The 62,853-nt window shown below is 44.3% G+C and overlaps 2 protein-coding genes across 2 annotated transcripts; both read left to right on the top strand.

The window, feature by feature from the left end:
• The first annotated feature begins 11,866 nt into the window (after window positions 1-11,866).
• Window positions 11,867-13,342, top strand: CLDN3 (claudin 3). The gene has a single exon (XM_051991931.1). It carries the CDS (start codon window positions 12,102-12,104, stop codon window positions 12,765-12,767), a length of 666 nt encoding a protein of 221 aa, XP_051847891.1. The 5' UTR covers window positions 11,867-12,101; the 3' UTR covers window positions 12,768-13,342.
• A 42,487-nt stretch (window positions 13,343-55,829) lies between these two features.
• Window positions 55,830-61,478, top strand: ABHD11 (abhydrolase domain containing 11). Its single transcript, XM_051991928.1, has 6 exons — window positions 55,830-56,014; window positions 56,416-56,551; window positions 59,427-59,600; window positions 60,429-60,599; window positions 60,862-61,046; window positions 61,141-61,478. Exons 1-6 carry the CDS (start codon window positions 55,905-55,907, stop codon window positions 61,271-61,273), a joined length of 909 nt encoding a protein of 302 aa, XP_051847888.1. The 5' UTR covers window positions 55,830-55,904; the 3' UTR covers window positions 61,274-61,478.
• Window positions 61,479-62,853: the final 1,375 nt, after the last annotated feature.

Genomic DNA, 62,853 nt, shown 5'->3' with positions numbered 1-62,853 from the left:
ACCACCTGGGGCACCGAGCTTCAACGAAACGTGTTCAGCATCACATAGGTCAGAGGGATTATTTGAATTCAGGTCTTTCTGTATCTACAAAATATAGAGAGTAATCATGTAGAGAATAAAATAATTTTGTTGATAAAAAGTATTAACAACTAAGGGGAAAGCAGGATTTGGGAAAGGACTCTTGTAAGAGTTGATACCTGAGCTGGGCTTTGAAGGAGGCCAGCAAATCTACGAAGTAAAGAAAGCAAACCCTCCAGGCAGGAGCTGAAGCATCACGTATGAGGAACAAAAAAGCAAGTTTGGCTAGAACAAGGAATGTGCAACCGGGAGTGATGTGTGATCAATTTAGAAAGATAAAATCATAAGCTGAGAGCACAGAGGGACCTTAGAAGCCATCTAGTCTAACCTCATCATTTCTTTTTCCCCCTCTTGCTCATGAACTTTATTTTTAAAAAACTATTTATTTTTCCAAATACATACAAAGATAGTTTTCAACCTTCTTCCTTACAAAATCTTGTGTTCATTTTTATCTCCCTCCCTACCCCCAGCCCAATCCAGTACAGGTTAAACGTTCAATTCATCTAAACATATTTCCATATTCCATCATGCTGCACAATAAAAATCAGATCAAAAAGGTAAAAAATTAAAAAAAAAACAAGTAAATAAAGAACTACCACAAAAAAGTGAAAATGTTATGCTTTGATCCAGATTCAGTCTCCACAATTCTCTCTCTGGATATGGATGCACTTTCCATCACAAATCTATTAGAATTGCCTTGAATCATCTCACAGTTGAAAAGAGCCAAGCCCATCACAGTTGATCATCGCATAATCTTGTTGATATTATATATAACATTCCCTTGGTTCTGCTCACTTCATTCAGTATCATTTCTTATAGAACAATAACATCCCATTACGTTCATATACTATAACTTATTCAGTCATTCCTCAACTGAGGAGCATCCACTCCATTTCCAGGACCTTGCCACTACAAAAAAGGCTGCCACAAATCGTTTTGCACACGTGGGTCCTTTTCCCTCTTTTATGATCTCCTTGGGATACAGTCCCAGTAGAGACACTGCTGGATCAAAGGGTATGTACAATTTGATAGCCCTTTGGGCATAGTTCCAAATTCTCTCCAGAATTAACCTTATCATCTTACAGAGAAGGAAACAGAAAATATCAGTTTGGTAATTTTATGGATGGTGGATTAGAGAGAAGAGAAAACCTAGAGGCAGGGAGATATTGATGTCACTCATTTCATCTGAATATCCTTGGTGAGAGCTTCTCATCCCTCCAGATGCTTCTTCCCTTTCAGAGTCTCATCTCCCCTCTCTTGTTCTGGGTTATCCTTCTTATTCCCCACCTGCACCTCTGAGAAAGCTTCTTTATCTCCATTCGTCTACTTCAGAGTGCATTCTACACCTGGGGCTGCCAAGGACACAAATGAGGAGTGATGGAGTGGGAGGGAGAGATTCTCAAAGGGGATCCTACAGGAGATGGCTGGATTTGAAATCAAGGGGACAAAAAGAAATTTTAGTCTTGGCAGGTAGTGGAGGAAAAAAGAAAGACTGGCTGCAGCGGGAGGAGGATTTAAGGTCCAAAGTAAGAGAGATGAGAGATCTCAGGAAGGTAAGAGGTTAGTGCATTTCTAAGAAAAGAGGATAATAGAGAAGCTGTGTGGTATAATAGATCTTGTCTCAGAGGAAGGAAGGAAGAAGGAAAGAAAGAAAGAAGGAAGGAAGGAAGGAAGGAAGGAAGGAAGGAAGGAAGGAAGGAAGGAAGGAAGAAGGAAGGAAGGAGGAAGGAAGGAAAGAAAGAGAAGGAAGGAAGGAGGAAGGAAGGAAGAAAGGAAGAAGGAAGGAAGGAAGAAGGAAGGAAGGAAGGAAGGAAGGAGGAAGGAAGGAAGGAAGGAAGGAAGAAAGGAAAGGAGGAAAGGATGGAGGGAGGAAAAGAGGGAGGAAAATATTTGATGATAAACAGGTAGATAGTTGACAGTATTTATTAAGTTCTTACTAATATGCTAAACATTAGACTAAGATTTGGGAATGGAGCCTGGCTTTAATGACATCAGACAGATCAATGTGCCAGGCAATTCTCTAATACTATAAAGTGTAGAATAAGTGTCAATATGGTTTTGTGAAAGAAGTTTCTTTCTTGAAAATTCCCTATACCAATGAAATTATAAGACCAGTCTTTAAAAAAAAAAAAAAAAAAAAAAAAAAAAGCAAAAAAAAGCTGAAGTTTATTTAGCCTTTTTGGGTTTGCAAAGTGCTTTTTGCATACATTATCTCATTTGATCCTCATTCCAACCCTGTCTAGTTGCTCTATTATTATTCCTATTTTACATATGAAAAGACTGAGATCTAGAGAGATTAAATGACTTGACTAGGATCACACAGCTAGTAAGGATCTGAAGCAGGATTCAAGCTCAGATTATTCTAACTGCAAGTCCAGCTGTCTTTCCCTGGGTGGAGCTAGAATAGGAGAAACGTGAGCAAGATACAATGAGGAGAAAATGAATGGATTGACCTTCATAATTGGACCCTGGTGGGGTCACTTAGGTAGCACAGTGGATAGAGAACCAGCCCTGAAGTCAGCAGGACCTGAGTTCAAATCTGCTCTCAGACACTTAATACTTCCTGGCTGTGTGACCCTGGGCAAGTCACTTAATCCCGATTGCCTCAGCAAAAGAAAAATAATGATAATAATTGGGCCCTAGCCCAGATTAGATCTGGTGGCTCTCGAAACAAATTTTCAGAGCTTGGAATTGGGAGCCTCTGCTTTCATTCTGTGTTTACTTTCCAGGATTCTCCTTTCCCAGAATTACACCAACTTGTTCCAGTAGCCCTGCGCTGAATTGTTTTAGCCCACTCACTGGGGAGCAGCTCACTAGGGCAAAAGGACTGACCCGAGCCACGTTCCACCTCTGAGAGTTTCTGTTATTCCAAGTTTCACCTGGGCTGGTTCTGTTTACCTTCTCTGGTCGTCAGACAAATAGAGGCTGTGTATTCTTCCTTGAGTTACTGCTGGCCGAGGGTGTGCTTGGCCGTGCACTCAAACAGAACCGAGGTGTAGAGGAAATGCTGGCTCCGGTCCACCCCCACCCCTGATTCCTCAGAGCTCACTCACTTCTTTCACTGCTTTCTTTCATTTCTTGATCACAATCCGCATCTTTCAGCGCACTTTTCATCATCAATTCATTTTCCACAAACATGTACCGAGTCCTTTGATGGAACGCAAGCTCTTGAATGGCAGAAATAGTTTCATTTTTGTCTCTGTATTCCCAGTGCCTGGAATGTAGCAGATACTTAATAAATACTTGTTGATTGAGGCTTTCTATGTGCCAACCATTGTGCTAGATGCTGGGGATACAATAACAAAAATGAATCATTGCTAGCTGCCAAGAAGCGCACATTGTATGGGGGTGGGATACAACAGTTACATCAATAAGTCAATAGAGAATCATTTCAAAGATAGGGAACTAATCATTGGGGGTCAGGGGGAGGAGGAAAGGAAAGGTGTCCTGTGGAAGCTAGCACTTGAGATGTGATCTGAAGGAAACCAAGAATTCCACAAGGCCAAAGGGAGAAGGAAAGATATGGAGTACTCCCATAAACCCATTCTTCTTTAACTTCAAGCTCCTTAATATTTGCATTGAGCTGGAAGAGCTAGGCAATTTCTTTGTAGACTTGTGTAGAATAGGGCACTGGCCCTAAAATTAGAAAAACTTGGGTCAAATCCCACTTGAGACATCTGTTAGCTGTGTGACCATGAGAAAGTTGCTTAACCTGTTTGCCTCAGTTTCCTCATCTGTAAAATAAGCAGGAAAAGAAATGGCAAACCACTCCAGTATCTTTGCCAAGAAAACCCCAATGGGGTCACAGAGAGTTGGACATGACTAAAAATGACTTGATCAACAAATGATGACCTAAGGAGGATGCAGAAAACAGCACTTATTAGAACCACTGACTTGTGCAGGTGGCCTTCCATAATTTGCCAGAGCCTTCCTCCAAAAGATCATCACCTATCCATTCCTGTAGGCTCCGCCATCCACCTTCCAAAGGGCTTGTCTTTCCGTTAGAATTCAAATTTTCAGGAAGCAGAGACTAAAACCTTCTCTTGGAGTCCCCAAGTGCTTAGCAAACTGCTCCTGGCAAATGCTAATCACTTTTAAAATGTTTGCTGTTTGATCCATTGCTTAATCATGGTTTGTTGGGTTGCCTCGCATCCAGAGCTCCTTCCTGCTAGCTCCATCCTTATCTTGGATTTCTGTACCCTCCTCTTTTCAGGGTGAAGATCATTCCTTTGGAAAGACAAGAGAGGAATAAGAATTGTGTAATTCTGTCTTATCTCTATCACCAGCACAGACCTTAGCCCTGGCCAAATGCCCTACTTTCTGGCCCTCGGTCCCACCTTTTTCAAATCAAGGGATTGGGCTCAAGATCCATAAGGTCTCTTCCAAATGATTAATGAGTCAATGATAGCTGCAGGGAACTACGATGGTTGGCAACCGGCCAAGTACAGGGTTCAAATCTAATCTGCCCTTTTTCAGTTGGCACACGACAAATATTTGTTGAATTCAACTGAACTGAATTCCTCCTGGGAGGCTGTGAAACAGCAGGAGGGATAAGGCATATGTGCTGACTGATGGTGTCCTTCCAAGTCTCAATAGTAAATTAAATTTCCACACACGTTTTGTTCTTGCCAAGAAAGCCCACTAGCTATTCCCCATGCAAGACGTTCCCTCTCCCTAGCTACATACTTTGCATAGGTATTAGCCCCTTTTGGAATGCACCCTCTCTGTGCCATGAAGTAGGGTGATCTGGATTCAAATCCAGTTGCTAGCTGTGTCATCTGGATCAGTCACAACCTTTCTGTGCCTCAGAGTTTGACACCATAATCCATAAGGTCTCTTCCCATTCTAAATCTGTAGCATTTCAACAAAGCTTATTTCAGACTCTACTTCCCTTGCAGAACTTTCCCAAATGCTACATCTTCCTCCCTCTGGAGATCACTTTCTCCAGATTTTTTGCATTTCTTCCCCCACCCCTTTCCCTTTCTGGTTGTATCCTCTGAGTAGGTGTAAGCTCCTTGAGGGCAGGAACCTTCCCTTTTTATCTTTAGATCTATAATGTCTTGCACAGTTCCGGGAACATTTGGGGGTGGAAGGGTCTGTGCTTGTGAGATTTCACTGTTTTGGAGAGTTCAGCTAAAGGAAACTCCAGAAAGGCAGATAAACACCTGCTCTGCTACTTATAGTCAGAGTTGCCTTGGACACCGAGAAGTGACTGTGACTTGTCCAAGGTGACGCTGTCAGGATATATCACACTTGAACTCAAGTCCTCCTGGCTCTGAGATTGATCCTCTATCTCCTACATCTAATACTTAATAGATTTTTAATTTAAAAAATTGTTTAATTGAATTTAATTCTCCCTAAGTGACAAATTATTATGCAAGTAATTGTCTTAATAGTTCCAAGATCAGTGTGCATTCTGTCTCCTTTCTGTCTCTGTCGTCTCCCCCCTCTCTTCCCTCCCTCCCCCCAATCAACCTGGGGATAAGCCTTGCTGAACTTAACCAAGCAATATTGATTTAGCTAAGGCAATGGACAAAGAAGAGGTCACTGGCCCACACTTGAAGCCTTTTCCCTTTAATAGAATGTCAGGCTATGGGATCCTTTGGGATCAATTTCAGAACACACTCTATACCAATGAGGAGATTCTGAAGTGGGATTTTAGTCCTTAATAGACATATTAATATTCTATTCTAACTTTCTAATATATTATAGGATATTAATATTCTAAAATTCTATGACATTAAGACAAAAATTATAAAAGACAGAATTCAGATTCAATTCAATGGAAACTCTTGGCTCTGGAAGACCATTGATGCCTTCCCTACTTTCAGTAGAAAGGAGTGGAATACAACTATGAAAGCATATACAGAGAGAGGTGTTCTGGTTTTGCTTAAACATGTTTCCGTGGGAGGAAGGGTCCTGAGGAATGTGTTTTATTGGGTTGTGACTGGGTTGTAAAGAAAAATTTTAAGTATCACTGAAACTTAAAAAAAAAAAAAAAATAGGGCGACATAGTATGGTAGAAAGAGCCCTTTTTCTGGAATCAGAACTAAGTTCAAATCCCACCACTAATAATTTGATCTGGGGCTTGCGATTTTATTTCCTTGGTCTCGGTATTCGCATCTGTTAAGCTGAGAAGTTATGGATTGGATGGCCATGCTTGTTCTGCAGTTCTGAATTCTGGGGATTTATGTAGCTTTTCCCTGAATAGAAGTCCTCAAGTAGAAGAAGAATCCCCTCCTGTTGGGAATAAAGCTCCTTGAAAGCAGAAACTATTTTACTTGTATTTTTGTATCCCAGTGCTAAGCCCGGCACATAGGGATGGGGATGGGGACTGAAGCTTAAGAAGCGTCCATCACTACTGGAAACTCCCTAAACGAGGAAATTCCCTCTCTTACAGCAGGTCAATATCTTCTCTTTAACTTAGAGTTTTCAGAGTTACCTGGGGCACACCAGCAGGGATGTGTCGGACTCAGGGCTCAAAGCCAAGTCTTTCTTTCCTAGCTATGAAGCACCAACAGTTGTCTCCATTATGTCACAATGTCTCTGAGGTCCTTCCCTCTCTAGCCTTCTGTGGCAAATAGTTACACAAACATGAATACAAAGGTATCCACGCTGCCACTCCCCAGCACTTAGATATGTAAAAAGGCACTCTAACAATAGCTACCTACCACGGACAGAGCACTTTAAAATTTCCAAAGGACTTTACAAATATTGTTTCATTTAAATTTCACAATGGCCATAGGAAATATATGTTATTATTATTTCCATTTTACAGATGAGGAAACTGAGCCAGACTGAGGTAAAGTGACTTGTGCAGGATCACACAGTATCTAAGGAAGAATTTGAACTCTGGTCTTCTTGTCTCCCAGTCCAGTTATTTATCCCCTGCATCCCGTAGCTACCTCTCTAATCTTCTCTAACAGAATCCTCCCTCTATTCGCTGTGCTTCTCATTATCCACCTGCTATCACTTCCTCAGAATAACTTACAAGTTTCTGTATCTCTCTTTCTTCACCATCATGTGGGGGAGTGAAAGTAGTATTATACCCATCTTACAGATGAGGAAACAGAGTCAGGGAAGCAACAAAGTGCCAGAGCCTTCTGGCATCTAGATTAGGATCAATGAATGAATCATGTAAATGAGAAAGCAAAGCTATTTACCAAATAGACAAATGGTCAAAGTATATGAAGAAGCAATTCTCAAAAAAAAAAAAAAAATTGTGAACGATTAGCACCTATGTGAAAGATTAATCCAAATCATTAATCAGAGATCAAAACAACTCTAAGACTTTATCCCATATCCAGCAAATTTGCAAAGATAACAAAATGTGGGAATAATCACTGTTAGAGGAGATACACTAATGAATTGCTGGCGGAGCTGTCAAGTTATGCAGCTAAGTGGATAAACACTAAAAGGAGAGTCAGGATCTGCCTTAGACACTTCCTTGCAGGGCTGATTTCTCAATGGTAAAATGGGAAATCCCTCTGTTCTTGATCTCACCTTTGACTTCCTTCCTCTCTTCTTCTTCCTCCTCCTCCCTCTTTTTTCTCTTCCTCTCTTCTTCTTCTTCTTCTTCTTCTTCCTCCTCCTCTTCCTTTTCTTCTTCTTCTTCTTCTTCTTCTTCTTCCTTTTCTTCTTCTTCCTCCTCCTTCCTTTCTTCCTCCTCCTCTTCCTCCTCCTCCTCCTCCTCCTCCTCCTCCTCCTTCTCCTTCTTCTTCTCCTCCTCCCCCTTCCTCCTCCTTCTTTCTTTCTCTCTCTCCCCTCTCTTCTCTCCTAGAGTTGTTGTGAGAATCAAATAAGGCAATATATGTAAAGCATGCTGTGCAAATGTTAGCTATTCTCATTATAACCATTCTGGATGCTTTCTGGAAAGCAATTTAAAATCATGCAAATGAAGTGTTTAAGCCACCATACTCTTTAGCCCAGAGATTCCACTGCTAGCTCTAAATCCCAAAGAGGTCACTGACCAAAAGAAAAGTTCTATATAAACCAACATATTTATAGAAGCACTTTGGGGGAGCGCAAGAAATTGGAAACAAAATTCCCATTGTGTGGGGAACAGCCAACTACATTGTCGAGCATGAATCCAATGGACTATCACTGCATGGCAAGAAACAAACATGACGTATTCAGAGAAGCATCGACAGGCTTAGAGAAACTAATAAAAATTGAAGTATGTAGATCTGGGAAAGCTGATTACAGGACCAGAATTCCATGTTTCCTCAGAACCAAGCTTGGGTGAAGTATCTCAAACTGCAAAGTTAGTAGTCTCTGTTGTCAACTGATCCTACATTCCAGGCAGAATTCTGGCAAGACCTGTTCTTATTTTCACCCCAGGCCAGCTTCACAGAATAACTGAAAGTTCAGGCTGAAAGGCATTAGAGATCATCTGATCCAAACCCCTCATTTTACTGATAAGAAAACTATGACCCAGAGGCAATAGGCCACTGAATAGAATGACTGCCACTAGAACCCAGGTCTTCTGACTTCAAATGTATTGTTTATTCCATAGCTTCGTAAATGCCTTCATTCAGCCTTCCCTCTTCTTGTTGCAGCTCCACACCAGGGAAGGAAAAAAGACAGAAACAGATATATAGATACAGATAGAGATAGAGATAGATATAGATATATAGATATACATACAGAGAGAGAGAGACAGAGAGAGAGAGAGAGAGAGAGAGAGAGAGAGAGAGAGAGAGAGAGAGAGAGAGAGAGAGAGAGAGAGAGAGAGAGAGAGAGAGAGAGAGAGAGAGAGAGAGAGAGAGAGAGAGACGCAGAGAGACAAAGAGACAGGGACAGACAGAGACGGGGGAAAGAGAAACAGACAGAGTGACAAAGAGACAGAAACAGACAGCAAGACACAGAGACACAGAGAATATGTTTGGGGAAGGAAGAGAAAGAGAAACTTCTCAGTCCAAAAATCTGATACTTTTTGAGTGGGAACATAGTTCCCAGGATAGATGCCACAGAATTCGTAGGTCCAAATTTGGGCTCCGTTACTTACTCCCTGTGTGATTACTTACTCTCTCTGGGACTCAATTTCCTCCTGTGTAAAAGCAAAAGTAAGGGGACCCCAAAGAAATCAAAGAAGGGGAAAGGATCAAACATACAAAATGTTTATAGCAGTTTTTTTGGAAGCAAAAAATTGTAAATCGGGGTGTTGGTCGACAACTAGGGAACTGTGAACAATTTATGGTATGTGAATGTGATGAAATAACATTGTACCATAATAAACGACGAAGAGGACAGTTTCAAATAAGCCTGGGAAGACATGTATGAATTGATACAGAGTGAAGTGAGCAGAACCAGGAAAGTAATGTCTAAAGACAGTAATGTATAAAAACAAGATTGTGAGAGTGGCAATAACATCATAAAGACAAACACCTTTGAAAAATTTAAGAGCTTCACTGAATGAATGAAATGACCAATTCTGACTCCAGACCCAAGCTATCTACCTTCTTTTAGGACTCAAGAGACAGGATCTCACACACACACACACACACACACACACACACACAAACACATGCCCGCGCGCACGCACGCACACACATACGCACACACAGAGCAAAGATATGGATTTGGCTTTGTTGACTATACTTGTTATAGAGATTATATCTTTCTTCCTTTATTTTTTTTTTTTTTACAACTGAGGAAAAATAAAATTAGTTACGACAGAAAGAAAAAAAAAGGATCATTGAAACATGTTTTTTCATATATAGAGGAAGGGCAGTCAGATGGTAGAGTGGACAGAGCACCAGTCCAGACCTCAAGAGGACCTGAGTTCAAATCTGATCTCAAACACTAAATAATTACTAGTTTCATGACCTCGGGCAAGTCACTTCACCCCAATTGCCTTGAAAAAAATGTACAGAAGAGAAATTTAGAAGGAAACCCCAAATGGGCCAGTTCTAAAAGAAACATGCTGGGTTTTTTTTTTACATTTTTAAAGAGCAAACTGTACATAAGAGAGGTTTACATTTTCTCTTATAATCCATGATATACTTTATATATGGAAATGTATTTTTTTATTAAATTCAGAACACATTTCTATAACCCCAGTTCATCTGACTCCCTCACAATAAATCTAAAATCATCACCTTGCCCCTTCTTCCTCACCCTCTTCCCACTCCTATGATTGGCCCTGACTACATTGGTCTGACCCCAATCCCAGTTCTAAATGACTCAAATAAGACTATGCAGGCTTGACATTATCAGCTTGATCTCTGTCTCCCCACCATGATCCCCTTTCCCCATAGAAACCCATATCATATGTTTTGGATCCTCCTCCTTTTATGAAACTCCCAATAAAACATTGACCAGAACTTTTCTCCTTCCAAAGTCAGGATCCCGGTCTATGCACCTTGAGTGTTTGTTTACCTTGCCCTGTTTATCTTCTTGGACACCTGGGGAAATTTATGGAGGTGGAACATTGGAATCCATGGTGCAGGTAAACTATGGGTGGGGTAAACTTACCCATAGATAAAGAAGGGCTTTCGAAAGTGTCTGAAAGAAACCCCTGGAAGTCCTCTCCTTACAAACAAACAAAAAACCCTCCACCAACTAAATTATATCTGACGTCCCAGTGTTTCATAGTCATAGATTTCTAACTGGAAAGGATCTCGGACTAAGCCAAACCTGTATGTTATAGAGGAGGGAACTGAGGCCCAGAGAGAGGAAGGGCCCAAAGTTAAGTGGCCAGATCCTCTCTTCAAATTCATTGCTCCATGAAAACAAGTCCTTTCCTACCAGTCACACTAGATAAGTTGAAGGAAAAGAGCAGGAGTATTTGGGAGTCTAGAAAATAGGAAGGAGCTAAGCAAGGAGGGAGAGAAGAAGGAAAAAAGGCAGAGGCAAATGTCATGATTTTGCTATAGGCTGGTCCTGCCGTGGGATTGGAGACCAGCTCTGAGGTATCTGGGTGGATCCTGCCTGCTGTTTCCCTGAACTTTGACCCCATCCTCTCCTGGGGATCCCCTTCTGTTCTACACCAAAACAGAAGTCATGCATCCAAAGACGGAGCCAACTGACTGTTTAGAGCAGGGGTGAGGAAGCTTTTTTTTCTGCCAAGTTTCATTTGGATATTTATATCATCAAACAATGGGAAGGTGTACCTAGCTTTCAGCTCACCATGGCCTGTGCTTCCCTTAGCAAATGATGTTGCCAGCCTCATACAACTTGGGGGCAGGATGTTCCCCACCCCTGATTTAAAGCATCTCCCCCTAGCCAGAATTGGCCCTCTATCATGAACCCCCATGTACTCCGGACCGGATCCTCTTAGGGCTGGGCTGCGCTGAGCATTCGTTTGGCACTAGAAATAGAAGGAACGGTTCGTTTCTAGAGCTAAAGCCCTATCAGTCAATCAAAAGCATTTGTTAAGCACCTACTGTGTGCGAAATACTGCCGGGCCCAGAAAAGGGAGACCAATAGCTGGAGGTCGCGACTGGACAAGCATATTGTCTCTCCCCACCCCCCACCCCTATTCCGTTCCCTGCTCTTCAGTCAGCCCTCACCTGAGAGTTTCTAGGGACTAGAAAAGTGAGCCGGGATTCTGGGGCTCCCGAAATCCCCCACTGACTGTCCTGGCTGCTAGCCAGTCGGAGGTGTTCACGGCAATACAAGTGAACGCAAGCAGGTGGATCCAACTGCTCCCTCCCCCCACTCCCCACCCCTTGGCCTCTTCCCCTTTCACAGTCCAGGGGAGGGGGTGTGGGCGTGGCAGGGGACACGTCACCGACCTAGGAAAGTTCTGGCCCCGCCCCCGCCCGCCCCCACTCCAGCCCTGGGCACTGAGGTAAGCGGGGAAGGAAGGGAAGCAGCCAGAGCCGGGAGTCCAGTCTGCAAGCAGGCTGTGGCAGGTGGAGACAGGTGCGGCGGAGCTGAGCCGTTAGCGCGAGGAGAGCCAGCTCGGGTGTGTCGGCCCCCCGGCCCTCTGCCGTCTCTGCCAGGGCTGCTCCGGGGGCCCCGGCCAGCCCTCGCGCCCCTCCCCGCGCCCCCGGGCCGCCGCCGCCGCCGCCGCAGCCATGTCTATGGGCTTGGAGATCACCGGGGTGTCCCTGGCCGTGCTGGGCTGGCTGGGCACCATCGTGTGCTGCGCGCTGCCCATGTGGCGGGTGACGGCCTTCATCGGCACCAGCATCGTGACGGCGCAGATCATCTGGGAGGGCCTGTGGATGAACTGCGTGGTGCAGAGCACGGGCCAGATGCAGTGCAAGGTCTATGACTCGCTGCTGGCCCTGCCCCAGGACCTGCAGGCGGCTCGCGCGCTGCTCGTCGTGGCCATCCTGCTGGCCGCGCTCGGGCTCCTGGTGTCCCTGGTGGGCGCCCAGTGCACCAACTGCGTGCAGGACGACACGGCCAAGGCCAAGATCACCATCGTGGCGGGCGTCGTCTTCCTGCTGGCCGGCGTGCTCACGCTCATCCCCGTGTCCTGGTCGGCCAACACCATCATCCGAGACTTCTACAACCCCTTGGTGGCCGAGCCCCAGAAGCGGGAGATGGGCGCGGGGCTCTACGTGGGCTGGGCGGCCTCGGCGCTGCAGCTGCTGGGCGGGGCGCTGCTCTGCTGCTCCTGCCCACCCAAGGAGAAGAAGTACACGCCCGCCAAGATCCTCTACTCGGCCCCGCGCTCCACCACCACCACGGCGGCAGGCCTGGGGCCCAGCTACGACCGCAAGGACTACGTGTGAGTCCGCGCCCGCCAAGCCACGCCGCGGACCCGGGACGGGCGAGCTGGCGCTTGGCTGCTGGACGGATGGACTGAGAGATAGACTGGAGGGGGCCCCCGCAGGTCTCCCGCGCCGCCCCGCTGGCGGAAGGACTGGCCCCGACGGCGCGCCCCGGACGCGGCCGGCTCTGCCCTCCGGGAGTCCCCGGCAACTCCCGAAGAATCAGGCGGCCACGGATCCTACAGAGGGAAACGGCCGAATGGACAGACTCCCCCACCCCCAACGCTCCCACCCCCGAACCTGCTCCTCGCTTACGGTGGACCGGGCCAGCCGACAGCCAGACGGGTGAAGCGAAAATTGAAGTCCGCGGCAGCTCGGAACTAGACTGCTACACCCAACCTCGAGCTGATAGGTGCTTGTGGAGTGCACTGGGCGCCTGACCTTGGGGACGCGGCCTGATCCGGGCCCCCTACGTCGGGCCGCAGCCCTCAGACGCTGGGCCAGCGGGTGAGGACCACCAGCGGCCGCTTGCTAGTGGGGAGGGGGAGGGAGCAGGAAAGGGAAGGGGTTTTTCAATAAAAAAGTTTCGTTTCACACCCGCTGGCTCCCTTTGTCCTGACCAACTCCGGAGCCCTCGCGCGCGTCCCCCTGAGCCTTCTGGCTTAGAGCGGGATCTCAGCCCTTTTCCCCCTTTGGATTCCTGGGATCTTTCCTCCCACAGCTGCCCTCCCTCTCCCCAGACTGCAGCCCCTTCGCGCAGAGATTCCCCGTCCGCGGTCAAGTTTCTTAGAACTCGGCTTGGTGTTGGGGAAGGCGCGCAACCCCTGTGGAGCTCAGCCTGGGGACTGAGCGATGTGGGCCGGGACTCAGCCCTGAGAATGGGAAAGGGACTCAGTGTTGGGCTAGGACTCTGGGGGCAGGACTTCAGGGCTCAGCCGCGAGGTCGGGGTGGGGGTGGGGGTGGGGGAGGAAGAGTTCAATATCAGGTGCACAGAAATTGTATTGGCCGGCGGCAGAGCCGGGGACGAGGGCTAAACGCGGAGTGCCATGGTTAGTAACAGGGGAGCTCTCGCCCTCTCCCCTCAGATTCAGCGTCCTCTTTTGTTCGGTGTAAGTTTGTCTCGCTTCCTCTCGCCGCTGGATCGGAACGGGCACCGGCCGAGGACGCCCCGAGGGCCCCGGGCCAGCTCCCGGGCCTTCTCCCTGGGTTTCTCTTCTTTCCTTCTCCTCGTAGCCCCAGGCTCCCACCTAGTGGAACCCGAGCTCTCGCAGTGCGCAGGGTGTGGCCCAGGGAGGGTCCGAGCGCTTAAAGTTTGAGCGCGAGGTCGGGGTCCGCTCGGAGGGATTCTAAGGAAGTTTCTCTCGGGAGCGCGGTGCCAGCGCGCGGAATGGCCGGGCGCCAGGTTAGGGAGGGAGTATTATGTTTGGGGATTGTTTGAGCCGCTGCCCTCTGGGTCTGGGATGGGGGAAGGGGGACATTCGACCGAGGGCCAGGATTAGGGGGAGATAGGATGACCTGTCGGTACGGGGTTAAATGCCAGGAGAGACCCTGGGCCGGGGCTACGGGCGGAATACCAATAAATGGGGGGAGGGCAGAGTTGCTTATCAAAGCCAGTGCCAATTGTGGGCCCGAAACTCCAGAAGAGAGGCCACGGGCCGGGGAGCAGAGCTCCACATCCCAAAGGGAGGCGGGGCAAGCCCAAAGGGAAACTCAAGGCCGAGAACGGAGGGCCAAGTGCCAGAAGGGACCTTTGGGCCCCGGAAGGTGGGAGAAGTGCAAAAAGTCTGGAGGAAGAGCGAGTCTCCTTCTACATCCTCGGTCAGACCTGGAGGAAGACCCGAACCTCTGAGAAGATTCTGGGGAGGCCCGGGAAGCTGGGGGAAGCGCAGCCCAAACCTCTCAGCTTTGGGACCCAAGAGGAAAGGTGAAATCTGAGAAGCCCATGCCAGCTGGGAGCCCCGAGCCAGCGCCCTGGTGTCCCGGTGACCCAGGCTCCACCAATCCCAGGCTCCACAACGCTGCCATGGCCTCCCTTTGTTTCCAGCCAGCCTGCTTACTGATTGGGTAGAATAAAGGGCTAAGTACACCCCATTCCCCACCCTGCTTCCTTCCCCATTAGGGCCAATATCTTCTTTCTTCCTCTCTCAGCCATGGGTGCTGACACCTTCTCCCTCTGTCCCTCCTCCATCCCACACCTACTGAATGGAACGCAGCCACACGGCCAGCTCTTGGTCCTGGCTCTCTGCCACCTGCCCAATTTCCAGGGAGGCCCAGAATGGGGAGATCCCAAGAGTCGGAACTGGGTCTGCTCCATCTGGCCAGCAGCTCTCTGAAGGACTGAAGATTCATGCTGTAGTGCATAGCTAGGTGGCCCAGTGCACTAGGTCTAGAATCCAAGTTCAGATACTTCCTAGCAGTGTCACTCTGGGCAAGTTAGTTAATCTCTGTCTCAGTTTCCTCATCTGCAAAATGGGGATAATAATATTTACCTCCCAAAGCGATTGTGAGGATCAAATGTGTAAAGTGTTCAACATAATGGCCCGCACGATCATAAGTACTATAAAAAATATTGTCTGTGACAGGAATATTGGGTTTAAAGGATCTTAATTCAAAGTTCCAGCAAGTTCCACCTGGACCACTGCTTCCTCATCTGTCAAATCACTGGGTTGAATCTGATGAATTTTGTAGTGACTTTGAGATCTAAATTTTTGCTACTCCAAATAGGTCCTCCTGTTTTGACCCAAGGTTCTTGAGTGCTAAGACTGTGTCCCTGTCACTCCCCACCACACACAGACCAGGGACTCCCTGAAGGGCAGGGGCTGTGTGTCTTCCTATCAGAGCAGGGCTCCCCAAAGGAAGGTATTGTACTTCTCCCTTCAGATTAGGAGATATCAGAGAACAGGTGAGGGTTTTATCTGAAGGATTTCAGATAGCTGTTCAAGCTTTCACACACACCTTCCTGCCCTCGGCCCCACTTGGAGAGGTGCATTCTGGTAGTGGGCGCCTAGCCCAAGGTAACCGCCACAGAAGAGAAATAACTTGTGGCACCAGGTTGTGACTGGGAACGGGCAGCTCCAGGATATCCATTCCCATATAGTCATTATGCTTCAGCATTAAGACCCCTGGACCCATTGAGACCCATAAACACCCATGGGACAAGTCCAAAGTCAACCATAGTAAAGCTGCACAGCTGTCCCTTCTTATTCCTCATCTTACTCTCTTACTTCTCCCTCAAAAATCTATTTCAAGTGCAAAGGATCAGCTAAAGCTACTACATATGAATTTAGCTTTCCCTAAAATTTTGCATTGTAACCCAGGATAATTTCTTTAGTCAAAGGAATGAATGTCTAATGGTGGGATTTCCCCTGGGTAACTATAAGGAAACTAATTGGAAAAGGGCATTGGCAACTCCTGGTACTCCTATAATCATATGATCTGAGTAAAACCATTGGGTAAGACTGTCCTTGATGAAATCAAGTCTGAAAGCAATAGAAATTATTATCGCAGAAGACAACTCTTATGGGAGAAGTTAGTGAATAAGTGCTAGATTTAAGATTAAAGGATCTGTATTCAAATCTTATCTTTTTCCTCCCTTAATTTCTGTATGACCCTGATTTTTGTTTGGGGTCAGTCATTTTCTCTCATATCTGATTTTTTGTGATTCCATTTTGGGGTTTTCTTAGAGATACTACAGTGGTTTGCCATTTATTTCTCCAATTCATTTTACAGATAAGAAAACAGAGGCAAATGGGATCATCCTACATGCACTATGGTCTCGTTAGGTATCTGGGTGACCCTAAATAAATCTTTCAATTGCTCTGGGTATTCTGGGACTTGTTCTAAAGGAGTTGGGCTATGGGGTTTCTAAAGCCCCTTCTAATGCCCGATTCAAGCATCCTACCCTTCCTTGTTAAATGGCAGAGGCGAACCACTTCCTTTCCCCAAAGAACCTGCTTCCTTGGTGCAATGTGTCAGTGATTGGAGTGACCCTCAGGATCAAGAGTTAGTGAAAGTCCAGCCTTCAAAGCACAGGGGTGATGATGTGACTCCTGAGCCATTCACTCAAAATCCCAAGGCCCCCAGGGCAATTCTGTAAAATCCCAAATTATGGAAGAGGAACTCATTTGCACAGATAAAGGGTATTTCCTAAAGCCATTCAAAATAATAACAATCCATACATATATTGTATTTAACTTATACTTTAACATGTTTAACATATATTGATCAAACTGCCAAATGGGGAAAGGGTGGGGGGAAAGAAGGGAAAAGTTGGAACAAAAGGATTTGCAATTGTCAATGCTGAAAAATTACCCATGCATATATCTTGTAAGTAAAAAGCTATAATAATAAAAAATAATAATAACAATCCTTTCCCCATGTTTCACAATAATAACAATTTCATCATCACTTCCAGGAGTCACAAATCTTGACATGCTATTTTTAGTGTGGCCAATGTCTCTCAGAGCTCATGAAAAGCTGTGCTTGTCCCGAAGTAATAAAAGCAAATCGTAGCTAGCATTCATAAAGCACCTACTATGTGCCGGGTACTATACTAAGAACTTTAACAATTATTAGCTCATTTGATTCTGGGAGGTAGATGCTATTATTAGCCCCATTTTACAGATGAGAAACCTGAGGTAAACACAGAGATTAAATAACTCTCCCAAGTTACAGAACTAACAAGTGTCTGAGACCTCACTCAAGCTCAGGTATTAGATACCTCTAGTACAGTTGAAGGAATAAGGGGAGGATGGTAGAAGGGTGGGCACTGGTCTTCTAGCTCATAGCTCTAGGACTGAAAATGACCCCAGAGGCTGTCTACTCTAACTTCATTTGACAGATGAGGAAACTGAGGACCAGATTCTCAAAGATCCCTTCTAACTGTAGAGCTCTGATTCTGTTGGGGACCAGAATTTCCCAAAGAGTAAGCTGGCTATACATAAAATTGGGTAGGTCCTCACAAGCTGGAAAGATTTTGAAAAATGTCAAAAAAAATAAATAAATAAAGTAAATAATTGTTTAAAAAAGAAATTAGAAAAAAAATTAAGATTTGATAAATTTTTAAAGAAAGAAATTTTAAAGAGAAAAAAAAAAAAAAGAAAAAAGAAAGACAATGTCAGCAAGTGTGTTGTCCAGGACCGGTCTAGCTCACTTTGAAGAGACTCATTGCCAAGTTGGCTGCTGGGAGAGAGGTTGAATTTTTTGGCCACCAAAACCATCTACCAAGACAGAGAAGGATTGTAATTCCTTAAAGGGAGAGAGGCTTCTTGTTGGTTTTTTGTGATTGTTACTGTTGAGTCCAAACAGACCAAAGCCGTCCATGGGGTTTTCTTGGCAAAGATACTGAAATGGTTTGCCATTTTCTTTCCATTGGATTGAGGCAACCAGGGACAGAATGACTTGCCCAGAGTCACACAGCCAGTGAGTGAGTTTAGATTTAAATTCAGCTCTTCTGACTCCAGACTCAGCTCTCTATCCACCAAGCCATCTAGTTACAGATATTTCATTCCAAGTCAGAAAAGTTAGACTGGCACTGGACAAGTCAATGGACTGGGGATTGGAAGACCTGGGCTCCAGTTCTCCATCTACCTCCGATTTCTTAGACCACAATTCAGTCTTCCATTAAATGAGGAGGTCAGACCACTTGTTGGCTGTGTCATATGGGGATCCCTTTCACTATGGGTTGGACTAAATGGCCACTGAGGCCCTTTCTAAGTCTGGAATGAATCACCAAGCATTTATTAACTGCCAACCATATGCCTGGTAATATGCTACAAGCTGGAAATACCAAAACAGACAAAAAAAATTAAGTAGTTTCTGCCCTCGAAAAACTTATATTCTAACAGTAAGCAGAACATATATAGGTAAATCTATATAGGATTAGTATAAAGGGAATGTGGGAGCGTCATTAGCATCTGAGAGAGTAAAAGACTGGGAAATTTTTTAACCAACAATCACTTAAGTACCTACTGTATACCTGAAACTATCAGTAAACAACACATAGACATAAATCTATGTAGGATTCCTATAAAGTGAATGTGGGAGCATCATTAGCATCTGGGAGGATAAGAGACTGGGAAAGCCTGTAACTAACAATCATTTAAGTACCTACTGTATACCAGAAACTATGCTACATACATACAAAGATAAAATACAAATACCAAAATAAAAACAAAATAGTTACTGGGATTGGGCCCTGGGGGTTGAGAAAGGCCTCCTGGAGGAAGAGACAGCTGACTTGACCCTTGAAGGAAGCTGAGAATTCCAAGGGGAGGAGGTCCATGAGCTAGGACCCTCCTCCCTCACACAGGCTACGGTTCCATGATTTTTCCATTCCACCCTCCACCCCCAGCCCTGGGAATCGAAACCAAGCCCAACGGCCGTAATTGGAGTGAAGCAACAGGGTTCAGAGGAAGGAATGAGTTTTCTCCCAAGACCACCAATCCCCAGGAGCCTGGGGTTGCTTCGGCACCTTCCTCCCTCCCTTGGTCGTTCAGCCCGAGGACAATTTCTGTTACCACACCTGTTCCAGCCTTTCCTCCTCGGAGACCAAATGCCAAGTTTTCTATTAAGCAAACAGAGCATTTATTGTGGCTGCCTCAAGGACAGTGGGCTAGGCCTCTTGAGAACAGTCAGTACCTTCTCCTGTGCCTAACTTGCCAACATTTCACAAAAAGGTCAGGCAGTCCAAGAAGAAGTCACTCACGGGCACCTCTGTGCAAAAGAGGGCATTGACCCAAGAACCCGCAGCCCCAGCCTGGGTTCCGATTCCCAGCATTCTTTAGTGCACGACAATTCTGAAGGGAAAAAAATGACTGAGCAGAAGTAGGAAACTGCAAATGGCTTAATCAGCAAAATCTTTGAAAACAAGGGCTTGTGGGTAAAAACAGTTTACCTTCTTTCTAAATCTTCTTCCTTGTTGTTGTAAAACAAGAATTCTTTCCACTTTCCTTGCTCCTGCAGCTTCCTAGGTAGTTGGGCCTTCTCTTTTCAGTCTCTCATTAAGTTTTCTGTTTTTTATTTTGGTAACAGATAACTAATTAGTCTTGTAAAGATAGTCAATAATTTCTGAAGAGCATAAAATTAGAGCATTGAAGCTTCTCATTTCAAGTTAACTTAGCAGCAAATTTTAAAAGTCTCCAAGCTCACAGAATTATCCAGAATCAGAAGCCAGAGAAGCTGGCCAAATCCCCTGAATTGATTCAGTTTCATGTCTGATGCTCCCCATCACCTCCCATCAACATAGAGCAAAAAGGAGGTGGGATAAAAATCGGATTTAGAAAGAATGTAAAAATAACCTGAGAAGGAAAATAAAACTGCAAGCAAACAATAACAGATAGAGCGGAAATGCTATGTTGTGGTCCACACTCATTTCCCAGAGTTCTTTCACTGGGTGTAGCTGGTTCTCTTCATTACTGAACAATTGGAACTGATTTGGATCCTCTCATTGTTGAAGATAACTACGTCCATCAAAGTTGATCATCATATGGTATTGTAGTTGCAGTGTATAATGATATTCTAGTTCTGCTCATTTCACTCAGCATCAGTTCATGAAGGTCTCTCCAATCCTCTCTGAAATCATCCTGCTGGTCATTTCTTACCAAACAATAATATTCTATAGCATTCATGTGCCATCATTTATTCAGCCATTCTCCAATTGATGGGCATCCACTCAGTTTCCTGTTTCTAGCCTCTATAAAAAGGGCTGCCACAATGTGGCACATTTTTGCACATGCAGGTCTCTCCCTTTCCCTTCTTTAGTATCTCTTTGGGATATAAGCCCAGTAGAAACACTGCTGGATCAAAGGGTATGCACAGTTTGATAACTTTTGGGGCATAGTTCCAGATTGCTCTCCAGGATGGTTGGATGCATTCACAATTCTACCAACAATGTATCAGTGTCTCAGTTTTCCCACATCCCCCCCAACATTCATCATTATCTTTTCCTGTCATCTTAGCCAATCTGACAGGTGTGTAGTGGTTGGACATACATTTTTCTAGAGTGGTCACAGTGATACAAAACAAAATGAAGTTGACATAAGTTTTGCGATCAAAAGTAATCTAGTCAACAAACATGTATTATAACCAAAAAAAAAGTGAACAGGCTCATGTCAATGTGATTGCCATTTACAGGAAAGTGCCATGACACCATCATCAATGAATGTGCTCTCACCATGATGAATCATGCTGAAGTCAAAGAAAAATTCTGTGAAGACCCGGAGATCTTCATCATCAATGTGCGAAAGAGGACAAGTTTATGTGATTCTGTGTGACATTAGTGCTATTATAGGCTGTCAAGAAGTCATAGCAGGGAGTCCTTGGGAGGAATGGAACCAGGAACATTAACAATAATGACTACTTACTACTGAAAACTTGTACATCTTATGACTTTCTCATTACCCACACTGTCTTCCATTTACCTAAATGCCATAAAATTTTGTGGATGCATCCTCATGGCAAACATTGACATTTCATAGACTATGATATTGTAAGGAGAAGAGACAGCCAGACATGGGAGATGATGTGGGTGCAGAGTGCTGGACAGGTCATAGAATTATCCTCTCGAAGCTAAACATTCACATTCAGCAAAAACAATGGCCCAAAGGCAAGACAACTACCAGAAGACTTAATATCAACAGAGTAGAGTTATTCTCAGAGGTGAACAGTTCATGGCTAAATTGGAAAAACAAGCTGAGCCTATAAACCAGTGGTCCTCAAAGTGTAGTCCAAAGAATTGTTGGGGTCTCTGAAACCCTTTCAGAGGGTCTATAAATTCAAAATTATTTTTATTTCTAATATAGTAAATAGCTATAAATATAACCCATTGGAACAAAAACTCTTTGAACAGATCCTCAATAGTTTTTTTTTTTTAACAACATGAAGATACTGAGAACAAAAGTTTGAGAACCACTGCTATAAACAGTCAGCAAAAATGAAGAAGAAAAGGAGTGCACAGCTTTCTGAGATCTGGTGTATAGCACTGGGGCCAGAACACTCACAAACATCAAGACTTGTTTGATGAAAATGATGAGGAAATTCAGAAGCTGCTAAAAAACAAAATGAGAATTCCATAGAGTGTACCAGCAGTATAGTCCACTCTATAAAAGAAAGGAAACACGTTCTGGGATAATCATTGTGGTGGAGTGGGGAGGATCCTCTCTTAGTCATTGCCGGACAGATTCTTGCCAGAGTTTTATTTAATAAGCTCATCCTTCACCTGGAACACAGTCATCCACCTAAGAGCCAGTATGGCTTCAGAATGGGATGTGGAATGATTGACACAGTATTTGCTGCTCAACGGCTCCAGAAGAAATGCCAGGAGCAGAATAAAGGTCTGTAAATAACATTTATCAGTCTGACCAAAGTTTTTGAAAATTTCAATCGTGAGGCCTTATGGAAGATCATGGCAAAATTTGATTGCTCAGAAAAATTCATCAGTATTGAACATTAGTTTCATGACATCACGCTTCAGTTCTCAATAATGGACAATACTCTTACACTTTCCCAGTTACCAACAGAGTAAAACAAGGCTATATATTCGTTCCCATGATTTTTAGGATGATGTTTTCAGCCATGTTGTCAGATGACTTCAATGAGAATGAACAATGCATCAAGGTCAGCTACCACAGTGATGGTAAATTATTTAACTTGAAAAAGTTACAAGCCAATATTAAAGTGGAGGGAGAATTGGTATGAATCTTCTGTCCAAAGGTGATTGTACACTGAAGGCAACTTCTAACATTGAGTTTCCTCAGAGAAAATTTTCTACTTGTACTAATTTGGTCTGATAATTAACACCAAGAAAACAAAGATTCTCCAGCAACCAGCATATGGAACCATTAGTTGTTTAAAAAAAAGAAGGGGGGGGGATTTTGAATTCTGTGGATAAGTTTACTTACCTTGGTAGTATACTTTCCAAGAGTAGACAAAATATGAGGTGAACATATGCATTGTCAGAGCTAACTCAGTATTTTGGATGCTCCGAAGGAAAGCATGGGAGAGAAGAAGTATTAAACTGCCTAACAGACTGAAGGTCTATAAAGCCTTTGGACTGGTTGTATGGCTATATGCCTGTGAAACTTGAACAGTATACTAACCCCATGCCAGGAAACTGAATCACTTCCATGTGATTTGTCTTTGGAAGATTCTGAAGATCATCTGGCAGGATAAGATACCAGACACTGAGGTCCTTTCTTTTTATTTTTGAATCTAGTGTATGCATATATATTTATACAATTATCTTGCTGCACAAGAAAATTCTGATCAAAAAGGAAGAAAAATGAGAAAGAAAATAAAATTCTAGCAAACAACAACAAAAGAAGTGAAAATGTTCTGTTGTAATCCACACTCAGTTTCCACAGTCCTCTGGGTGTAGATGGCTCTCCTCATCACAAGATCATTGGAATTGGCCTGAATCATCTCATTGTTAAAAAGAACCACGTCTGTCAGAATTAATCATCATATAATCTTGCTGTTGCCATGTATAATGATCTCCTGGTTCTATTCGTTTTACTCAGCATCAATTCCTATAAGTCGCTGAGGTCCTTTCTTGAGCTAACCTGCCAAGTTTCAAACTCTACTGCAAAGAGCACAACTCCAATGGGTTGGACACATTGTTTGATTGCTTGCCTAAAAGACCATTTTACCGAGAACTCATATAGGACAAGCTGATTATAGAAAGGCCTGGAAAGATTTATACAAACTGATGCTGAGCGAAACAAGAAGAACCAGGAATTCACTGTACCCAATAACAGCAAGAATGTATAATGATCAACTATGAAAGACTCGGTTCTTCTCAGTGGTTCAGCGATCCAAAGTAATCTAATAAGCTTTGGACAGAAAATGGCATCTGCAACCAGAGAAAGAACTAAGGAGACTGAATGTAAATCAACACGTGCTATGTTCACTTCTTTTTTCTTTTTTTTTTTTTATCTCTCCTATGGTTTTTCCTGTTTGCTCTGATTTTTCTCCCCCAACATAATCCATAAAACAATGTATATTCAAAATAAACTAAAGAAGAAGAAACAGAAGAAATGATATAAGGATGTAGAGGGCTGGAATTCTGGAGAAGTATACTTGAAACAAGGTGTTACCTCAATGGAACTGATAAGATGATGGTTCTCTAGTTCACATATATACTTAATACTTAGTGTGGTGATGTAATGGTTCTAGTTCACACATACTCAATAGGCAATAATGATGTCATTACAATAAGGTATAGAAGGACTGGATGATAGACATTCCATCTTTGACCATCCTCCTGGTGGCTCTCCTGTTTCCTGCCTCCTGCACTAAAGACCAAGCCTGATCCCGAGGTCTTCCAGAAAGCTAGCCCGAACATTACATAAGGACATTTCCAAGATCTCTCTAAAGAACTCTGGAATTGTCTGGGTGACATGGAAGATATCAGCAAAGGACCATCCACCATTGAGGGCCGAATCAATGAAGGTGCTGTGCTTTATAAACAAAACAGAATTGCAGTAGCTCAAAATAAATGCAAGATGCACCAGTTTAGAGAAAATCCCCCTTAAATGTTCCCATAGACTATTTGGGCCCAACCTGTGATAGAGCTCATGTTGATCTGACAGCCACAGTGGACACACTTGACCTGACATAGTGATGTCATTTTGATCTGCTTTGAGAACAAAGGACAAGAACTATTGTGTGGCAAGTGCTGTGCTAAGTGCTTTCCAGCTATTATCTCATTTGACCTTCACAACAATACCTAGGACTCGTCATATCCATTTTATACATGGGGAAATTGAGGCAAACAGAAATTAAGTGAAGGATTCAACTTGTTCTATTTGGTCCCAAAGGGCAGAAGTGCAGCGATGGGTGAGAGTTACAATAAGGGAAATTTTGGTTAAATGTGAAATGAGCTGCTTTGGGAGGGAGTGTGGGATCCCTCCTGGAGGCTTGTAAAGGCAAAATGGTCCCAAGGGAGCTCTGGCTCCAGATCAAGAGTCTTACCTCCCCTGCTCCCATCCAGCCCCTCCTCCTTTGTAGTCCCCCAGAGTGATCAGTAGGATTCAGGAGGGGAAAACTTCCAGAAGATCAGGCCCCTCTCACACATATATACCCTACCTTCCATTTCCCTTTCCACATTTAATTTCTTCTCTGGATCAGTTACACATAATAAAAATCTGAAAAAAAATCCTAGAAATATGTTTTAATCCTAGAAAAACTAGAAATCTGCAATCAAAAAGAACAAAAGATTGCTTAATCAAAACTAGCATGTTACATGAGGAATTCTTTGTCAAGCAGAGATTAGGGGATGGGGGACAGCTGGGTAGCACCATGGATAGAGCTTTGGATCTAGAGTCAGGAAAACTCCTCTTTCTGAGTTCAAATCCAGCCTTAGATACTGGGTGTGTCACTTCACCCTCGTTTGCCTCAGTTTCCTCATTGGTAAAATGAGCTGGAGGAAGAGAAGGCAAACAACTTTAGTATCTTTGCCAAGAAAACCCCGAATGGGATCATGGAGACTGACACGACCGAACAACAAGATGATTCTTGGGTCTCCTTCCAGTTCTCAGATTCTGGCTTTCTGGAATCCTTTCATCGTGTGATCCTTCTCATCCTGAGCAATTCTTGTCCACACCATTCTTATCATAAATCTTGCATAGGAGATCTATCTACCCAACACTGGGGATTCCTCTGTGCCTTTCCTTCATTCAGAGTTTTATTTCATTATATAGTTAATCATGGGCTTAATTATTATTCTGTGTAGGTGTTATTCTATGGGGTGTAGATAATAAAGAATCAGATTTGGAATCGGGGAAACCTGAGTCCAAATTTGTATCAGACTCTCACTAGCTGTGTGACTCAGTTTCCTCAACTTTAAAATGGGAAAAACAACAGCTACTTCACAGCGTTGTTGTGAAAATCAAATGAGATAATAATTGTAAAGAGTTCGATACAGAGCCTGGCACACAGTAGGTACTCAATAAATGTGATCTATCACTAACTATTTATAATGACTCACAGATCCATATGCATGCAGAGGCAGCTTCTCTCCTTAAACTTTAGACTGTTGAATAGTTGAGAATAGATCTCCTATATACGTGTCAAATTCAACATGTCTAGAATAACTCATCTTCACCCACTACCATCAAAAGTAATCCTCCTCTGTACTAAACTCACCTAATCCTATCAAGGGGAATGAAGGGAATAGGGATCTATCTAGCTTTGATAAATGTCATCTTATTTGACCCTCATAACAGCCGTGTGAGAGAGATGCTATTATCATTCCCATTTTTACAGTTGAGGAAACTGAGGCAGACAAAAACTAATTGCTTTGCCCAGAGTCACATAGTTAGTCATTAACTGAGGCTGGATTTGAATCCGTGCCTTCCTGACTCCAAGCCCAGTGCCATCAAACTGAAGTACCAGCATCCTTGCACACTCCCAGGGTTATAATCTCTACTCGCTCTCTTACCCCATATCACACAAACTGTCCAATATTATTTCTCTCACTCACCTGTCACTTTTTATCTATTCCCACAACTACCCAGTAAGTTGAGATCCTTAACATTTCTCTTCTAGACTCCAACAATGGCCTCCTAATTGGCTTCTTTGCTTCAAGTCTTACTTCTCCAAAGCATCCTGCACATAGCTACCAAAGCAATTTTCTAGCTTTCCAGTCTGGTTATTCTTTATTCTTCTTCCCATATTCTATAGTCCAAATTTCTTTATTTCTATCTCTTTATCTCTATAATTCTATCTCTGTATCTCTCTCTGTCTCTGCTTCTTTTTCTCTCTGTCTTTATAAATCTGTTTCTGCACTGGAAATGAATATAAACTGCTTGCATTTATGTTTTTCCTCCCGGGTTATTTATACCTTCTGAATCCAACTCTCCCTGTGCAACAAGAAAACTGTTCAGTTCTGCACACATATATTGTATCTAGGATACATTGCAACCCATTCAACATGTAAAGGACTCTTGCCATCTGGGGGAAGGGGTGGAGGGAGGGAGGGGAAAAATCGGAACAGAAATGAATGCAAGGGATAATGCTGTAAAAAATTACTCTGGCATGTGTTCTATCAATAAAAAATTATTTAAAAAAAATAAAAATAAATAAATCTGTTTCTGTGTCTCTGTCTCTTTGTCTCTGTGTCTATAACTTTGTCTCTGTGTCTCTCTTGCTTTATAAACTGTCTCTGTCTCTCTGTCTCTGTCTCTATCTCTGTCTTCTCTTTCTGTTTCTCTCTCTCTCTCTCTGTCTCTTTCATGAAGTGTCATATATAGAAGGCAGCTAGTAGACTTAATATCTGAATATTTGAAAGAGAGGAATGTGAAAGTGGCCAGGAAAGGTATTACTGACTCTACCATGTCAAAGGTTGTAAAAGCCAAAGGTGGCTATATTTTAGCCAAGAGGCATTATCAGGGTTAGAGCATCTTGAGCAAGGGTCAGAAATTTGCCCCTATTTATCCATTTGGCAACTACGGCGAGGATGGATGAGAAAGGAGAGCTTGGAGGTAGCAGAAGGAGCCTTTGAGACTTGATTGCAATGGTCCAGGCCAGAGGTGAAGTACTTGAAGCAGCATGAGGGCAAGTGGATGCTTGAACTGGAGATCCCATGACTAACTAGTCAGTGACTGTATTTATGTTTTAGCAGGACTTGATTTGTCGTTTCACTGATTAGTCAAACTGAAGAAACATGCTCAAAGATGGAATATGAAAAAAAAGAAGACTGAAAAGGAACAAAATAATAATAATAATAAATAGTTATTTATAATTATTCCAATTATAATAAAACTAGGAAAATTGAATATTCCAAGGATCCAAATGAGATAACACAACTAGAACTTTTAAATTGACCACAGAATAATCCATGTGAACCCAATATTTTTCTATGAAGTACTAAAGAAACCCTCTCAGAGTTGTAATCAGTGTTTGGGGGCAGTTAATCCCTTCATAGAGACTGTCACAGGTCATTAGTTAAAAAAAAGTCGTCACCATCTAAGTTTTTTTGCTTTGTTTTACTATTCGGATGATTTCACTCAAACACCTCACTAAAACAGATCGCAACAGGATGTGTGACTTAGAGATTCAGTGACTTGGCAGAATCCCACAGCTAGGAAGTAGGTAGGATCTGAGCACATATTCCTGATCCTTTCAGTGTTTAGAAGTCAGAGGCCAAGACTGTCCATTCTTCCCAAGCTGCCTGCTTTTCCAAAATGTTAGAAATATGCTACAAAGATTAAAAAAAAAAGGACTCAGGAGTGTATGAATTAAGTTGGTTTATTTATTGCAACTTGTAGGTTCTTCAGTGTATATGGTTCTGCACTTATAGTTCCAGGAATGAGCCTTTTATTTGCTATCCTGAAACAAAAAAGTCTTTCCCTCATCCTCCCTCCTAAAAAAAATTTGACCAGGGATGACAAAGTTAGTAGACTTCTTGGTCCTTCCATTGCATGCTCCTCCTTGACATGTGCCCCTTTCTCATCATACAACCCATGTTCAAAAATGGCAGAAAACTCCTCCTTTTGGGAGGAGAAGTTAATATTAATTAGATAATATGCGCTCAGTGCTTGCAGTTACCTTTCACCAACTTCTTGTTTGGGGGTGATTTTTATCAGTTCAGTGGCTCAATATCTTGTTTTGTACAACTAATTCATGACATGATCTTCTTTAAGTCTTTGTCCCTATATGAATACAAATCTATAGATTGCTCACCAAAAATACACACACACACACACACACACACACACACACACACATATAAAATCTATTTATGTGAAATAAAAGTTGTATCAGAGGAAAAGGAAATAGCTCTAGAGCAGTGAAGTTTAATTTTTAAAGCAACAAAACGATATAAAAATATTTAAATGAGTGTTTCCTCAACTGTAAAATCCGAAAGGCTGAATAGATGGCATTTGAGCGCTTTCCAGCTCAGTATTTACGATCCTAAGAATTGACATCATAGTTGGGAGAGGGAGAGACACTAATTGGGAGTGTCAGTAAAGACTTCCTAGAGGAGATGAATCATGAGCTTTGGAAAGGAGTGAGGGATGCTAAGAGGTAGAGGGAACGAGGGAGAGGAAGGAGGGGAGGGGGCACAGGACACAGGAACAAGCCATGGAGTACAGAGTGCAGGAGTACTAAAATATCAAATGAAATTCTTGGAAAGGAGTGATGAGAAATAAGGCCGGGTAGGTAGACTTGAAGCTGGATTGTGAGTAGTTTAAAATGCTTAGTTTAAAGGAATTTTATAATTAAGTTTAAGGAGTTTTTATCCTTACTAAAGGTGATAGGAAGCCACCCAAGGTGAGGGAACAGCTCCAACCACCTTTGGAGCATTTTTTTATGCTTTGTATCAGACTCTCACTAGCTGTGTGACTCAGTTTCCTCAACTTTAGGAGATGATCTTCAGGGATCTATTACAAGCCATCTGAGAACTATCATCTAATTAGACTTGTGTTTAGCACAATGCTTGGCACATAGTAGGTGATTTATAAATGGCTGCTGTTCAGTTGTTTTCAGTCATATCTGACTCTTCCCGATCCCATTTGGGGTTTTCTTGGCAAAGATACTGGAGTGGTTTGTCGTTCCTTTCTCCAGCTCATTTTACAGACGAAGAAACTGAGACAAGACAGGGGTGAGTTCTTGTCCAGAGTCACACAACTAGTAAGTGTCTTATTGAGGCTGAATCTGAACTTAGGAAGAGTTTACTGCGCCACATAAATGTTTATTGACTGACTATTTTTTAGGGTCTCACTTATTTTTCCTTTCTTGAAGGATATTAGATATTATTATATTATATTAATATATTAATAGTAATATAAAGATATTAATCTGAATCCCTACTTTGTGGTTCTTTTAAAAACTTCTGGCTCTTTCAAAAATAAAAAACAAACCTACTGTTATAGAATAAAGATTTGATACAAAACAAAGCATCCCAGTATAAAGATGTTTCCAAAAAAGGAATTCTAAAAACCTTCTGAGTTATAGCAACATCATGGAAATGACTGGTTTCCAAAGGAGAATATTATGATGGACACTGACTTTAGATAGATGAATGTCAGAGGCAACCGAAGAAAGAGACTGGGATCTAGAGCTAGCATTCAAACCCAGTGCTGAACAATTACTAGCTCAGTGACTCTAGGCAAGTCTCATAATTTCTCTGAATCTTCTTTCCTTAAAACTTCCCTATTATTGCTGTCCAGGGCACCACCATCCTCCCAGGTATTCAGGCATCCAGACTCCCAAGATAAATTGTCATTCTTGACTTCTCTCTCTCTTTTATCCCCTGGATCTAATCTGGAATCAAGTCTTGTTATACCTTCTGCCCCGTCCTTACCTTTATCACTGCCACCACCCTTTGTCACCTCACACCTGGACTCAGAAATAGCCTTATGGTTGGTCTCCCAACTTCAAGTCTCTCCCCCATGCTCCATCCAGCTGTCAAATTGATCATATCACTCCCTCCCCTCATTCAACAAACTCCAGTGGCTCCCTATTACCTCCAGAACTAAACACAGAATCCCCTTTTTGGCTTTTAAAGTTCTTTGTAACCTGTCTTCATCTTACCTTCCAGTCTTTTTACACCTTACTCTCTCTGTGTAATCTACAGTTCAGTGACATCAGCCTCCTTGATGCTCCTGCCTCAAGACATTTCATCTTCCAGCTCCACAATTTTGCTGACTGCCTGGATTTCTCTCACTCCTGACTGCCCTACCTTCCTCCAATCCCGCCTTACCTGTTTCCCACACATCAGCACCTTCTCTTTGAAGACCCTTGCTGTTTACCCTAACATGTACATGGTTGTTTGCTGGTGGCTCCCTCACTAAAATGTGAAATCCTCATGGAGAGGGACTGGTTTTGCTTTTTATCTCTCAGATTTTAGTACAGGGCCTGGAACATCACAAGCGGTTAACCGGTGCTTGTCGGTTGACTGATTTCTGAGTCATCATGGAGTGTTCACACAAAAAAAATTTTGATTAGACTTACTCTTTTGTTTTTCTTGGTGGCTTTCAAAGCAATGAGGAAGAAGAAATGTCTAAGCCTCAGGGTGGAGATCGGCGTAGCACTGATTGATTTTTCTCAACTGGCCACTGTTTTTAAGTAGCAAAGAAAGAATGCAAGAAAACTAGAGAGAGGGAAACTGAGAAAGAAAAAATGCTGTAAGCCTCCAGGTAGAAAGCCAGGCAGAACTGACTGATCTACCCCAACTGGCCACTGAAGCAGCAAAGGAGAGACTTGATTCCAGATTAGATCCAGGGGATAAAAGAGAGAAAGAAAGTGCAAGAACACCAGAGAGAGGTAAACATCGCCTTTTTTCTCAGAGGGATTGAAAGTGGATTCCCCAAACTGTGGAATACCGATATCTTTTAGGGAAATGAAAATGACTAAAAGGGAGGTGTTGTGGCTGTCTTCAGATTCTCAGAAGAATTTTAATTTTAAAAGGGAGTCAATTTTGATGTTGTTCCTAAGAGCAGAATTAGGACAAGTAGAGAGATTTCAAGTCAACCTAAGAAAACACCAACTGGAGACAGTCTGCGTCTTGATGTAGTGAGTTTCCCTCTCACTGGAGAGAGCCAAACAGAAAGAATATGGCCATTGGTTCAGGAATACTGAATTGGTTGAAAAGTTGGGATAGATGAAACCCAAGTTTTTTTTTAGATTCTATATACCAAGGGGCAATTAGATGGCACAATGGATAGAGCACCCGCCCTGAAGTCAGGAGGACCTGAGTTCAAATTTGACCTCAATTACTTAACACTGCCTAGCTGTGTGACCCTGGGCAAGTCACTTAATCCCAATTGTCTGAGCAAAAAAAAAAAAAAAGAAAGAAAAGAATCATATAGATTTTATGTACCTTATATTAATTTTATCTGTCAAAAATCTGGTAAGGGAGAGAGAGGATATCTACTATGAATGATTCTTTAGATAGGTATAACTAGCAAAGTAAAATAATTATTTGTTGTATGGCAACACAAATTAAGTTTCCATGAATTTAATTAACATAAATCTGTCTGCCAAGAACTCAACAGTCCAATTAGTCCCAACTCTTCAGAGTTAAGTAACTAAATTCTACAGTCAATATGACATGATTAAAATTACTGTAAACAAAATTGAATTTTCTCGAAGACTTTCCTAAATTCTCTCCCTGATTATTATGCTTTGGAAGCTTTAACTTCACTTTGTGAAAGGACAGAAATGTTGTCTTATCCTACAACACTCTGGTCCTACTTTCTTTGCTACATGGATTAGTTGAATGTTCTAACATTTTTTTTTTCCATTAAGAGTTCTCTTCAGAACTAGAAGTCCTTCGTAGAAAATATACACAGCCTCGGGGTTTCAAACCAGTTTGACATCAAGAGCCCTTTTAACAGTTCTCCTTATTTTCCAGGGACTTCTCATTTCTAGTGAGCATATCTTTCTTTGACAGTTCTAAAAAAAGTTTGTTTGTGTTTTTAATCTCCAACCTCCCATGCCCTTCTTGGCTCCTCATTACTGATATTTCCTGAATATCTTTCATCTGGTAGACACAGAGCAGAGACTAAAAGAAAGATTCTAATTACAAAGGATGTATCTAGACAGAACAACACGTCTATCCTTTCCTAACAAATTTAGCTACTAATTGGTTGGTTTGGGGGGTTTTTGATGTTCTGAGGGGATGTTTTTTTTTTTTTTTTGCCATCATGAAACATGCACTGAATGCTAATTTTTTTACTCCCATCTTAAACTGGAGTTGAATTTAAATACAATGGTTGCTTCAGCAGCTGAAATTATCTCCAGAAAAAAAATGAGATGGAAGAGGAGAAACTTTGCACTAGTCTAGAATTTTTGAGCACAGGAGTTCCTTAGAAATTACTGTTACAGATAAAAAAGATATTTTCTTATTAGAGGAATTTAGATGGTACAGTGGATAGAGAGAGGACCTTGGGGTCAGAAGGACTTTAATTAGAATCCTGCCTCCATTTGGTAGTTACCCGATCCTGGGCAAATCTTTCAACATCTCCATTTTCCTTATCTGTAAACAGAGATGATAATAGCACCCATCTCCTTTTGTGGCTTGTTGTGAAGATCAAATGACTTAGTAGGTGTAAAGATCTTTGCAAGCCTTACTGTGTTGTTGTTGTTGGGTTGTGTCTGATTCTATGTGATCCTGGGATAGAGCAATGGGCCATGAACCAAATCTGGCCACAGACGCTTAGTGCTAAAAGTGTGACCCAAGACAAGAAACTTATCTCTGTTTGCCTCAGGGTCCTCATATGTAAAACGGGGAGACACTGGAAAAGAAAATGACGATATCACTTGGGTATCTTTTGCCAAAAAAATCCCAAATGGGGCCACAAAGAGTTAGACACAACTAAACAACAAGAATCATGGATTTAGAACTAAGGGACTTCAGAGGCTATCTATATCCAACCTCTTCATTTTACAAATAAGGAAACTGAGGCTCCAAGAGTTGTGAAGTTAACAGGGATGAAACTGTGTCCCCTTTAATTTGTAAAATAATCACTCTGTCTCTTTGATTCCTGGCTTCCCAGATTCCATAAAGTCTGAGAGAGAAAGAGCATATTTTCCAGGCTGGGCTTTTCTGAGGCAAATCACACACACACACACACACACACACACACACACACACACATACACACACCCATTGATCTTTTGGTTGACTACCCTTTTCAGGAAATTCCAAATTCTTTCAAGCCTTCAAAGTGATTTTCATTCACTTGGAGATCTGGGCCTGATACTGAGTGGCCGAAACTCCGAGATGAGTATCTAGTCCTGGGGGCATTGATTTTCTTTTCAGCTGGAAGTTTTAGCCTCAGACTTCTATAAAGGACAATTCTAAACTCCACGTTTTTGCAGCAGTCTGAAATAGTATGCTTTGCCCCTTGTTACAGTTGCCTGCCAGAACTCCTGCCCGCTGTGAGGAGACCTTCTTTTCTCAGTGCTAACCTCCATTTCCCTAACAGGACTTTGCCACTCAGAAGTCTGTCTTCCTAGCAAAGCTGACTTCTCAGTACCAATAAAACTTCTCTTTTTGCCACTAATATTTCGGGTTTGTGAATTCTTTCACATTGGACCAAAGGGGATTCCCACAACTCTCTGCACTGTCACTAGAACAGCACCAAAGTGACCTGGCCAAGGTCCCACTGGTATCATGTGAGTATCACTGGTTGGTTTTGAACCTAGTTCTTCTGACCCCAGAGCCAGGGCTCTTTCCACTTAGCGTCAAGATTCATACCACATGTTTTAAATCAGTGGTCATTGGGATAATTGATTTGAAAGTTCATCCCATGGATATCCCAGATGAAATGGAAATTGCGATGGTTTTACTGGGTGCCTCATCATCTCTCACACAACCAGTAACTAATGACTATTAGGTCATCCTTGTGCCACAGAGCATGAGTCCCTACCCAAAGGAACAGGCATTTAAATATAAATGCTTCGTGGGGACTGCAAACAAATCATGACCTTAGGTGGCCGAGAGTCTGTAACTGCACATTCCTGAATGTTTTTTCATGTAAATAGTAAAAAGACAAAGCTATAACATAATTGGTTGGAATTGTTGTGTTGTTATTTTTCCTTCCGTGTCCACAAATTATTATTGACAAGCTGGCTATCTCTAGTGACCCAAATGTATACTCTGAGAAATAAAATTACCATCATTCACTGAAGTAAAAAGTGGAAAGGAAGTTGAGATCATTGGATTTGATTTTGAATTGTATACAGTTCAGCCCCTTCCTGTCTATGTGACCTTGAGCAAATCTCTTTTGCAATATAGGACTCAGTTGTTTGTTGTTGTTTTTTTCCTCATCTGTAAAATGAGGAACGAACTAGAGGATACCCATTCTCTTCTGGTTCTAACAGAACTAGACAATGATCCCATAATCTCTGAAATTTAATAGGATTTAATACTAAATTAGAAAGGTAGAAGCATTTTCCTTAAGTTTTCTAGATAATTTACCAAAGATTTAGCTCCTACAATATGTGTGTCTCCCAATTTGGGGTGAGGGGATGTTTTTCCTTTAATAAAGTTCAACTGGTTGATTGAGAATGGGGAACTCACTGATGGGGCTCATGAGAAGTATAGATAATAGTACCATAAACCCCAGCCCCTTAGAGTCAACTGTGGAACTTTATGAGAAGTAAGCTGCATCCTCTGAGGACCACAACCATAATTTCTATTTCACTCCAATAGAACACAAGTTACAGTTGGGGATATTTCCCCAGAATGATTCTATATGAAGTGTTTCTAGAGAAGAAATTCCATCCAACAATGCAGGTCAGACGCATGTTCTCTGCAGCTGATAACTTTAGAGAATTGCCTAAAGCACTGAAAGATTAAGTGATCTGCCCAGGTGCAGTGGTCACCTCCGAACCCAGGACTTCCTGATTGTAAGGCCAGTTCTCTATTCATTCTACCACCTTACTTCTCAATGTGTTATTTTTTTAATAAAACATTTAAGGTTTTTTAAATATCAAACTTGCTCATCAAAAGTTCCCAAAAAAACCCATAAAAAATAAAAATAAATAAACAGTTCCAACAAACATCTCAAAGCTGATTTTCAATTTATTGTTCATAAAAATGTCTGTGTCCTAAAACAATCTGATAAATATCACAGAATTTAGTCTGCACTATTGCTCTAGTGGCTGAACTAATCTAATCTATTATGTGTGATTATTGTTGTTTACTTGTCCCAGTCAACGTCTGACTGTTTGTGACCCAAAAACCTATTTGAGGTTTGTGCAAAGATACCGGGTAGTTAGCCATTTCCTTCTCCAGCTCATCTTATAGATAAGGAAAATGAAGCAAGTAGGATAAAGTGACTTAAGGTCATATAGCTTGTAAGTGTCTGAGACGAGATTTGAATTCAGGAAAATGAAGCCCCAGAGCCCTCCCCCCACTAGCTCCCCTAGTGGTTCAATCTATCATACATATGATGATAAAAACTCTCCAAGCAGTATTTTGATCAATTAAAAGCCTTTTAGTAAAAAAAAAAAAAAAAAATGGATCCTAAGTACCTTTTAATTCAAATTTTAAATTAAATTATTGATTTCTATGATCACTCTCACTTTAACTGTCTATAACTAATTTCATATCTGGGGTCATGTTTTCGGGTCCAATAGACAAAGCTGATTTATGATCTGGTGCTCTTCAATGATCAAGTCCCACAAACTTTGTTTTTTTGTTTTGTTTTTTTCCCCCCTGTACAGGATGCTCTCCCACTTTAAATATCCTTTCAAACCATGTCTCATCTTTCAGCTGAGCCTCTTCTCACTGAGAGCTCAGCATCTATCTCATCTCCGTAATTCTGTTCTCAGAGCTGGTTAGTACATAGATTTACATTTTAAAATTGACAAATATTTGCCAAAGGTTCATCGGGTTTGAGGGACTTCGGCTTAGAGTGGGGGACGATGAATTTCTAAAATGAAGATTTTTATGATCAGGGAGCTTATTATCTAGCTAGGGAGGTATGGCTGGTACAAGTGAAAGCAACAGTAGAAGGAAGTGAGATTAAGGAGCACATGAGATTCAGAAATGAAGATGAACGATTAAGATAAGGGGAGCTAGAATACATTCAAGTCACTCCGATTAGTCCCGTGACTGAGGATCTCACACTTCCTCTCTCAAGACAAATCAGAAATTTCTCTGTAACTAATAGACTTAGAGTTTGAGAGAGATTAGAGGGATGGGAGGGACTGAGAAACCAAAGACCAGGCCACAGCCAAGTGGAATATGGCCTTCCTGACAGCAAGGATGCCGTCGCTCTACACCTACAACGATTATAGGCCCTGAATAAGTCAACACTCCGTGTATTTACTGTATCATCATCTTCAGTTGTCAACCTGTGTTCATCTTGGTTAAGTGGTCACCTTGAGAACACAAGGGCCAATAAGGCAGACACAACAGGCTGATCCGTGAGTCACTGCCCATACTTTTACTCTCACATAATAAAAATTCCTTTCGATATCTCTGTATCCACCTGTCATCAAGTTTTCCTATTAAATATTACTAACATTTTATTACTCCTTTTCTCAAAATTGTTTATCAAGAACACTGGCTTTTTCAATGACTTCAATTTCCTTACATATTCTAAATTCCTTGGAATTTTGTCCCCTAAATCATTTAATCTTCCACTTCCATCCCATCTCAATACCCTCCATCTCCAAAAAAAAAAAATCCAACACATGAAATTCTGACAAGAAATACACGTGTATATGTAAAATATGTGTATTATTATATATTATTAAAATAAATATAATTTTAATATATTATTACTAAAAAATATATGATATATGGATAAATTTTCTTGCTTATTTTACAGGCACTCATATATTATTATTAAAATATATCTGTAATATATAGATAAATTTTCTTGCTTATTCTACAGGTACTAATTATTATTATTAAAATATATCTATGATATACAGATACATTTTCTTGCTTATTCTACAGGTACTAATATATTATTATTAAACTATATGATATATAGATAAATTTTCTTGCTTATTCTACAGGCACTAATTTCATTGAAATTCATATGAGGGAAACCTTGAAATTAACCATCCAGTTTCTTCCTTATTCAGACTCCTGCTTTCTCCAGAAAATGCCCAAGCTTAGTTTTTCCCAACAGTGGAGAAACCGGAAAGATCTGGATGAATTAATATGGGGTACAACAAAGAACTGGGAGAACAATTGGCATGATAAATAGGGTAATATCAAGAAAACAACTCCGAGGCACAAGAACGTGACCGGTGAATGCAGTGAGTAACTATGACTTTAGCCAGACTGGAAACGAAGCATAACTTTCACCTTTTCACAGAAAAGGTGACCGGCTATGGGAGAAGAATGAGTCATCTCTTGTCTGATGTGGCCATTGTGGTTCTTTGGGGTTTTTTAAGCTGCTCTTTTCTGTTACCCTGGAGAGTTCTGGGAAGGAGGGGCGGAAAATAAAGAATAGCAAAACATTCCAAATAGAGCAAATTATGGCTGTTAAATACCATAAGATTCCAAATAAAGGAAGAATCAATTAACTTGAACTGATCAGAAAATCTTTCCTATATCTGAGATGAATCTTGGGGAATAGATGGAGTTTAGAGAGGCCCACAGGAAGGGGAAAGACAGATCCCAGTATAACAGAGGTCATGGAGAGTCCCTAACTGCCTCCATTACAGCAGGTTGGGGAAATCGGTTTGGGCAAAAGTTCAAAGCAAGACATGCCCAGAAGAGCACTGAATGGTGTGGAGAGAGAAAGAAAAGGTGAAAGGATTCCTGATTCTGCTATCGGAGGCACCTAGGTGGTACATCAAACAACAGGCTAAACCTGAAGTTAAAAAGACCTGAATTTAAATCCTACCTCAGATCCTTACTATGTGACTTTGGGCAAGATACTTAATCTCAGTCTCAGTTTCCTTATCTGGATAATGGGTTACTCTGAGGATAAACCAGAGCCTATTTGTCGAGTGCTTTGTAAACCTTCAAGTCCTACATAAAATTATAGTTATCATTAGATCTAGGCGAGAAGGAATTTCAGAAGGTATTCTACCAAGATTCATTTTATAGATGAGAAAAACTAAGGCCTGGAAAGCATCATATACTTAGAGCTCAGAATTCATTTAATCCAACACTCTCCTTTGCCAGATAAGAAAAATGACCCAGATTAATTAAATGAGTTTACAGCTAGCAAGCATCGGAGAAGGGATTCGAACCTAGGGCTTTGAAAGCCTAACCAGTATTCTTTCCACAGTACCACAGTTTCTCCAAGGGCATACCAATACTCAGAATAATTCCTCAAACATCTGGCGGGAATAGTTTCAGCTGATCCCTATTGCAAAGTGACAAGTCTCAACAGAAAGTTACTATTAACTCCTTAGCACCCATTATTGGGTTAAGTGGGAGAATCCGTTGATAGATACCAGAGTAGTTTTTTAATTCTGTCCAATGGAAAGATCATTCTTCAGTCTAACCAGGCTCAAAAGCTTCAGGTCATGAAGGATATGCACAGAGATGGCAGAGACACAGTTAAGGATTCAGACACATGGGACAAAGTCATCGGGAGTAGGAGGTTCTAAGGTTGCCAACTCTCGATCATTGTCGAGATAGACTGGAGATGGATGAGATTGAATTGAAGAGATTGAGAAAGAGGCTAGAATCTCCTAATGGGATAAGGATGAAGATTATGAGTCAGTTACTGAATGAATTAGAGATGAGGATCCTGAAGGTGTACAGGAGATGGCAACAAAGATCTGGGCCAAAGGGAGCAAACTTTAAGGGAGAAAGGGATGTTTGCTGGATGACGGTGATCAAGGTCTGAAAGTGGATCCGGGAAGCGAGGTGCTGTCTGACCCTCCCCCTGGCAATGGGCATCCGGTGTTGCGAGAGGAACAGCCAGCTTTGCAAGAGATGTGATTTCTTTAGAGAGCTGGGTTCAATGATCACAAGAAGTTGGAAAGAATAGAGGAGGAAGAGATCAGATTCAGGGGTAGAAAGGACCTCGGGGGACCATCTCGAGTCAGGGGTCCTCAAACTTTTTAAATAGGGGCCAGTTCACTGTCCCTCAGATTGCTGGAGAGCCAGATTATAGTAAAAACAAAAATTTTGTTTTGTGGGCCTTTGAATAAAGAAACTTCATAGCCCTGGGTGAGGTGGGTAATTGTCCTCAGCTGTCGCATCTGGCTTGCGGGCCATAGTTTGAGGACCCCTGATCTAGACCAAACCCTTCATTTTAAAGATGAGGAAACTGAGTCCTTGCCTAGGGTCACACAATTATAACAAAGAGCTGAGCTTCCAACTCCGGTGTTCTGACTCCGAAACCAGTGGCCTTTTCATTATATCATAAGTAGAAGGAAGGGCCAAAAGGGAGAAGTGGAAATGAATGTTGGAGACCAGAGTGGTAGAAGGCTGAATTGAACATGGGAGGGAAGAGAAGAGGAGTGGAAGCAGCCAGAGTGGCCAGTTTGACCCCCTTAGACAAACTTGGGGCAGCAAGATAGCACAGTGCATAGAGTACCTGGATTAGAGTCTCTTCTTCCTGAGTTCAAATCTGACTTCCGAAGCCCTGATCAAGTCACTGGAACTAAGCTTCTTCAACTATAAATTGGAGATAATGATAGCACCTCTATCCTAATCTTCATTATGTCCTAACTTCTTGTATGACTATAAGAAAGCCTTTTGATCTCCCTAGACCTTAGTTTCTTCATCTGTAAAATGAGAATGACAAAAACTCCCACCTCCCAGGATTATTGTAAGGTCCAAATGAGACAATATTTGTAGAGTACTTAGCACAATTCCCAGAACACACTTATTATTATTATTATCATTAATTAACTAACGGAGGGTTTTGAGCCTAGACGATATAAAACTTAGATAAGAAATAGGATAACTGTTTTCAAGTATCTGAAGTCAGGCTGCAGGCCCTGCCACTAATTTCTTTTGTAACTATAAGCAAGTTTTTTGATCTCTCTGGGCCTCAGTCTTCTCATCTGTACAATGAAAGAGTCAGATGCAACTTGCCTCAAAATTTCCTTCCAGCCCTAAATATATGAGCAATGATGCATTGGGGGTGGGAGGAAGGCTGTCAAAAGGATGACAGACCAGATACAGCTTGAACCAAAAGACTTTGAACATCCTTCTCTAAGATTCTGTGATTGTGAATAAGGAAAATGGCCTGATAAAAATTGGAACAAAAACAAAACAAAAAGAAAATTGCAAAGGAGGCCGGTGAAAGAAAAGACAGAGGCAAGAAAACCACACGGTTATGGCTGGAAATGGAGCTCAAGTTTTAAAAGGACACATACAAAGAGTGGAAAGAGGAATGGAGATGATGAATAAGTAAACACAAGAAAGTGGGTAGAAAGGGTATTAAGAGATAAAAGGTAGAGCTATTTAAATGCACTTTAACATTATTCTTAATTTATATCTTGCCATTGGACCTAGATGGCTCCAGAGGAGAGAGTGAGGCAGGTGACCTTGCCCGGCCCTCCCTCGCTTTAATGCAATCGACTTGCATGTCAAGGTATCACTTCCCTGATGCCTTGGTCATTTTGGAGAACGAGAAAAACAACAAGAAGTTGCAATTACCTCTGGTGTTTCTGGAGCCAGCTGCCAAGGAGAGTTGAGTGTACATATATGGAAAATGGACTTCATTTCGTATCTGATCCATTTTCCATTTTAACTTCCTTCCCAGAATGAACAAGCCCACCGCACTCTAAGTTGCCAAAGCTGATTCAAGTCATCCCTTCACTTCTCTTCAATCGGAACCGCTTCCCGACTCTACACATCAGGAGGCGATTATTCCAGACATTATTTCACCGTTGTCTCTGAGCCAACATCTGGATGCGCTGAATTCTCCGATGAATTTTCCTATTTGGAATCTTTCTTTTTCTGATTTTCCTCCTTGATTATTTATGGGTCCTTGCTTTCGTGAGTAGATGTCACAAAGGACAGGATGTTGTACCAAGAATCAAGAAGACCCGAGATGAAATTCCATCTCTGATCCTGGGCAGGTGACTTAACTGCTCTCAGCCTCAGGTATCCCATCTGTAAAATGGGGACAAATATAGTACCTACGTCACAACACAAATAAGATGATGTATTAAAGTGCTTTGTACATCTTAAAGCATTAAACATTTACTACTATTATAAAATACAATGAAGGAAATGAGCCATGATGTTATTATGTACACGAGAAACATGGAGGTCATAATAAAGAGGCGATCCAATTCTCTCACTTTACAGAGGAGAAAACAGAGAAAGAATGACTTGTCCAGTGATGAAGTCAGGAGACAAACGTAAACCTCCCAGCTTGATTTTTTACAGGTGAGTTTCAGGAAAGAGATTTCCAGATTAATCAGGGGATTGTAGGTCAAGTCCCGGAAATGACCTCAGAGACTAACAGTTCAATCCCATTTAAGGTTGAAGAAACTGAGGCCCTGAGAAATGAAGGGATTTGCTCAAATCACACAGTTAAGAAGTGACAGAATCAAATTACCACACTGAAAAGAAAACAAAACAAAAGGAAAGAGTCAGTGAGTTATTGTTTAAAATGCAGAGAACAGTACAAAACAAAGGTCGGTGGAAGCAAACAGACAAGCAAAACGGCTTTGGAGGTGCCAAATTTATTATGATTCTGAAGAGAAAAGGGAAGCCGTCCATGAGACAGATTCATGATCCTAAATCCTCTTTTTTTTTTTTTTTTCCTATTCTGCTTTGGGCATGGAAATGCTATTTGGAGTTAATTAAGTTCAAAATGGAAGGGGGGAAACAGGAATGGGGAAAGGTGGGGGGAAGAGAAAAGGGGATAAGGGGGGAAAGAGAAAAGGGGAAGAGGAAGAGGAAGAAGAGAGAGACAGACAGACAGACTAGCTTAATTCCCTTTATGACTTCAAGTGTAATTTTCTTTTTCCATTTTATTTCCTTCTGCTTGTCTTGATTTTCCCTTCCCACCTCCTCTTGAAGTCCGCCATTGGTTCATATTCTACAGCCTGAACGAAAGCCTGACCTCACAAGAGTCTGTTTCTCTTTCTCTTCATTTTCTTCTGAGGACAAGCCTCAACTCCTTTGAAATAGGATGTTAATATTTTGGTTGGGTTTTCACTACTCAGATAAGGATGGTGCAGATGTTCTCCCTGGCTCAGCTGTTATTTAGAGATTGTTTTTACGTTTTCATCAGCTCTCATGGGTTCAATTATCTCCACACCCACGACTCCCAACTCTTAACACCAGCCCTCTGCCAATTGCCCAGACACCAACAATTGGACAGCTCCATTGAGGTGTCCCATCAGCATCTCAAATCCCAAAAGTCCCAAATTAAATTCATCTGCTTTCCCTTTAATCCTATGTTTCTAATACAGTCACCATATCCTCCTCCTCCTCACACCTTCATAACCTCAGACTCATCTTTAATCCTGCCTTCTCACCCTCTACTTCTAATCACAGGGACCAAAAGATTCTAGATTCAGTTAAAAAAAAAATGCCACAGAGGCCCTCTAATCCAATTTTCTTAATTAATTGATGCGAAAACTGAGGCCTAGAGAAGTGATTAGCCCAAGGTCACAAACAGAATGAAGCAGAGCTGGGATTTTTGAAATGGACAATATGATTTTTTTTAATATACTTGCTTTTCCTGGTTGTATATTTAGACTGAAATTTTTGAGTATGGATTTTATATAAGAGGTTCTGTAATGTTTTGGATCTTAATGCAATCAATAGAATGCTATTTATAAAAAGAAATATCTGTTAAGATAAAAAAAATTCCCCTTCCTATTGGGGCTCTGCCATAGACACTGGATGTGACTGTGAGCAGCTTTCCCTTTTTTATGCCTATCTTGAGAGGCCAAAGTTATCTTTTGCTACATTTTCCCAGGACTCTTAGGATTTCCATGTTTATGTATTTCCATTGAATTGGTCAATGTTGAGTATTGCTGAATGACAAGACCCCTCTGTCATTGGGTTTCTCTCTACTCACTTGGCCACCACAAATTTAGACTCTCCTCAGTCATGATTCTATTTCCTCCCTTTTTCAAACTTTTCATCAACTCAGTTGCCAACATCATCTCCTTAAGACATGGATCCAATTACATCACTCCTCTGCTCATACATCTTCAGGGACTCCCAATTGCCTCCCAGATGAATATGAGTAAAGAGGGCTTTATTAAAAACAACTAAGCAGCATCTCGGTCACTATCTCTGCCTCCCTTCCCCCCCACCCTTTGGTCTAACAAGCTTGCTGGCTATTTCTAAAACAAGGATTGCCTCCTCCGAAGAGAGGCAACCCTTTAATTATTGGTTGAAGCTAGCAAGCTCTTGCTGGAGCCTCAGACCCAAACTTCCTACACCTGGCTAAGTGAGCAACAGCATCCCTCTGTAATCAGTTGCTCATGCAGAAATTAACAAAGGCCCTGCTGCGGCCCATTCCAGCTGCAGCCCCCCTTTTTAGACTTATTTGTCCTTATTACTCCTCTTTATAAAAAACAAGATAGTATAATGTGTAGAGAGATAGCCTTGGAGTAAGAAGTATCCAGGTTCAAGCCTCCCCTCTTGGTTATGTGACCCTGGACAAGTTACTGAACCTCTCAGGATTCTGAGAAACTTTCTAACCCTATAGTACTTCAGAGAAAATGCCAACCTGCTTTGGCAGAAGGACGATCTTTACCAGAAGTTCTGTGACATGAAATCACAGGTCTAATCTCCATTCCTTCCCCCCTCCCCCACCTTTTACACTCTCTATTCCTGCCAAACTGGGCTTGCCTGTGTCCCCTGGAATGCTTTTCCTCATCTAGAACCCTTGGTTTCCTTCAAGGTTTAACTCAGATGCTATCTTCTAAGAAGCCTTTCCCTCCCCCAACAGTGCAAGCTCCTCCCACACCCTCAGACTTGTGCATATTGATGGACACATAGCACCCCCCCATCCTGAAAGGCAGGGGCTATGTCATTTTTATCTTTGTATCACCGGCACCAAGTACATGGTATCTGAAATGACCTGAATTACAAAGTAGCCTGAACTGTGTCTCTGTTGTTTGCTTCTGACTTTATTGTAGTTCAGTGTTCTGATGTGTCAATTTTAGTTTTTGTAGCTAGATATTATTTGTTATTTTAATGCAATATTATGTGTATATATACTATTTTTCATATATATATATACATTATACTATTTTAGATATCTTTACATTAAAACAGCTTATATTTATTTGTATATTTATATATTCGAACATAATTTCTGTACAAATATTTATACAATTTATACAATATATTTATTGTAGTTCATATTTGTGTAATATAGTTCTATAATATATTTACATCTAAAATATTTGTATTATTTTATTCACACACTTGTATATTAAAATTGGGTATATTTATATTTTATTCATATTTTATATAATATGTTGAACATAAAACTGTATATAGTTATATAAAATTTATATATTATCTATATGTAACATTTTTATATTTACAGATAAATGATATTTTATATCTTATTTTATGGAACATTTATATCTAAAATATTTACATTATTTATATAAAATATTTGATATGGTATATTTATAAATGAACTATATTTTATAGATTGTTTTACATAATGCATTTGTATGCATTATTACATTATACGTAATGTTTGTAGCTAAAATGTTTTCTATTTTATTTAACATATTTGTACATAAATTTGTTTTAATTTTTTGACCTTATATATTTGCTGAGATCTTGTTTTATGCTCAAGCATTTGGAGTGATCTTTTGTCATTGCAGAGTTGATTAAACACCAACTAAAGTTTTATGATAACTTAGTTCGGATTAGATCTGATGATATTTGTTTCAAAAAGATATCATACAAATGGGGAGGGATGTCTTGAGAAGGGATTTGGGAGGTGGGAGGGGGAGAGGAAATCTCTGCAAGGGGAAAGATGATGAAAAGCCTGGGGAGGGGGTATCCATGGTAAGAAGGAAAATCCCAGCTGCCTTGGAGAAACTATGAGTCAGAAAGCATGCGGAGCTTTTAGAACAGGAAGGGGGTGGGGAGGTTTCTAATACAAACACCAAAACCCAGGAACAGAAACTGCTTAAGAAGCATGGGGAGGGGGAGCTGGACAGAGACTGCGGGCTCAGGGGAAGGGGGCTGGGCCAGGAGAGCAAGCTGGGGATGGCTGTTCAAAGCCTTGTTCTTGTTGGTATCAACGAGAGCTGAGGGACAGGAGAGCTGGTCAGTTGACGTCCACACCTGCCTCAAAACTCTCTGGGTGGGTCCAGCAGGTGCGGCTGCTCCTTCCTCTATTGTTCCTACAGACAGAAACCCCTCCATGCCTCAGTGGGTGCCTGTGACAATGTTGTAGGGAAAAAAAATATCACCAGCTGACACTGCTAGCTCCTGCTGAGCATGACCAGGTCTGGGGAGACAGGTGCATCATGGAGAAGAGTTTAGGATTTGGAGCCAGAGACCTAGATTCTCATCCTGACTCTGCTTCTTACTCATGACTCCGGGCAAGTGGATTAACATTTCTGGACCTCAGTTTCCTTATCTATAAAATGGGGAGGTCTTATTAGCCACCTAAGCTGGCACCGGAGATCCTTTTCAGCTAGAAATCCTATAACCCTGGACTAGAGCAGCTTTCTAGCACTTCCCAGGATGTGGCAGTTTGTGCTCCATCTTGGAGAATCAGGGCTTCCTCCACGCCTCCAAACCACCTCAGAGGAAGCCAGAATGGGGGACCATAGTGCGCTGTGCAACAATGTGGCTGGCAAAGGCTTCCCAAGCTAGAGAAGCTGCAGGGGATGTCATGAGGAGATCCTTGATGAGAGTCAGAAGGGCCCTCGTGTCATCAATTCGACCATCAGTTTTAGAAACCCGAATAGAGAAGTTAGATGCTCTTAGGAATGTCAGTCGGATGTAGCAGAGAGCGAGCTCTGAAGACCTGCCTTCAAGTCCAGGCTCTGGTACAGAGGGTCTGCGAGACTTCTCAAAGCTCTAGGGTCCAGGGGTCCTCAAACTAGGGCCCGCGGGCCAGATGCGGCAGCTGAGGACGATTATTCCCCTCCCCCAGGGCTATGAAGTTTCTTTATTTAAAGGCCCACAAAAAAAGTTTTTGTTTTTATTATAGTCCGGCCCTCCAGCAGTCTGAGGGACAGGGAACTGGCCTCTATTTAAAAAGTTTGAGGACCCCTGCTTGTCAGCTCTCAGAGATGAGTCACTGTGCAATAGTTGCTGACTTGGATTGGGAAAGAGATTTTCCTCAATGGAAGCAACCTACATCAGGGAGGTCACAGGTCCAGACTAAAAACACATGTGAATGTACACGTGTATGTTTTTTTTTAATAATAGCTTCTTGTCTCCAAAATACACGCAAAGTTTTCAACATTCACTCTTGTAAAACCTTCATACATATGTGTGAAAAAACATATTTTTATATCACATCATTTCCAAATCTATCTCTCCTTCCTTCCCTATCCAATAAAAGAACAGAAGAAGAAGAAGAATGAGGGGAAGTAGGAAGGAAGGAAAGAAGGGAGGGAAGGGAAAGAAAGGGAGGAAGGAAGGGAGGAAGGAAGGAAGGAAGGAAGGGAAGGAAGGGAAGGAAGGAAGGGAGAAAAGATGGAAGGAGGAAGTCTGAGTGTCCATGTCTCAGAAAAGCTGACTTCAGAATCAGAAGGCGACTTTTTTTTCACAAAAACGACCTCCAAAACTTATGGTGCGAGACACCTAGAGCGGGAAAGAGACTTCAGAGCTCCAGTCCAAACCACTTTGCAAATAGGGAAACTGAGGCCAAGAGTGGTTCCATGGGTTGCCCAAAGTCCCGGAGTGACCCAGATATCAGACAGGATTTTGACTCCGAATCCAGCACTGTCACCTTCTCTGGGCCTCAGTTTCCTGATCTGTAAAATGGAAAAGATGTGACAATAAAAGAGCTCCGTAAAATCGGGGCTTACTTCAGTGTCCGTTACTATTTTTGTGGCTGCCACCGCCCGCTTTCCTCCCCGGGCGCCCCCGGACAATGCTCCGGGGACTTTCAAAAAGACAAGGGGCGGGCCGTTTGTTCAGAGCAGAGCCTAGGCAGCCTGACTCCGTGCGAGGAGGAGATGTACCCCATTTAGGAGAACCGGGGGGGTTCCCAGCGGCGGGCAAGGCAGGGATCTTGCCAACCTCCTCCCAGTTCTCGGCGATTAAATCTTAGTGAAAAGCTGCCCAGAGGGCATTGGATCAACGGACAATTTGCTAACCTAAGCCGGGCTGGGCGGGCAGACCCTGGGGGCTGGGAGATCTCCCCACTGTCCAGCAGTGCCCCCTGCAGTCCGGCCGAGGGGGTCGCACCTTCTGGCCCCTCACCGCCGGGCCGGGCCGAATGCCCACTCTCATCCCAGGTTCTAGTGGCGGGGGGAGGGGGAAAAGGGGAGGGGAGAGGCCTCTCTCAGCCACCAACCACCCCCTCCCCTAGGAATTTACCCAAGTGACCTCCCCGGGCTGTCTCCATGGCAACCAGGGCCCCAGAGCCCCAGGGGCCAGTCTGTCTGCGGCAGAACAAGCGGGCCGATTGTCCCGGCTCAGCCGGGCAGGTGAAACCCAGGCCCACGTGACCGATACTGGGACAGGTGCGAGATACTTGACACTTACCTCCTCTCAGCTCCCTCCCCCCCTTCACCCGCCTTCCTGATCCCTGGCCAGCCAGTCAGAGCACAGAGTCTGTTACCAGGGCAACTGCGCCCGCCTTCCAAGCAATCTGTAGGGACTGCAGCGATGGCAGATCCCCACCCAGCACGTATGTGTGTGTGTGTGTCCTGTGGGACCCCCTCTGCAAAGCCACTAAAGCAAGCCCCCATCTTTGCCATGCTGCCTTCTTAAGAAAAATCGAACAGAATAGCGCTGTGTCCATGTGCAAAACGGATTAAACAGCAAAGAAAATTCCGTTTAGAGCTGATTATGTTCACCTCAAAAAGATCTAATACAAGCGGGGAGAAACGCTTTGTGTAAATGGGTAAAATGGGACAAAGGGTCCCTGGAGTTACTGTGAGGATCAACAAAACACTCTCCACACTTTCAAATATATAGCTGCAGAAACGGGGAGATGGGATTGTTATCTTTCTTATCTTCACAGTAACCTTGGGAAGTAGGAGCTGTTATTAATCTGCTTTTTTTACAGATGAAGAAACTGAGACTGAAGCTCTTCCTTGACCCCTAGTTTCTAATTTTCTTCACATTCTCTAGGATCCGGATATATCAGGAGATTTGCTGGTTCTCTCAAACGCAGTTCCTTCGTACTCCCTCATCCTCCCCCTCCTCTGCTCTCCTATCCTTTGTAAGACTCAGTTTACATTTTACGGTGTAGATGGGAGGGCCTGCAATCAGGAAGACCTAACTTCAGACACTTCCTGGCTGGATGACCGTACCAAGTCACCTAACGCACTTTGCCTCCGTTTCCTCCTCTGTATGATGAGTTGAAGAGAGAAATGGCCAACGCTCCAACACCTTTGTGCCAAGAAAACCCCCAAAGAGCTCCCAGAGTCAGACCCAACTAAACACATCCCACCTCCTGCCAAAGGCCTTTCCCGGTCCCCAGAACTGTTCATCCCTTCGGAGCTTGTCTTCTATTTATTCTGCATTGACCTTGTGGGTATATAATTGTTTACATGGTGTCTCTGCCATTATAATATGGGCTTCTTGAGGGCCTAGAATATGTTTTGGCTTTTTAGCCAAAGCCTTAGCACTAACCAACCTTGCAGACATACACAGATAATAAGAACATAGATCTTCTAATCTTCAAACCTACCATTTTATCCACTATATTTTTCTCTTAATTTAAAGGAAGTGTTTTACCAGCTTTCTTTGTTGTGCTTGGGTGCTCCCCCTCCGCCCATACAGATCACAGAGCACAGGAGGGGAAAAAGACTTACTGCAGAGTGTGAAGTCATAGGTTCAAATCTCATATGTTTTGGCAGTAATCAACAGAGAGAAGGCGTTAGCCCACCCTCAGCACAGTTTCTGGAACACAGTAAGTATTTATAAATGTTTGTTGACTGATTGTTCAAGTGCGGCTTGGTCTAGATGGCCACTGAGCTCCCTCCCATCTTGACAAAGGTACTGGGATGGTGGGCCATTTCCTTCTTCAACTCATTTTACAGATGAGGAAACTGAGGCAAAATGCATTAAGTGGCTTGCCCAACATTATACAGATTCTGTAATTGTGCCTGGAGGTGGGCCATGGAGCCAGAAGAGTTTGACAAAGGAGCCAAGATCACGGAGATGCTGGTTGGCTAGAAACCCTTGGAAGACTGCAATAGAGCCATTTTCTTTTCTATGTAGGAATGCCCTCTAGTGGTGAGGACTGCCACTCATTCTCCCCTTCTCATCCCTTCTTCCACATAACCAAGTATAGTCCATCTCTATCTCCGAACCTTTGCCCAGGTTATCCCCCATACCTAGAATACGGTCCATCCTCCACCTCTGAGGATCCCCAAGTTCCTCCAGACCTCTACTTAAGGGCACAATTCCCACGTAAAGCCTTTCCTGATCCTCGCCCTAAGCCCCACAAATCTTGTATCTATTTTGCATAAAATTAATAAGTGATATTTTCCCTGGTTGAAATGAAATTTCTTGAACGGAGGACATGTTATCTTGTGCTTCTATCCCCAACTTAGTAGAGGCCCTGGTACTTAATTCTCATCAACAGTGATGAAATGATAGGCCATGATTTTCATTTTCATGTTTATATAGGAATAGGGACTGAACCTTCGATTGCCCTCACATCAGTTCCCTCTCCTAATGCCAGTCAGTACTTTCTCTATAATTTCTAGAGCCTTAAAGAGTTTCCTAAAATACTAGTAAGTTATCAAGTTTCCCAGTACGTCAAAAGGCAAAAGTGGGACTGGAACCCAGGCCCACTACATCACTTACCTGAAAGGAAAATGCTACACTTTATTTAGCCAGTTTGTCAGAGACAAGAACCAAGAAACATTCCCATTGGGAGGAAGGGAGAAAGGAAGAGAAAGAGAGAGGTAGATAGACCCAGAGAAAGAGAGAGAGGGGGAGACAGGCATATAGACTCAGGGAAGGAGGGAGAGATAAAGAGAGATGGGAGAGAAGAGAGAGAAAGAGGAGAGGAAAGGGAGAGAGGAGAGAAAGAGAGAGGTAGATAGATGCAGAAAAAGAGAGATAGAGGAAGACAGGCAGATAAACTCAGGGAAAGAAGGAAAGAGGGAGATATCGATCCAGAGAGGGAAAGAGGGAGGAAGAGAGAGAGGGAGATAGATCAACTCAGGGAAGGATGGAGAACTAGAGATGGGAGGGAAGAGAGAGAAAAAGGAGAATGGAAAGGGAAAGAGGAAAGAAAGAAGTAGAGAGGGAGAGAAAGTGGGGAGACAAAAATGGAGAGGAGAGGGAAAGAAGGAGAGAAATAGAGATAGGGAGGGAGAAAGAGGGAAGAGGAGAAACACAGAATAAGAGAGACAGAAATGAAAGGGGAGAAGGGAGAGGGAGAGAGAAGAGAGAGCGACAGAGATAGACAGATCCAGAAACAGAGACAGAGAGAAAAAGAGATACAGAGATAGAGAGACAGGCAGAATATGTTCGGGGGAGACAGAGACAGAGAATTTCCCCTGACAACTAGAATTTCCAAGCAAAGGTCATACATTTTTTTCCTCAGCAACATTAAACAGAGGTTTAAGGTTTTGTTTTAAGGTTTGTTTACCAAACAGCAATAGTCCTGTTAATATTGGAGGCACCTGCTTGGAGATGATCTATCTTGCAAGAAAATTCCAAGGTCCATCTGTCTCTCAACCAGGGCCAGGGTAAACAGAAGCCTCACCTCTCCTAATAAACTTCGGGCACCAAAAGGCAGTTCCCTGTGCCTGATCACCCTCTCTGGTCTCTGATAAACTTCAGGATCTAAGACCTTTCTTGATGAAACATACAGGGCCTGTCCTGATGTGGGTCCAGGAGAGTCAGGAGCTGGAGCCCAATGGCCCTGTTGGTTCTATGGAGGCCCTGTTGCTATGATGCTTTTACTCCTCCTCACAGGCGCCAGGCTAGCTGGGCAGGGGGTAGATTATTCCGCTTCATCCCATTTCCCTTAAAGAATCCAAGATCTGAATTCAGTTTCAATTGATCAAGGATGGACAGAAGCAGCTACACCCAAAGAAAGAACACTGGGAAATGAATATAAACTGCTTGCATTTTTGTTTTTCTTCACGGGTTATTTCTACCTTCTGAATCCAATTCTCCCTGTGCAACAAGAGAACTGTTTGGTTCTGCACACGTATATTGTATCTAGGATATACTGTAACCTATTCAACATGTAAAGGACTGCTTGCCATCTGGGGGAGGGGGTGGAGGGAGGGAGGGGAAAAATCGGAACAGAAGTGAGTGCAAGGGATAATGTTGTAAAAAATTACCCAGGCATGGGTTCTGTCAATATAAAGTAATTTAAAAATAAAAAAATAAAATAAATAAAAACTAAAAATAAACTAAAAATAAAAAAAAATAAAAAGAATCCAAGAGTTGATTTCAGAACAGCCCATGTTTGCTATAGGAATGTCCTTGAGGTTCTTCCAGAGCCAAGAACCTCTTTTTTGAAAAGTCAGTGACAAAGCCTGAGTCCTCCCTGCCCCAGGACCATACAAGGTTAACGTAAGAGCAGAGGCAGCTGTTGCCCTCTTTGTGTTTGCTTTGTGTATGGAACGGCACAGAGCTCAGCTCTGCCCTTGGAGCTTGGTTTGCCATCAGCTTGGCTGTTGACTTTTGTTATAACAATAGGTTATGAACACTCATTTTTGTGTGTCTTTCTAGGCCTTGATTTGGCTCCATTACCCATGATTACCACCCCCAGCCCCACTCTCAAACCCACACGTATGTTTCTGCAAAAAAGAAAATCCTGAGCAGGAAGGTCTGATGCCAGTGGCCATATAAATTCCTTGCTAAGGTAGACCAACAATGACCGGGCTGTTCCCACATCCCACATCCTGGGATACATTGATGCCCTGCTCTAGACCAACTATGAGGGACAGCCTCAGACTAGACCCTCAGATCCCACTTCATGAAGCCCTGGGACAGCTAGAAGGGACCTCAGAGGCCATCTAGTCCAACCTCTTCATCTTACAGGTGGAGAAACTGAGGCTCAGAGCAGGGCACAATTTGCCATCTCAAAATTCAATTTGTCCTATTTAACATGTATAGGACTGCTTGCCATCTGGGGGATGGGGGTGGAGGGAGGGGAAAAATTGGAACAGAAGTGAGTGCAAGGGATAATGTTGTAAAAAATTACCTGGCATGGGTTCTGTCAATTAAAAAAAAAAAGAAAAAGAAAAAGAAAAAGAAAAGGATAAGTAAGGCAAGTTAAAGCAATATTTATATCTAATAAAATTTTGAGTTGCCCTTGAAAAAAAATCAATTTGTCCAAAATGGAGTTCATTATCTTTCTCACCAAACTTTCCCTTCTTCCTAAATTAAAAAAAAATTGTTGAGGGTACCAGGATTTTCTCAGTCACCCAGACTCATAACCTGGGTGTTAGTTATCTTCTACTTCTCCCGTACCCAACATAGTGGATGGGAACACTTGATTTCAAATCCCTCAAAAGTCACTTACTAGCAAGGCATTGAACCTCTGAATGCCTCAGTTTCCTCATCTGTAAACACCTCCCAGGACTGTTATGAGGATAAAATATTTTGATTGAGCTCTCGGGGCTCCACAGTTGATACATATCAGAGCTTTTTTCAGGGTCCAGAATCACTGATTCCAGAGCCAGCCTTTTCCCACTCCCCCCTCCTCAGGTGGAACCCATCAAAGCTAAAGGTCAGAGAATCCATCACCTTGTAAGCCCAGATCCCATTCAGTTGTAGGGCTAGAATTTGGAAGGCAGGTCGGGGTTTCAAAAGGCTGAGGATGAGGAAGGGCCCAGCTACTGGGGATCATCTACCTACATGACAATTCATTTTCCTTCATCTCCCAAGCTCCAATAAACCACTTAGTTTGACCTTTTCACCCCCAGTCCCCTTGCTCCCAGGGTTTGGGCTCAGATGTGCAAGTCTCCTTTCTTAATGAGGTTAACGAAGATTCATTAAAACCCTACCTGGTGTGTTTAAAGAGAGTCCCTCTCCCGGGACCTCAAAGCCCTCCCAAGATTAAAAACAAAATTCCTGATGGCTTCTCCACAGAAAGCAAGCCAGGTTTTACAGGTATGGAGATGGAGTCAGGCAGCCTTCTGCCCCAGATCAAAGGCCCTGCGGTGCTAATGAAGGAGCAGGGTTTCGTCTTAATGCTAACCACTGGACTTCAGAGGGAATTCTGTTCCGCTCAGGGGCCACTGGCTACACCCCGAACCCCAAGCCCCAGAATATAGCCTCACTGTAGCCCAGACCCCAGACTGCATCCTTCACATTCTACCCTGGTTAAGCCCTGATGTATCTCCAAGCCCACGTCAAGACTAACTCTGAGCCACAAGGTTTATGTTTGGCCAAAGAATTAACTAACGATGTCAGAAACTTAAGAAGTTACCCAAACACAAAGGTCTTGGAGAGAGAACCAGATTGCCGGTTGGGTCTTGGCTCCCTGATTTCTGGTGGGATCTGGGGCCAGTCCCTGAATTTCCCTGAAGCAATCTGAAAATGAGGGGTTGCCCTGGCTGGCCTGAGGTCCCATCTGTCCCCCAGTGATGGCCCTAATGCTACATATGGTTCTGGCGTAAGTACATGGGGGTGATGCCGGTGAGCGGGGTAGATTTGTTACGAAGGAAGCCCCAGTCACTTCTTGGGCTCAAGAATCTTCTCTCCAACAAAGTCCTTCCCAAACTAGAAGTCCTCTACACCGTCCTTCAGGAAGGATTTAATTAATTCTAGGTCCTCCAGGCTTCCTCAGCGTGAGAGGAAGCCCGAACTTCTTTTAATCTCAGATAAAATCCCATCTTCTGCAGCAAAAGTTTATCTGTCTCTGCAGGGGCTAGAGCCAAGAATATACAAGCTCAACCTAGTCTTAGATGCCTCCCAGCTATGTGACCCTAGGCAAGTCACTTAACCTGTTTGCCTCAGTTTCTTTAACTGTAAAATAGAGATAATAATAGCCCTAACTCACAGGCCCACTGTGGGGACCAAATGAGATAATATTTGTAAAGTGTTTAGCACAGAGCCGCTATAGCACACAGTAGGTGCTATGTAAATGTTTATCCTCTTCCCTTCCTGATCCCCTCAGTGAATGTCTTCACTCTGAGGCTGCCTTCTGTCGGGCTTTGTGGCTGTTCAGTTTGGTCTGATTCTTCCTGGCCCCATTTCTGGGCAAAGATACAGGAGTGATTTCTTCTCCAGCTCATTTTACAGAGGGGGAAACTGAGGCAAACAGATGAAGTGACTCCCTCAGGCTACAGGGCTACGAAGTATCTACAGCTGTATTTCAACTCCTAGCTTTCTGGCTCCAGGCCTGGCACTCTATTGGCACCATATAAAATGGGGGGAGGAAGAAGAGAGGGGAGAAGAAAGAAGAGGACAAGGGAGAAGGAGGAGAGGGAAGGAGAAAAGGGGAGGAAGAGGAGAGAGGGAAGGAGAAAAGGGGAGGAAGAGGAGAGAGGGAAGGAGAAAAGGGGAGGAAGAGGAGAGAGGGAAGGAGAAAAGGGGAGGAAGAGGAGAGAGGGAAGGAGAAAAGGGGAGGAAGAGGAGAGAGGGAAGGAGAAAAGGGGAGGAAGGGGAGGAGAGGGAAGGAGAAAAGGGGAGGAAGAGAGAGAGGAAGGAGAAAAGGGGAGGAAGAGAGAGGGAAGGAGAAAAGGGGAGGAAGAGAGAGAGGGAAGGAGAAAAGGGGGAGGAAGAGAGAGGGAAGAGAAAAGGGGAGGAATAGGAGAGAGGGAAGGAGAAAAGGGGAGGAAGAGGAGGAGAGGGAAGGAGAAAAGGGGAGGAAGAGGAGAGAGGGAAGGAGAAAAGGGGAGGAAGAGGAAAGAGGGAAGGAGAAAAGGGGAGGAAGAGGAGAGAGGGAAGGAGAAAAGGGGAGGAAGGGGAGGAGAGGGAAGGAGAAAAGGAGAGGAAGAGGAGAGAGGGAAGGAGAAAAGGGGAGGAAGAGGAAAGAGGGAAGGAGAAAAGGGGAGGAAGAGGAGAGAGGGAAGGAGAAAAGGGGAGGAAGGGGAGGAGAGGGAAGGAGAAAAGGGGAGGAAGAGGAGAGAAAAAGAGATGCAGAAAGAGGAAAGGGAAGAGAGGAAGAGGAAGAAAAAGAGAAAGGAGATGAGGAATAGAAGAAAGGGAGGAAAAGGGGGGAGGAGAGGAGGAGACGAAAAGGGAGAAGGCAAAAGGAGGAAGAAAAGGAGGGGGAGGAGGAAGAGAAAAAAAAGGGAGAAGACGAGGAGGAGGGAGAAGGAGAGGGGATAGGGAGGAAGAGGAAGAGAAGGAGGAAGAGGAAGAGAAGGAGGATGAGGGGGAGCAGAGGGGAGGCTCACCGCGACTCGCTCGCTGTAGGCCCAGGACTACTTGAGGTAGGCCCAGGACCGCTCGAGGTAGGCCCAGCGCTTAAGTGCTTCGGGTGACAGGAGGGAGGGTGAGGGAGGCGGGGCAGAGGGCGGGGCTCCCGCAGAACTAGGGCGTAGATTGGAAGAAGGAAAAGAAAGTGACAAGGGGCGGGCCCGGCGTGGGCGGAGAAAGTGGGAGGGTCCAAAGGAGGGGCTGCAGGGCGCAGGCGCGAGTGCCGTCTCTGTGGCGGCGGCCGGGACGCTTTGCTGTGCAGGCCGGGCCGGTGGCAGCTCGGAGGATGGGGCATTGGGTCCGGTCCTGGAGCTTCGGGGGGTCGGCCCTGAAGCCCTCACTGCCTTCCCGGAGACCCGGCTTCTCTGCGACAGCTCTCGGGAGCAGCGGCCCCAGGTCAGCAGAGGACACGGGGGGGAGGGGCTCCCCCGCCTCGGTCACGGCCCCTCTCCGCGATCACGCCCCCTCCCCCACTGCCGGGGCTGACCCTTTCTTTCCAGGCCCCCTTCTCCCTCCCCCTTCCCTTCTCCCTCCCCCTTCCCTTCTCCCTCCCCCTTCCCTTCTCCCTCCCCCTTCCCTCCTCATCTCGCCCACGGCCCTCCCTCCCGGGCTCCCACCCCCACCCATCTGCGCCCCCTCCCTGCGGTACTCCGTGTTCCTCCCGCATCAGCATCCTCCGCCACTGCTCTCGGCCCGCCCCCTGCCCCCGGTGGGGCTGATGAGACCCTGCCCTCCGCCTCCATCCCTCAGAGTCCCCTAATTCGGCCGTGTTTTTCCTCTCCTCCCCTCCCCCCCAGGCCAGTGCCCCTCTCCTACAAGCTGCTGGGCTCCTCGGACACCCACCCGCCCCTGGTCTTCCTGCACGGGCTGTTTGGCAGCAAAACTAACTTCCAGTCCATCGCCAAGACCCTGGGGCAGCAAACGGGCCGGAAGGTAAAGGCCCCGTGTGACGGGCGGAGAATGGGGGGGCGGTGAAATGAGCGGCCTCGGGCGGCCTGTGGGGCCCGGCCTTGGGGGATTGGGGGGCACCAGAAACAGCTCCCGAGGACAGGCGGACCCGCCGCATGGGGCTCCCCGGACACCTGCTTCTTCCTTAAAGACTCTGCTCCTCCACTGGTGGGCTGCAAAGCAGAGAAAGATGGAGCCCGAGCAGTTTGCTGAGGGATGGGCTGGGGAGCCTGGGGGGAGGGTCCTAGGCCTGGAGGTTCAGGTCCCACCTTGAACCTAGTATTGAGGGAGCTTCGGCTTCCTCTAAAAAATGGAAGAATCTGGAGCCAAAGGTAGGTAAAGGACTTTATAAAGGTTGAAGCTTTTATTTAGATGTCGCTGTTATTAACATATGTGTACATACACTCACACACACACACATACACACACACACATACACACACACATACGCACACATACACATACATACACACACACATACGCACACACATACGCACACATACACATACACACTCTCACACACATACTCACATACACACACATACATACACACTCAAACACATACACACACACTCTCACACATACACATACACACACACTCACACACACACTCACTCACACATACATACACACACACTCACACATACATACATACACACACATACACTCACACATACACATACACTCACATACATACACATGTACACACACTCACACATACATACACACACTCACACATACATACATACACACACATACACTCACACATACACACACACTCACATACATACACACACACTCACACATACACACACTCACACATACATACACACACATACACTCACACATACACATACACACACACTCACATACACACACATGTACACACACTCACACATACATACACACACTCACACATACATACATACACACACATACACTCACACATACACATACACACACACTCACATACACACACATGTACACACACTCACTCACACATACATACACACACTCACACATACATACATACACACACATATACTCACACATACACATACACACACACTCACACATACACACACTCACACATACATACACACACATACACTCACACATACACATACACTCACATACATACACATGTACACACACTCACACATACATACACACACTCACACATACATACATACACACACATACACTCACACATACACATACACACACACTCACATACACACACATGTACACACACTCACTCACACATACATACACACACTCACACATACATACATACACACACATATACTCACACATACACATACACACACACTCACATACACACATGTACACACACTCACTCACACATACACACACACACTCACACATACATACATACACACACATACACAGACACTCACATACACACACACACACCACTCACACACATATACACACACATATACACACATACGCACACATACACACACATCACACATACACACACATACTCACACATACATACACACACATACACACACATACACACACACATCACACACACATACATACACACATACGCACACACATACACACACACTCACACACACATACACACACTACACACACATACACACACATACACATACATACACACACATACACACACATACATACACATACATACACACACATACACACACACACATACACACATACTCACACATACACATACATACACACACATACACACACATACGCACACATACACACATACACACACATACATACACACACATATACACACACACACACATACACACACACACATACACACACACATACACACATACACACACACACACACACACACACTACACACACACATACCACACACACACACACACACATCACACACACACACTCACACACACATACACACACACTCACACATACACACACTCACATACACACATACACACTCACACATACACACACTCAAACATACACACACACATATACACACATACGCACACATACACATACATACACACACACATACGCACACATACACACACACACACTCACACACACATACACACACACTCACACACACATACACACACACACATACGCACACATACACATACATACACACACATACACACACATACATACACACACATACACACACATACGCACACATACGCATACATACACACACACATACGCACACATACACACACACACACTCACACACACATACACACACACTCACACACACATACACACACACACATACGCACACACACACTCACACACACACACTACACACACATACACACACACACATACGCACACATACACATACATACACACACATACCACACACACACACACACACTCACATACATACACACATACACACTCACACACATATACACACATACTCACACACACATACACACACACTCACACACATACACACACGCGCACATACACATACATACACACTCACTCACACACACATACACACTCTCACACACACATACATACACACACACATACACACACACTCACATACACACATCATACACACTCTCACACACGTACACACGCACACACACACACACACACACTTTGCTGACTTTGCTTCTTGCGACCCAGTAGAAGTGATTTGTCCTCTCAGGCTCATAAAATGCTCTGAGCAGAGCCATCGGGGCCCTTCCGGGGTCCCTGTGACTTCCTGCCCCAGCCCCACCTCTGTCCGGGTCTGCCCCCGCCGGGACCAGCTCTGAGGCCTTGGCTGGGGAGAGGGCTCGGGGGGAGGGGCCCTGACAGCCCAAGTTTCTGTCCCCAGGTGCTGATAGTGGATGCCCGGAACCACGGGGAGAGCCCGCACGACGCCGACGCCAGCTATGAGGCCATGAGCGCCGACCTGCAGGCCCTCCTCCCCCAGCTGGGCCTGGTTCCCTGTGTCCTCATCGGGCACAGCATGGGGGGCAAGACTGCCATGTTACTGGCACTGCAGAGGGTAGGAGGCCCCCGGCATTTAACAGTGCCTTCGTTGTGCCAGAACAGCCCCCACTCTCAAATTTTAAGGGCATCCTATGTGGGGGGGCAGTGTCCAGGGAGAGCCTCGTTGATATGGGAAGTCACAGGGATGGTGGTAGTGCCCTCCTAGGAATAGTCCTTCCCTTGCAGACATGGAGAGCTGAGAAGGAGGCAGCCAGGAAGTCAGGGAGGAGGCGTGGGGCCTGGTATACAGTGGCACTCTATCGGTGCTTATTTCCTGGCTGGGGCAGCCACAAATCAGGACCAGGAAGGCCCAGGGCCGGTGTCCGGAGATGGAAGCATTAAAGCTCCAGGGCCCGAGCTGAGAAGGAGGCAGAGTGCTCCAGAGGCAGCCAGGAAGTCAGGGAGGAGGCGTGGGGCCTGGTATACAGTGGCACTCTATCGGTGCTTATTTCCTGGCTGGGGCAGCGCAAATCAGGACCAGGAAGGCCCAGGGCCAGTGTCCGGAGATAGAAGCATTAAAGCTCCAGGGCCCTGCCTGGTCCCTGAGTGAGGAGGCTCTCGGGGAGGTGATGAAGATGAAAGGAGGCACAGAGTTAGAACCGGGCCAGAGGGGGAGGCTGCGTCGCTCCTGCTGATTCCCCATGGATGAGGGGGTGCTTCCGGGCCCGGGGAGGGGGCGGGTTTCAGGTCCAGGTTCTAAGCGTCGCCCTCCATCCCTTGCTCTGTGGAGGGAAGGGCGCCCTCGGTGACTCCCCTTCCTTCCCCTCAGAGCCCTGTCCCCTTGCCCTGCCTCTGACACCCTGGAGGGCACCGCAGGTCACCCTGGGGGGGCTTCTCTCCGCAGCCGGAGATGGTGGAACGATTGATCCTGGTGGACATCAGCCCGTTGCCGACCACGGCCGTCTCCGATTTCCCTTCCTACCTGGCAGCCATGAAGAACATACGAGTCCCCAAGGAGCTGCCCCTCTCTCAGGCCCGCAAAGTGGCCGACGAGCAGCTCAGGCCCGTCATCGAGGTAATCCCTCCCGCCAAAGCTTGGGGGTGAGGGACTCTGGAGAACATGGAAGGCCCCCGGAGAGACGGGGGGCTATAGGGGAACGCCCGGAGAACCTGGCTTCCGATCCTGCGCCCTCCCACTTCTGTCCAGATCACCCCTAGAATGGTGACCTTTTCATGGGGCTAGGGGGTCCTCTCCAGCTGGGGACACAGAGGGAGGGCAGGAAAGCCGGGGCCTGCCAGTGCAGGGGAGTGCGCCCACCCAGCCCGCTTGCCCCCAGAACCTCAGCATCCGGCAGTTCATCCTCACCAATCTCGTGAAAGCCAGCGATGGGCACTTCACATGGAGGATCAACATTGAAGCCCTGGCCCAGCAGATGGACAAGATCATGGACTTCCCCGTGCTCCAGAAAAGCTTCTTTGGCCCTACCCTTTTCCTCAGTGGCGCTAACTCTGAATTCATCCAGTAAGGCGGGCTGGCGGTGGGCTGGGGGGACTGGGGGGGGTCCTCCCTTTACGCCTCGCCTTCCATTTCTCAGCCTCTGCCTCTGTCCCCGCAGGCCCAGCCACCACTCCGAGATCAAGCGTCTGTTCCCTCACTCCAAGATCCTCTCGGTCCCGGGGGCCGGCCACTGGGTCCACGCCGACCAGCCCCATGACTTCATGAGCAGTGTTAAACGCTTCCTGTGCTAGCAGGTGGCCGTCCCCCCGCCCCGTCTGCACCGGCTCCCAAGCACCATGAGGGCCTGGGGGGCCGGGCAGCGCCTCCCACCGACAGAGAACGAAGCCCCCCACCCCGACTCCCGTCCACCTCCAGGTGGGCCCCCAACCAGTGTTTCAGAGTGTAACCAGTAAAACCAGTGTTTCAGAGTCTAACCAATAAAGCTGTTCTAGCATCCTCCCCTCTCTTATTCCCAACGCTACTAGGGCAAGTGGGTGGTCGAGCCGGTGAAGATTGGGTCATGGGGGGCGGGGGGCAGTCACATCATTTCAGTTGAATGGTTATTCTCACACAGAATTAGCGGCCCCTGAAGCCCTCCCCAGAGAATAAGGCACGGCTGGAAGTCCAGGGTTTTGATTAGCCTCGAGACCCTGAGCTCCTCATAGTAATGGGGAAATGGTTAAGGTTTGGGGGACTTTTTGGACATAGAGCCTGGAATGCCTGACGGCTGTCTGGTTTGCAGGGGACGGTGGGGGTCAGCAGGGTCAGAGGTTGGGGCAGATTGGTGGGATCTGGGAATGCCATGTAATCGAGATGGGAATGCTGAGATCATCACAAAAGCTAGAGCCAGGGAAGAGCAGAAGCCCCAGGACAGAATCTTGGGGAGACACAAGCGCGTATGTGATATGGAGGAAGAAGCAGTGGAGATTCCCAAAAACCTAGGAAGAAATTCCTTCCTCCCACGGGAGGAAGAGGGAATGGGAGTCCCAAGTGCTGCAGAGGCTGAGAAGGGTGAGTGGGGAGAGAAACCACCAGGTGTGGGGTTCAAGAGAGCGTTTGGTGCCTGGGGAGGGAGAGGGGGGAGCTGGAAGGGGAGACAGCAGGAGTTCAGCTGGGAGGAGCCAGGGAGGACCTGATGCAAGGATGGAGGAGACCCGAGTGTATCTGTAGGACCTGGCAAACAGAGACCGGAGTGTGTGGATGATGGGGCCACAATCTGCCGGAGGTGTCGGCAGGGAAGGGCTCCAAAGCAAGCCCAGGAATAGGGCCTCCTGCAAGGTGGGAGTGGGGGGAGAGACCCACATGGCGTGAGTGAGAGGAAGCCCTTGGCTAGAAGTCTCCAGCTGACAACCTTGGAGGGAACCATGGGAAGTTGCAGACAAGAAAGCCAATTGTTTAGGGAGGAGGTGGGTTGCCTTGTTTGTATGAAGGCTCACCCGAGATTAGGTAACACAGAATTTTAGTGGACCCAGCACATGAACAGGAGTGATGGGGGAGGAGGATTGGGGAAGAGCATGGGAGCCCAGGTGAGTTCTGGGAATAAGAGGACAAAGTATGAAGGACGGGCTCTCTAGTTCCAAAGAAAGTATCCATCTGGGCCATCATGGAAGGAAGATCAGTGGATTGGAAGATGGACTCTATCCACCTTCACGGAATCTCAGACAGCCCTCCATCCCCTTCACCCACTGGAGCAAAAGCTAAGCAGACACCCTTAGGCTACTTCACCCCCGTCCAGCCCACCCCCACCCCATCTCCTCCCTGACAGACCCAGGGAAGAGCAAGAATCCAGCCTTCCTGGGCTCCATTAGGGCTGGGAACTGAAACCCCGCTG

Source organism: Antechinus flavipes, chromosome 4 (genome assembly GCF_016432865.1).
Source record: "Antechinus flavipes isolate AdamAnt ecotype Samford, QLD, Australia chromosome 4, AdamAnt_v2, whole genome shotgun sequence".
Classification (NCBI taxonomy): Eukaryota; Metazoa; Chordata; class Mammalia; order Dasyuromorphia; family Dasyuridae; genus Antechinus; species Antechinus flavipes.
The sequence above is the reverse complement of the archived record's forward strand: the minus strand, read 5'-3'. Positions and strand labels throughout refer to the sequence as shown.

Excerpts from the sequence above, each read along its gene's own strand:
- CLDN3 (XM_051991931.1), top strand. The coding sequence starts at position 12,102 with ATGTCTATGGGCTTGGAGATCACCGGGGTGTCCCTGGCCGTGCTGGGC.
- ABHD11 (XM_051991928.1), top strand. The coding sequence starts at position 55,905 with ATGGGGCATTGGGTCCGGTCCTGGAGCTTCGGGGGGTCGGCCCTGAAG. Across the intron at positions 56,015-56,415 it reads CTCGGGAGCAGCGGCCCCAG|GCCAGTGCCCCTCTCCTACA; the intron begins GTCAGCAGAGGA and ends CCTCCCCCCCAG. Across the intron at positions 59,601-60,428 it reads TGTTACTGGCACTGCAGAGG|CCGGAGATGGTGGAACGATT; the intron begins GTAGGAGGCCCC and ends TTCTCTCCGCAG.